The 67,522-nt window shown below is 46.6% G+C and overlaps 9 protein-coding genes across 14 annotated transcripts; 5 read left to right on the forward strand and 4 right to left on the reverse strand.

Moving 5' to 3' along the window:
- The first annotated feature begins 260 nt into the window (after positions 1–260).
- LOC135612738 (chaperone protein dnaJ 11, chloroplastic-like) lies at positions 261–1,108 on the forward strand. Its single transcript, XM_065109359.1, has one exon. The coding sequence runs from the start codon at positions 317–319 to the stop codon at positions 830–832; it is 516 nt and encodes a 171-aa protein (XP_064965431.1). The 5' UTR covers positions 261–316; the 3' UTR covers positions 833–1,108.
- Positions 1,109–7,253: 6,145 nt separating this feature from the next.
- LOC103978625 (uncharacterized) lies at positions 7,254–15,020 on the reverse strand. The gene is made up of 3 exons (XM_065107205.1): positions 13,970–15,020; positions 8,993–9,434; positions 7,254–8,892 (listed from the first exon to the last, which is right to left on the reverse strand). Exons 1-3 carry the CDS (start codon positions 15,018–15,020, stop codon positions 7,254–7,256), a joined length of 3,132 nt encoding a protein of 1,043 aa, XP_064963277.1.
- A 2,893-nt stretch (positions 15,021–17,913) lies between these two features.
- Positions 17,914–19,798, forward strand: LOC135612739 (thaumatin-like protein 1b). Of its 3 annotated transcripts, XM_065109361.1 has the most exons (4): positions 17,929–17,973; positions 18,065–18,214; positions 18,307–19,018; positions 19,447–19,798. In XM_065109361.1, the coding sequence occupies exons 2-4, from the start codon at positions 18,154–18,156 to the stop codon at positions 19,655–19,657; spliced, it is 984 nt and encodes a 327-aa protein (XP_064965433.1). In that variant the 5' UTR covers positions 17,929–17,973; positions 18,065–18,153; the 3' UTR covers positions 19,658–19,798. The 3 variants fall into 3 exon arrangements, 2 of the variants coding, with proteins under 2 accessions (XP_064965432.1, XP_064965433.1); XR_010487069.1 differs by having other exon boundaries at positions 17,914–18,214; positions 18,307–19,348; positions 19,447–19,585; XM_065109360.1 differs by having other exon boundaries at positions 17,914–18,214.
- Positions 19,799–37,692: 17,894 nt separating this feature from the next.
- On the reverse strand, positions 37,693–39,776 carry LOC103985797 (trans-cinnamate:CoA ligase, peroxisomal-like). Its single transcript, XM_009403634.3, has 2 exons — positions 39,476–39,776; positions 37,693–39,394 (listed from the first exon to the last, which is right to left on the reverse strand). The coding sequence occupies exons 1-2, from the start codon at positions 39,671–39,673 to the stop codon at positions 37,841–37,843; spliced, it is 1,752 nt and encodes a 583-aa protein (XP_009401909.2). The 5' UTR covers positions 39,674–39,776; the 3' UTR covers positions 37,693–37,840.
- A 4,028-nt stretch (positions 39,777–43,804) lies between these two features.
- On the forward strand, positions 43,805–46,478 carry LOC103985796 (rhodanese-like domain-containing protein 17). 2 transcript variants are annotated; one of them, XM_009403633.3, is made up of 6 exons: positions 43,805–43,954; positions 44,095–44,172; positions 44,271–44,344; positions 44,429–44,499; positions 44,595–44,648; positions 46,252–46,478. In XM_009403633.3, exons 1-6 carry the CDS (start codon positions 43,938–43,940, stop codon positions 46,339–46,341), a joined length of 384 nt encoding a protein of 127 aa, XP_009401908.2. In that variant the 5' UTR covers positions 43,805–43,937; the 3' UTR covers positions 46,342–46,478. The 2 variants fall into 2 exon arrangements, with proteins under 2 accessions (XP_009401908.2, XP_009401907.1); XM_009403632.3 differs by lacking the exon at positions 43,805–43,954 and having other exon boundaries at positions 43,963–44,172.
- Positions 46,479–48,249: 1,771 nt separating this feature from the next.
- LOC103985794 (actin-depolymerizing factor 5-like) lies at positions 48,250–49,581 on the forward strand. Its single transcript, XM_009403630.3, has 3 exons — positions 48,250–48,536; positions 48,623–48,882; positions 49,095–49,581. Exons 1-3 carry the CDS (start codon positions 48,516–48,518, stop codon positions 49,243–49,245), a joined length of 432 nt encoding a protein of 143 aa, XP_009401905.1. The 5' UTR covers positions 48,250–48,515; the 3' UTR covers positions 49,246–49,581.
- On the reverse strand, positions 49,340–51,861 carry LOC135612740 (probable L-ascorbate peroxidase 4, peroxisomal). Its single transcript, XM_065109362.1, has 9 exons — positions 51,636–51,861; positions 51,039–51,163; positions 50,904–50,953; positions 50,628–50,693; positions 50,500–50,548; positions 50,044–50,126; positions 49,873–49,952; positions 49,701–49,803; positions 49,340–49,617 (listed from the first exon to the last, which is right to left on the reverse strand). The coding sequence occupies exons 1-9, from the start codon at positions 51,746–51,748 to the stop codon at positions 49,423–49,425; spliced, it is 864 nt and encodes a 287-aa protein (XP_064965434.1). The 5' UTR covers positions 51,749–51,861; the 3' UTR covers positions 49,340–49,422.
- A 3,850-nt stretch (positions 51,862–55,711) lies between these two features.
- Positions 55,712–59,782, forward strand: LOC135612742 (uncharacterized). Of its 2 annotated transcripts, XM_065109366.1 has the most exons (3): positions 55,712–55,994; positions 57,840–58,164; positions 58,262–59,782. In XM_065109366.1, the coding sequence occupies exons 1-3, from the start codon at positions 55,932–55,934 to the stop codon at positions 59,404–59,406; spliced, it is 1,533 nt and encodes a 510-aa protein (XP_064965438.1). In that variant the 5' UTR covers positions 55,712–55,931; the 3' UTR covers positions 59,407–59,782. The 2 variants fall into 2 exon arrangements, with proteins under 2 accessions (XP_064965438.1, XP_064965437.1); XM_065109365.1 differs by having other exon boundaries at positions 55,712–58,164.
- Positions 59,774–63,008, reverse strand: LOC135612741 (protein kinase STUNTED-like). Of its 2 annotated transcripts, none has more exons than XM_065109363.1 (11): positions 62,354–63,008; positions 62,204–62,289; positions 62,011–62,129; positions 61,811–61,926; positions 61,304–61,735; positions 60,984–61,232; positions 60,751–60,911; positions 60,610–60,689; positions 60,377–60,524; positions 60,158–60,307; positions 59,774–60,087 (listed from the first exon to the last, which is right to left on the reverse strand). In XM_065109363.1, exons 1-11 carry the CDS (start codon positions 62,508–62,510, stop codon positions 59,857–59,859), a joined length of 1,929 nt encoding a protein of 642 aa, XP_064965435.1. In that variant the 5' UTR covers positions 62,511–63,008; the 3' UTR covers positions 59,774–59,856. The 2 variants fall into 2 exon arrangements, with proteins under 2 accessions (XP_064965435.1, XP_064965436.1); XM_065109364.1 differs by having other exon boundaries at positions 59,849–60,087; positions 60,235–60,307.
- Positions 63,009–67,522: the final 4,514 nt, after the last annotated feature.

The following is a 67,522-nucleotide window of genomic DNA, read 5'->3' on the forward strand; positions in this document are numbered from 1 at the left end:
AAATAATAATAATAATAATAATTTAGGGTGTTTTGAGAAATTTACTATATATATATATATATATATATATATAGCATTAATTATCTTCCAACTTTGTTGGAAACGATCAAACATTGATCCTACTACCTCCTTTGCTGCTGACTCAGCCAACCCACACACGCATTATCCAAATCCAGGATAACGTATACCGGCGGTGTAGCATACCGTCTCCCTTTCCCCTTCCTATAAATGTGCGGCTTCCACCTTCTTTCGCTCCGATCGCATCGCAGTCGCCTCCGCTTGTCTTAGACTAACCTAATCAGTTCCGCTCCTCATCATGTCCCCGTCCTCCCTCTCCTCTTCCCAATTTCTCGGACTCCGCCTCGCCCCGCCTCCCAACACCGTCGCCGCCTCCCTCTCCCCCCGGTCCCCCTCCTCCCTCCGCTCCCCTAGGGTATCCGCCGCCTACGCCGCCGCGGCCGAGTGCCCGCGCGCCGCCCACGCTCCCGTTCCCGCTGCCGTCGCCAACCCCTCCTCTCTCTACGACGTCCTTGGCGTCTCCCCCGGGGCCAGTGGCCAGGAGATCAAGGCCGCGTACCGGCAGCTGGCGCTCGCGTGCCACCCGGACGTCATCGCTACCGGACGCAAGGGCGCGTCCGCTGAAAAGTTCATGCGGGTCCATGCAGCCTACGCCACCCTGTCCGACCCCGGCAAGCGCGCCAACTACGACCGCGAGCTGGCGGCGGCGGCGATGCTCGTGCGCCATCGCTGGCCAGAGGCGCGGACCTACGCCCGGTCCACGTCGTTTCCCCGATACGGCCGCCGGACCTGGGAGACCGACCAGTGCTGGTAGAAGTCAAGGCCCCAAGCTCCCGGCGATCGGTGTGATCCCGAATAAGGAGATCGTCCCACAGAATCCGGAGGCCAGATCCGATATTTGAGCTAAAATCCTCACTTTCAGCTTGTAAATGGAGCTTGAGGTACCATCCAAGCTTCCATGGCTGCACCTACTGATTTGCTTGTTCCTGATCTGCTGCTGCTTGTAAAAAGTTCAGATTTTGCTACCTCCTCATCTCTTTGATATCAATACTTAGTGATAGTAAAAGCGAAGAGGAAAATTAGAGATCTCGATCTCTTTTGTTGTTGGTGGCATATGATTGTCAGCTTGTGACTTTGCACCTTGGATTTGCTGAGCTGTTCTCCATCTCTGTAAAGTTATATTCTTTGACTGACATACCCAAGAAATTCTGGTGAGAGTTAGCAAAGCTTGTCTCTTTAAATGTTTAGTGTCCATCTAAAGGAGTGCTACGTCTGCTTGGAGCTTGCAAGAGGCATGCTATCTTCACCTTAGAAAACATTCTTTATCCAAGCAAGGTTTTGCAATTAGTGTTTGAATACGCATCATTTGATTAGTTAGAAACAAAGACAGCTTCAGTTGATAAGGAGATAGATTTTTGGCAAAATCAATGAACTGAAAAGATCAGTGTGTTTATTAGTGGGCATGCAAAAGAACAGGACATGAGAGAGCCTTTCTTCTGGAGTAGGAACTATGACATGTTACATATAGATGATTGAGTGCCAGTGGGATGCTAAGGCAAAACAGTTTCATTTCACCTGAATTCTTTTGTTACAAGATTTATAGGCTTATGTTCCTTTTTCTGATTTCAGATTCAGCTCTCTCTACAATTTTCAGTATTGGATCGTCAAAGATAAGACTAAGCTACTAATGGTGAGCGAAGAGGAGCCACAAGTTCCTTGGAATAAATGGATGCAAGTTGAGGTTTATCCCACCTTATTGGTTCTTTAGGTGTGGCATCTCTTTGACCTCCAATTCTGCAACAGGTTTTCCATTATAACCATGGACTTTATCCAACATACAAGTAGCATTTTTTGCTTAAAGAAATACAACATCATATTCTGATGATCTAGGAAACAGTCTTTGGTTTTGTTGTAGATAATTAATTCATTTGTCAACCAAGCTGCATTTGTTACACAAGAAGAAAGGCAAAACAAAACTGCATCTGGGGTAGTGCCTTCCTGAATTAATTTATCTTGTATTGCAGCCTTTGAACCCCCTCTCTTATTAGAATGAGATTTAATGATGTGTGATAAAGTTGATGCAATATGTTAAGACTTTAGATGCTAGCTAAATCCTTATCCTTAATGAAATAGAATTCTTATATGGAAATGGTTAATAACTGGACAGCAGTTGATAATTGTTGATGTTGGGTCAGAATTGTGTGGTGTATGCTTTTAATGGACATGAAAGGGACAAGTGAACTCTACAATAATTTGGTCCATAATTTTAAATCTTGCATAATAATAGCTTTCATTTTGGCTGCCATGTGTGCATGCAACAAGATCTAATTCAGTTCTAAATTTCTGAAAATTTCCCTGACTCTGATCATGTTTAACTAAATCATATGAATTGCCTCATAGAAATCAAGCTAACTGGTCATACAGTTCCCTGTTATTAGGAGGGTTCAACCTCTATGCTAAAAGTTAACAATTGTTTGCTGAGATTGCCACTTCAATGATTTTAGTTTGCTACAGAACTACATATCATTACTTCAATTGCAGTTGCAAGTATATTGTTCTAAACTGAAAAATTGCAGCAGTAGTCCGATTGATAGCATCACTGCCTGACATTCTTATCAGCTGCAGTAAGAATCTAACTCAGATTTACTTGGAACATGTCAAGATTATTGATGTATCAGGTCTTCTGACTCCAGTGACTATATATCATTATTTAATCCTCGACCAAGTCTTCCAAAATCTAGACGTCGGTATTTGGAGCCAGGAAGCATATCCACTAAAGGTCTGGAAAAAGAGTGTGGAGGGACTCCATTTTCCTGAAGCAGGAAGGATTGACAAGGAAGCACCCGGAGTGTGCTTGGAAGAAGTCATTTCCTCCCTATCAAGCAAAGAGAAACAAAGAAGAGTAGTGACTGTGACAGGGTGAAAGAGGATTGATTTGGAGACTTGGCCCTTTCAATCTCAGCACATGGTGGACTTTGGTGTTAGGGACACGAGGAAGACGAAGAGGGGCCACGCTTTGCTTCGGTTCTCAGCTGAGAGGGGTGGGTTCTTTTGCTTGAGGGTGATCGGGAAGGAAGTGGCGATGAGCTTCTGTGCATCTGGATCATGGCCATGAAGTGTAGGCTAAGCTGAAGGTTCTGTAACTTGCTGCAGGAACATGGAGGCCCCGAGCACTGAGACCAACGTGAATGCCTTGGCGGCGAAGGCCCGTGGCAGCTCGCCAGGAACATCATCGAGGTACCATATAATATCATTTATAGTATTTTTTTAATTAATATTTATAATTTATTTTTAGTATATCAATCGAACAGTATAAATATTATTTAAAAATATTATAATAGTTAAAAATTGATTTAAAAAATAAGTCCGGCGGCATGGTGTCATGGTGCACGACGCAGGCGGGCAGGCCGCGCAGGTGTGGCCTCGGGCAACACGCGGCCGAGGAGCACAACGCAGGCGGGCAGGCCGCGCAGGTGTACGACACAGGCGGGCGAGCTGCGCAGGTGTGGATTGGACCCCTCACGAGGGGGGGGCACGAGTGGCCAGGTAGCTTTTGGTCTCCTTGGGAGTCCAGGGGACGGGTCCTTTTCGCGAATCGCCAGTTTTCCAGAAGATCGGCGCTCCCTGCCTGTCTTTTGCCACGCGTAGCGTGCTCGTTGGCTGTCCTGTCAAGCCGCATTTATGGTGGAATGATGTTTTGGTCATTCCGATGCAACACGCCTCGGGAGGGGAAGGGTCGCTGCTCTCGGCGGGATCCTGACTATAAGTAATGCGCGGTTAACCCCCTGAGGGTCTCCCCATCTGTTGTTACTCTGCTGCTTTGGGCTCTTCCGTTTCGTTTACATCGATCGTCCTTCTCCTTTCACTGAAGGTCAGTAAGGATGGTGTCTTCTTCCTCTTCCTCTTCGTCTTCTTCTTTGGCTAGAATCAGAAAGGGGGTGATTTCGTCGAATCCTGACTCGTCTCCTGACGAAAAGGCGGCTCGGGCCCTTGAGGCCCTGATGTGGCCACACGACCTCGACTCGACTGTGAGTGAGTCGTTGCTCAATCGCCTTCGGGGTCTCTATGGCATCCCGAAGGAATTTGTTCTCCTTGCTCCTGAGCCCGGCCAGCGGGCGTACGATCCCATTCCAAGGGGTTTTGCCCTTACCATTGATGCTTTCGAGGTCGGGCTATGCCTCCCCCTGCACCTCCTCATAACCTCTTGCATTTCATGGTGGCGCATCTCACCGTCTCAGATGGCGCCTAACTCTTGGCGCTATATTGTGGCGTTCATAGGGGAGTGCCACTATGCCAATATCGCCCCGACCCGGTCCCTCTTCCTTTCTTGCTTTCGTCTTTCCAAGGGGTCGGGGGGCTACTATCTGTCCGCTCGAGCGGGCTTTCGAGTTAGCGGGGGCCCCTCCAGTAATAAGGGGTGGAAGGGGCGCTTCTTTTTTGTCAGCCACGCAGAGGACTAGGGGTTTGGGGTCCGGTGGGCGGCGTGCACGATAGACAATACTGTCCCGGCCTTGGACGTCGTGGAGCGCCGAGAGCTCCGGAGGCTTAAAGAAATCCTTCCAGCCTCGAGGGCCATCCGGAGTATGTCAGATGGGTGGTTGGTCGAGGTGGGTCTTAGCCCGGTGCCTCGAGGTATGCCCTAAGGGGTAGTTGTGGGGTTTCTTTTGGGGATTATCTAGTCAGCTGACAAATGTCGGTGCTTCTATACAGAGATGGTGCTGCTTGAAGCCCTACGCGGGGGGAAGACCCCGTCAGCCGCATCGTCCCGTTCACCGCCCGTGGCGAGAACCGGTTCGAGGGAGGCTCCGGTGGACGTCGAGGCCAGTCGTCCTCGGAAGAAGGCGAGGGCTTCCATGAGCGAAGTCTCTGGAGAGGCCGCGGTCCAACCGGCGGGGGCCGTCATTGAGCCGGCGGGCCATGCCGGGGGGAGCCTCGGGAGTGGCAAAGCTGGCACCAGTAGGGAGGCGGTAGGGGAGGCTTCTCGAGGGCCTTCCGTCCGCGATCTTTGCCGACTGCCGCCCGGGGGGGAGGACGAGCCTTACCAGATGCGGGTGGTGGGCGGTCTCCCGCGGGGCGAGGCCTCCGACCCGTTGGTGGCCCGCTGGCAAGGCCTCACCCGTGGCAGCCGGGTGTGGGCCGAGGGGGATTCCGCAGCCGAGTTTGTCCGCGGAGGGCTTCATCCCGACATAGCTCGAGATTTGTATACTCTGCCCTCCGAGGTTCTCCTCGGCAAATCTGCTAAGTCGCTGCTATGAGTAAGTATTATTCCCCCCTTTTGTTTGCCCGTGCCCGGATAGTTTTTTGTCCTGACTTGTTCGTCTGCAGGGTAATCATTACGCCGCGGTGCTGATGGACCGCATCCGCGACGCGGGGCGAGTCATCGCCGCCTTGAGTGGCCGCAACGCCGAGCTCCGGAAGCAGGTGGACGAGGTCCGCGCCGGGGGGGGGGGCCTGAGGCGGTCGCAGCGGTTGAGCAGCGAGCCGCGGATTCGGATGCGGAGGCAACTCGCCTTCGAACTGAGCTCCAGACATCCGAGGCACGAGCTATGGAACTTTAGACGCATCTGAAAGCGTCCGTGGCCGAGGCTCGCTCGGCGAGGGCGGATTCACTGGAGCTGATCCGCCGTCTGGAAGAAGCGCGCGTCGAGGCGCGGGGGGCTTCCGAGGCTCTTGACGCTGAGATCTGCCAAAGGCCGGGAAAGGACAAGAAATTGATCGAGGACTACAAAGGTTCCTCGGGCTTTCAACTTGGCCTTGTTCGGACTAGGCGGGTCTCGTATGAATACGGGTATCGGATTGCCCTTGCCCGTTTCAAGGGGCGCCACCCGGACCTGGAGGTCGTGGAAGAGCCCTTCGACTCCTTTCCCGAGGATATGAGCGTCGACATGCCGGACGAGGTCCCTTTTGATGACAGCCCCGACGCTCCTAGGGAATGAATCTTTCTGTACTTTTTTCTCTGTTTTTTTGCTTGGGTGTCGATTGCTGATGTAATATGCTTTCTGAATAAATGCAGCTTTCTTCCCAGCTTGTTGTTTGTGTCTCTTGACGTCTCAATATGATTCTGACTTTTGCCCAGTCCCCGTTCACGGAAAGAACTTTTTGAGATTTTGTGTGTTCCAAGTCCTTGGTAGAGGGCGGCCCGACATCGTCGCGCGTCGGTATGTACCGACCCTAACAACTTCGATCACCCGATAGGGGCCCTCCCAATTGGGAGCTAACTTACCACGCGCATGGGTTGGGTCGCTAACCTCGACCTTCCATAGGACCAGGTCGCCTAGTTTAATGGGTCGGGGCCGTACCCTTCGGTTGTAGATTCTAGCGACGGTCCTTTTGTAGGAGAGGTCTTTTAGGTGCGCGTCAGCACGCCGTTCCTCGAGTAGATCGAGGTCTGCACGCCATCCCTCGGTCGACACCCTTTCGTCGTAGTTCGCTGTCCTTGGGGTAGGCAGAGCTATCTCGGGGGGTAAGACGGCCTCAGTCCCGAACGAGAGGCTGTAAGGGGACTCTCCGGTTGCGATCTTGGGGGTGGTTCGCAGGGACCACAGGATACTGGGAAGCTCCTCCACCCAAGCCGATCGGGCCGCTGACACTCGTCTCCTGAGTCCATCGAGAATAGATCGATTAGTTACCTCGGCCAACCCGTTCGTCTGGGGGTGGGCGACAGAGCTAAACTTTAGCTGAATTCCGTAGTTCGCGCAGAACTCTCGGAATCGAGCACTGGTAAACTAAGCTCCATTATCGGTGATGATGGCTTTGGGTAGGCCGAACCGAGTCACGATGTTTTTCCAGACGAATTTCTCCACTTGCCGCTCCGTGATCGTGGCCAATGGCTCGGCTTCTACCCACTTGGTGAAGTAGTCAACGCCCACGACGATGTGTCACCGTTGGCCGGAGGCCGGCGGGAAAGGGCCGAGGAGGTCCAATCCCCACTGCGCAAATGGCCATGCACAATCGATGGGGGACAAAGGGACCGTCGGCTGTTGGGGCATTCGGGCGTGCCTCTGGCATGGGCCGCACCGCTGCACGTAAGACCTCGCGTCTCGGGACATGGTGGGCTAGTAATACCCTTGACGCAGGATTTTGTAGGTCAAAGTCCGACCGGCGATGTGCTCCCCGCAGATCCCTTCATGGACCTCGGCCAGGACCGCCTGCGCTTCCTAAGGCTCGAGGCATCACAGCAGAGGTTGAGAGAAGGATCGCTTGTAGAGCAATCCATTCGCCTCGGAATACCAAGCCTACGTTCGGCGGAGGCGTCTTGCTGCGATCTCGTCCTCGGGAAGAACCCCGTTGCGTTTGAAAAGTAGCATCTCCCCCACCCATGTGGGGCGCGCCTCGGCGGGAGTTATGGTTGAGACCGAGATGGCGCGGGACGAGAGCTCCTTAACCTCGGAGTGGTCTCCGTAGTCTGGTCCTGAGGCTAGCTTCGCCAACTCGTCGGCTCGTTCATTTTGGCTCCTCGGCACCCTGGATATCGTAAAGCGGGAGAATTTGGAGGCTAGGCTCTTTACCTCCGCTAGGTACTTCACCATGGTTGCTTCCCTGGCTTCGTATCCGCCGCTGAGTTGCTCGACGACGAGCTGCGAGTCGGTGAAAACACGGACGACGTCCACTTGCATTTCTAGTGCCAGCTTGAGTCCTGCCAGGAGCGCCTCGTACTCGGCTTCATTGTTGGTTGCCCGGAACCCGAATCGGAGGGAGCGTTCGAACGAGCGTCCGTCGGGGGTTGAAAGTACTAATCCCGCGCCCGCGCTGCTTGAGGTCGCCGAGCCATCCACGTGCAGGTCCCACGCTCCGTCTGACCGCTCGGGACTTCTGTTTACATCTTGGGCCAATTCCGAAATGAAGTCCGCCACAGACTGGGCTTTGATGGCAGTTCTCGGTGCGTAATGTATATCGAATTCTCCGAGTTCCACCGACCATTTGAGGAGCCGACCTGCGACATCAAACTTAGATAGAATCTGTCGGAGTGGCTGATCAGTGACTACCTCGATCGGGTGGGCCTGGAAGTAGGGGTGCAGTTTTCGGGACGCCAGTACGAGTGCCAAAGCGAGTTTCTCGATCGGTGGATACCGCTCCTCGAGTCCGCTCAGGACATGGCTGATGTAATAGACTGGTAGTTGTTCCCCTGAGGCCTCTTTGGTTAGGACGGAGCTGACCGCGTGTAGGGAGGCGGCTAGGTAGATGCTGAGCCTTTCCCCGTGCACAACCGAGGCCAGGCGGGGGAGGTGGGCTAGGTGCCGCTTGAGCTGCTCGAAAGCCTCTTCACACTGCGCCGTCCACCGGAAGTCCTTTGGGTTCTTCAGCGCCCGGAAGAAGGGAAGGCAGCGATCGCCAGATCGGGATAAAAACCGGGATAGGGCATCTAGCCTCCCGTTTAGTTGCTGCAGGTCCTTGATCGTCTGGGGGGCCCGCATGGTGATGACTGCCCGAACCTTTTCTGGATTCACGTCAATTCCTCTTTCATGCACGATGAATCCGAGGAACCGCCCCGACCCTACGCCAAAAACGCACTTCGCAGGATTTAGCCGTAGGCCATGCCTCCGAAGTGTGGAGAATGTCTCGGCCAAGTCGGTTAGGTGGTCTGCCGCCGCGCGACTTTTCACAATCATGTCGTCGACATAGACCTCGACGTTTCGCCCGATTTGCGTGGCGAACATTTTGTTGACGGTCCTCTGATAAGTGGCGCCTGCGTTTTTGAGGCCGAACGGCATAACCTTGTAGAAATACACCCCTAGATCAATGATGAAAGTCGTATGCTCTTGGTCCTCAAGCGCCATTCTGATCTGGTTGTAGCCGGAGAAAGCGTCCATGAATGACAGACGGGCGTGCCCGGCAGTCGCGTCGACCAGCTGATCGATCCGTGGGATAGCAATCCTTTGGACATGCACGGTTGAGGCTGGTATAGTCAACGCACATCCTCCAGCTCCCATTAGGTTTCTTTACTAGCACAACATTAGACAGCCACCGCGGGTACTTGACTTCTTCGATGAAGCCAGCCGCTAAGAGTCGTTCCACCTCCTCGCGGACGGCGAGTTGTCTATCAGGGGATTGGCGTCGTGGCTTTTGTTTTACTAGTCGTGCGTCAGGGGCTATATTCAAGTGATGCTGAGCAGTCTTCGGGTCGACGCCCGTTATGTCGGATGGTGACCAGGCGAATACGTCAGCATTCTCCTGTAGGAAACCGACGAGTCGTGCCCGCTCCCGCTCAGGGAGTTCTGATCCCACCTGGACTGTCCGATCTGGACGTTCCTTCATCAACGGGATGTCACAAGTGGGCGCCGTTGGCTCCGGGTGTGGCGTCGGCCGCTTTCTTTCCCTCGGGTCCTCCAAGGTCTGGTTGACGTTGACCCTTTTGCGCATCGAAACCGCCGCCAGGTAGCACCGTCTGGATTCTCGGGGGCTTCCCCAAACTTCCCCTGTTCCGGCGTAAGTAGGAAACTTCACCGTCTTGACACGGACTTAGCTGGTTTTGCCTAAGTCGTGCGGCACCCTCGCGCGTCCGTCCGCAAAGGTCAGCCTCCCCGAAGCCTCCCATTGTCCCTTAGGACCAACAAAAGAGAGAACGGGTTAAAGAGAACGCCTCAATCGGGATCCACAAGCAAACATGTCCGAAAAACACTTCATAGACTGCAAATTACAAACAGACTTTACAAGCTCTGAACAGTGGCATAACAAAGGGTAAAATGGTCCATTACAGACCGAAAAGCTCTCGCACGTGTCCACATGACACAACCTTTATTTACAAGCCTAAAGAGGCCACCAACCCAACTAAAATGGGACTATTAAGCCTTCGGCCGCCCCTTTACATGCTGTACAAGGCATGAACATGCCAACAGACACGGACAGATATAAGCATTACATCAAACACCTTGTTTAGAAGTTTGTCCGTGACATTCTCCCCCACTTATCCCTTCGACGTCCTCGTCGAAGCCTTTGTGAACACTGCAACTCTTCGCCTTTGCTGAGTCTTCAATCTTCTGCTCCAGCTGCAATGCGCCTCCTGGCTCCCAACTGCTCTCCGCTGCTGTTTTTGAGTAGTCGAACTTTGATCCGCCATGCTGCTTCAACTCACCAATGACTCTGACTCTGGTGTGGGGTTGGCTGAGTTGTGTTGATCCTCGTTGATTCCTGCGGATCCACCAAATGAAGGAAAAGACCATTCTTACTGCGCCAGTTTCTCAAAATTTCCACATGCTACTTGAACTGGGTGGATGCTTGTTGGAGCTTTAACGAGCATCGCCTCGCAAACTTCTGAAGTTTCGGGTCCTTCCTCCACAAAATCTGCTCATTGACTCTTCTTTCAGTTAGTTGTCGCATCCAAGTATGTTCGCATCACTTCCGCTTTCGATTGGCATTTCGTTGGGAAATGAAGCGGACAATCTACTCTCAGTAGCACTGATCACCGTTGGTGAGGATTTGACAACTATTGTCTTCCATTATCTTCGAAGGGTCTTTGAACTTGTGCAGAGCTCCTCTGCTGGATAGATAAGAGAATTGGGGTACTCGGTTTCGCCCATCCTCTTAAGAGTTGAGAAGGCAAAGGTTACTTGACTTCGCCCGCCTCCTCGAGGTTGTACTTCATGCATCGAGCTGGTTACTGGTATTCGCCTGCTCTTTGCTCACACTTCTGAAGCACTTGAAGTGTTTGCACTCCTTGCGTTGAGTTAGCTACTGTGATTCACCTTCTCAATGCCATCGAACTTCTGGAATGCGGGAAGTTTTCACCCCAACTTGGAGTAATTCTCTGATAGATGAGGTCGCCTCTGGGATTGTACCGTCTTCTCCATCAACCCTGCCGCCTACTCCACTGAGTAGCAAAGGTACAGCACCGCATACTGCTTGCTTCGTTCCTTGGTCATGCACTCTTGCATGACCCGAAGTCCTTCACTTACGGCTATCTTGATGAGAAACTTGTTGACACCGGTCTTACGAAGTTCTTCGGCCTTTGCCCTTCAGCCTTGTCTCGGTACTTGAAGATTGCCTCTGCATTCTCCACCTCCTCGGCCCCTTTCACGACCAAGCGCTCTCCCTCCATGAGAGCAAGGGATCAATGACTTTCACGGAAGTCCCGCCTCTGCGGTACCATGGCGCTGCCATGCCCATGGTCATACTATCCGTCTCCTCGCATCTGTATCCCTTTTCTTCACGATTAGTAGATATGTCTCTGTGGCACTCCTCTGAGTCCACCTCCATTCTAACTGATGCTTGATTTTGGGTAGCTAAGTCCCGCTGGACTCGTCGTCGCTTCCTCGCCCCTTTCGACCTCCTACTTCAACACCTCTGTGTTCTCCAAGCAGTCCGTTTGGTCGATGGAAAGACAAACTGCAACTACCATGCATGGCCTCTGCCATCATGTTGTAGGGTTTGCACCGATTCTGTTCTCCTTAGCTTCCTTGGTAGCAACGTTTGCTTACTCGGCCTTGTCCTCTGACTTGCCGGGCTCCCTTAAGCGAATATGAGCTCTGGAGCAGTCCAACTCTCCAGCTGCTTCGATCATACCTCTGCATGATCAAGTTCCTCCCATGGAACTCATTGGTACTTGCATTCGAACTTTTCCCTTGGTGGAACCCAGTCCCCATATGCTGATGACCAAGGTTTCCATCCAATGCAAAATTCGATGCACGCCCGGAAGACCCGCCTCTGCGGTACCATGGCCTTCACTCCTTAAATCTACAGCCCTTCTTGCTGTCGTGTTGTTCACCGAAGTGGAGCTTCTAGTAGCTCCAGATCATACATCCATATGATCCAGTCCCTCCCGGGACACAGTCGTGTGTATTGCATTGCCACGAACTGTTCCACCACGATCCGCTGCACCATGTCGCCTCCTGGTGACATCTCCATTGCATTCTGATCCTTGTGGAATAAACTCGAATTGTGAACCCTCCATGTGTGGCCTCTGCCAATACATCGCAGGGTCTCCTCCACCTTCGATTTTGTTCGCTCCTTTGGCAATCGACCTTCATCCACCCACTCTTGGGTCACACCTAGATGAAGCACCACTCTAGGACAGTCCATCGCCTAGTAGCTCCCGAAGTCCACCGACTTCACTGTAATTTGTGCACCATTGTCTAGATCCTGGGCCTCTGCCCCTACCAGCACAATCTCCGCTGCGCACCGCTTCCTTCATAGCAACTCGAATGGCAACACTGTGGCATATTCTTCAAGAGTACCCGCCTCTACGTCCTCTTGCCCCGTGCTAAGGCCTTTTGAACCCAACTTCGCCTCCGCAAATTGAGTCACCTTAGTTCCTTCATCAAATGCTCCTCCGAGATAAGGTGCATGTGCCCAGAAGCTCCCTTCGTCTTTGGCACCATGCAAGATGAGTCCGCTCCGTCAAAATGAAGGAACCATGGAACAACATGATCCTACTCTTGCCTCTGCAAGAGTTCATGTCCTTGACCTCTGTCTAAGGAAAGCACTGTGCCTCTGCTCCATGTTCCAACTTCTCTGCTGGCTCCCTTCATGCGGCTTGGGTACTTCGCCAAGTTACACCCAAGTTGCTCCGCTCCTCGTTTTTGCATTGAGTCGATGGTGGCCCTCGCACCCACCATTCCACGGGTCAGCCCTCCCTTGAGTCCGATCTCCACATCGACTCCAAGTGTGCCTTCATTTAAGTTGCTTTAGGTCGCTCCCCCACTTGATCTCGCAATGCATCCACCAATGCATTCTCTCGAGCGAGATCATGCGACAACTCCTCGCCGCTTGCTCAGTCCATCGAGCTTCGTGGAGTTGTTGTTTGTTGAGGTACTCCTCCTCAACATGTGAGGTCCGTCTCACATGATTCTCCCTCTAGAGAGCCGGGACTTATCCCTCCTGGATAACTATCCCGTTGGAGCAACATCTCTCTTCATTTCGGAGACCACCATCCCCTTGGACTACTCCGATCTGCTGAACAAACTGTGCACTGTTCTGCCTCCTGCAAACGCACTTGCTAGATTGCGACTCCATGTCAATACAGCCCCCGCTGCACCCCTCAAGGCCTAGCAACATGCTGAACTCGTTGCACACTTTAGCCTCCGACGGACGTATCCTTCACATGCCGAAGAGAAAGTTTCAATGCTCCATGGCGTCGAGTTTCGGTCGCCTTGGGATGGCCACGAACATTCCGTCGTCCGCATACAAGCCCATACATGAGTACCAAATTCTTCGAGTTAGCAATTCCCCTCACCTCTGTGAGCTTTGCATAACTCTTTTGGTCGTTGAGCAACTCATTCCACCTTGCATGGTCTCATTCTTGCCAAGCGCCTCGCTTGCCTAGAGCACCATCAAGTATAGTTGTCAACGTTGAGCCGTAGCTCAAACTCAGCCATCCCAACCTTTGTGCGCTCCAAATTCTTCCAAGCTTGCCTGTTCTAGTGGTGCCTCTTGCGCGAAGGGTTGGCCATTCCTCTGAATGCCAAGATCAGATGCCCGCTCCTCTGAGCGACTCTTTTCCCTACATCTCCATGCCCGTTTTCCCTCAAACGGTCGCGCGTGTGCTGACTGCCCTCAACGCAGCCCCGCTAGGTCCCCCACGTTTGCATGTCAAGTGTTTCTATGAGTGCTTGTCCCGCTCTGATATCATATGACACGGACTTAGCTGGTTTTGCCTAAGTCGTGCGGCACCCTCGCGCGTCCGTCCCAAAGGTCAGCCTCCCCGAAGCCTCCCATTGTCCCTTAGGACCAACAAAAGAGAGAACGGGTTAAAGAGAACGCCTCAATCGGGATCCACAAGCAAACATGTCCGAAAAACACTTCATAGACAATGCAAATTACAAACAGACTTTACAAGCTTTGAACAGTGGCACAACAAAGGGTAAAATTGTCCATTACAGACCGAAAAGTTCTCGCACGTGTCCACATGACACAACCTTTATTTACAAGCCTAAAGAGGCCACCAACCCAACTAAAATGGGACTATTAAGCCTTCGACCGCCCCTTTACATGCTGTACAAGGCATGAACATGCCAACAGACACGGACAGATATAAGCATTACATCAAACACCTTGTTTAGAAGTTTGTCCGTGACAGTCTGATGATAGGTGGAGACTACGGCTTTTATTTTGTTGAGGGTGGGACGGCCAAGGATGGCGTTGTAAGCAGTAGGGAGGTCTACTACCAGGAAGGTGGTCATCACCGTCTTCGTTTTGGACGGTGCTCCCAAAGTCATGGGCAAAGTGACGGTCCCTAACGGTGAGATTGAGTCACCAGTGAACCCTATGAGCGCCGAGCAGATAGGCTTCAGGGATTCTTTGGCGAGCCCCAACTTCCGAAAGGCATCCAGATAGAGCACGTCGGCCGAACTCCCTGTATCGACCATGACTCTCCTTACCTGGGCGTTGGCGATCCGAGCCATTATCACCAGTGCATTGTCGTGTTCTGGCTGCTTGGAGTCTTCGGGCGGGAATGCGACCTCGGGGTCGGGGCCGCGTTGGGGGGCATCGCTTACGGCGGAACGGGCGTAGGCTTTCCTCCCAGACATACTGGTTCCCCCGGCCGCCGGTCCTCCGGTGATGACATCGATGTGGAGCTCCACAGGACCCTCCGGGCGGGGCGAGGGTTCCTTGCTCCGTCGGATGTAGCGGTTGAGGTGGCCTCCGCGGACAAGTTCTTCGATCTGCCGTTTCAATTGGCGACAATCTTCGGTGTCGTGTCCGCTTTTCCTGTGAAAGCGACAATGTTTGGACTGGTCGGCAAGCTCTTGCGGGTTCCTCATCGGGACCGGGGCCTTGAGTAACCCTTTCTCCCTTATCTGGAGAAATATCTCCGTCCGGGACGTGCCCAGAGGGGGCAGAGGAGGCGCTAGAGCAGGCGGGAAGAATCGGCTCGGCCTGCGCCTAGTCGCGGCGGGCTGTTGCCCGCGAGCCGGTTCGAGCCTGACCCTCGGGGGCCATTCCCCCTTTTCGACCATCCAAGCCTCAACCGCGACGAATTGGTTTGCCCGCTGAAGCATCTCAGGAACCGTGGTGGGGGGTCTCTCCACGAGGGACCAGAAGAACCGGGAAGGACGTAATCCTGCCATGAACGCCTGCATCAAGAGAGAGGGATGAGCGTCAGCTAACCCCCGGATCTGTGTCACGAAGCGGTTTACGAAGTGTGAGAGGTCCTCCCTCTGGTGTAGCCCAAGAAGCAGGGCAACGGATGGTTTCGGTCGTGCGCTAGCCAGGAAGTTGAGCTCGAAGCTTCTGGCGAGCTAGTCAAACGAGGTAATCGTTCCGGTCCTCAAGCCGTTGTACCATATGCGGGCATGTCCTCTTAGGGTTGTGGGGAACGCCCTGCACATCAGAGCGTCAGAGGTTCCATATAGGGCCATTTGAGTGCGGAAGGCCGCTACATGGTCAGTTGGGTCGGTGGAGCCATCGTATGCATCCAAAGAGGGGAGGCGAAAGTTCTGCGGGACCGACTGATCCCGAATTTCGGGGACGAATGGGGATCCCTGATGTGCATCTTCTCCATGCTCTCCTTTTGACCTGCGGATCTCCTTCTGCATCTCGTCGAGCCGCTGACAGACGAGGAGCAGTTGGGCTCGCAAGGAGTCTGTCGAGGCCGAGGAGAGGGCCTCGGGTCCTGCGTGGCCCTCATGGTCCTCCATTACTTGATCTCCTGGCGGAGACGACGGGACCGAGGGGAAGCGGGAAGCTCAGAGGGCCAGACATGAACTTGAATGGACGTTTCCCGTTGCCGAACTGGTCGGGCGGCCGACGGGTGCAACGTTGGAGCGACGAGCGGAATGATGGACTGCACCGTACCGGTCAGAGTATGGACTTGATGAGTGAGGTCGAGGAAGGCTTGGGTCGAAACGGGCGAAGGCTTGGCAGAGGGGGCGTTGGGCGGCGATAGACCTGGGTCGTTAAATATCCGCCAGTAACGCTCCGAAGTCGTGATGGGATGTTCGTTGCGAAGACCCCCCTGCGGGGGAGGTTCTTCCGCAGTCGCGACCGGGTGAGACCCCTCAGCTACGTGTCCGGTTGAGTTGGTCTGGTGATGCCTCGATATCTTTCAGGCCCTCCTTCTAGTGCCAAAATATTAGTGTAAACACCTTTAAGCCGTGGCCTCGGGGCCGATGCGGCTTGGTTCGGGTCTGAATGTCGGTGAATCGCCCAAACGTCTCATGGGTGCCCTTCGCCTGCGCGCCCAATGTGAGGCGCCTCGTCTCCGGTCCTGCACATGGGTCGGATCGGAAGCTCGGTATGTTTTTAGGGAAAATACTCAAAATATGAGTATGTTTTTAGGGAAATCGTCCAATTTACAATCAATAAATCATTCGAATTAGGTTTAGAATATTCTGGAAACAATTCAAAAGCCTAAAGGGAGGTTTCTCCTCCTTATTTATAATATTAACCAGCAGCCGAACATCAAATTGATACTCCCAGTTTAATAGACTGTTCTATCTCTATTTTGATCGCTAAAAGCTTAGCTTTCTCGCAGTTTCCACCGGCGGATCGAAGGACGATATAAGCTTCTCCGTCATCCTCTTGCATCTTAAAACAGCCATCATTACCTGTTTCCAGTTGATTATAATATGACTTTACAACTCTCCAAATAAGACGAAGCCATATAAATAATGGAAACAAAAAGAGATCTTACTGGTCATTTCATTTCGGCCTTCTAAATCAATCAGAGATAATATAGATGGTATGTTAACGGTGCCCTAAAGCACAAAATTATCTCCTACTTAGAAGATAGGGTGTTGTTTGTTGGGCTGACAGCCCACGAGTTCAGTTCATAGTGGGCTTTAACCGTTCATAGCTCACCTCTCTTTTAATCCAACTCTAGATCTAATAAAGAGGTGCGGTGATTGTGAAAAATTAGGAGAAAAACTACGGTAACAAGACAGAAACTGTAGCAGCAACTTGATTCAAAAAAGAGTAGAAAGAGTAGAAAAACAAGAGAAGAAAAGGGAAGAAGACAAGGACAACATAGAGAGACTGTTATCAATCATCCAGGCAGTGTTCTCATCTCAAGTTAAATCAGATCTATAGCAGATTCTTACTGTCATTACTTTGAGAGATTTTGGATATTATGCTATAACGTAATCCTTGTATCCTAGTTATTCTCTTAAGATTGTTTCTTGAGTTTTGAGCAAAAGACTATGAGATTTCTATATTCATTATTCTTAAAGTGGATCATCACTGGTTTACTCCGTAATTTTTACCTTTCACATTGGAAGGATTATCCACATAAATCTTAGTGTCTTGTTTGATTGTGATTTTTATTTAATTCCACTATGTATTACGATTTGCTTATATTTTTTCATATACAAAAATTTGTTTCTCTCTTTATATCACATCAGTTGTGTATCAAACTCACCGTCACATGTCACATGAAAGCAACAATAAATCAGACAGATATTAAATTTGGTATATTAACCTGTTTTGTTATTAATTTGTTAAGGATTAATTATATAATACTTATCGTATTTGGATCCTATTAGTATCGTAATCTTTATATTTAAAAAATTATATTAATTTTTTTATAATTAAAAAATAAAATAAAATAACTTCGAAAAATAAAACACGTGATAACACGTGTTAGATCGACACAAAAATAATAAATAAAAAATAATTATAATTATGATATTAATAAAACTAAAAATATAATGTATAATATGTAATTAGTCCACTTGTTAGCACGTTCGTAGGATGGAGCTGATCATTGTGGACGTTCACATCCCCTCCAAACCACTGTTGCATCGTTTCGGCCGCCTTATCCAAGCAGTACTTGTAATCGTATGATTTGCCACTCCACGTTATCCACAAAAAATATAACCCATCTCTTCACTCGATTCAAACCACTCTCCCCAAATTTCTCTGCCTGTTTAGCTAACGTCGATCGCTGTCACGGATAGGTACAACTAACACACCGGTGCTTCTTTGCTCCTTCATCTCGTTCACTATATATGGCCATCTCCCTCTTAGCACACTTAGAACATCAATTGCAAGGGTCAATGAGTACGTTCTAACAGTTTTGTTCTTGTAAGGCACCTTCCACTGTCGGTGAATCCGTGTGCTCCATCGTCTTGCGTTGCCCCGTTGCCTACCTTCTCCTTCTCCTGTCGCGTGACAGAGCTCGGAGTGGCGCTGCCGACATCTACAGGAGGATAGGAGGGTTCCCACCATTTCTCTTCCACTTCTTCTCAAGAACTGTGCTCTCTAATGATGTTTGGATTCATGGCTCCTTTGTCTGTTCTTGTGTTGGTCTTCTTCTCTGCTCGAGGTATCGAAGTATCAGTTGGAGCTGTGTCATCTGTCTCTGTTTTGCTTCTGTGGTTTGGAATTGGTCACGCCTGTGTTTGATTTTGATTTCAGGTTGCTTGGCGGCCTCGTTCACGTTCGTCAACAACTGCCAGTACACTGTGTGGCCTGGCGTGTTGTCGAACGCCGGCAACGCGGCGCTCTCGACGACGGGGTTCGCCGTCGAGGCAGGCCAGTCGAGGAGTATAGAAGCGCCGGCAGCGTGGTCGGGCCGCTTCTGGGGCCGCACCCTTTGCGCCACTGACTCCACCGGCAAGTTCAGCTGCGGGACAGGCGACTGCGGGTCGAGCAAGGTGGAGTGCTCCGGCCGCGGGGCGGCCCCTCCCGCCACGCTGGCGGAGTTCACCCTGGGAGGTGGAGGGAATGGGACGGACTACTACGACGTGAGCCTGGTCGACGGCTACAACTTGGCCATGCTGGTGGCGCCGCAGGGCGGGTCGGGGGGCGGCGGGTGCGGCTCCACGGGCTGCGTGGCGGACCTCAACGGGGTGTGCCCGTCGGACCTGCGGGTGGTGCTGTGGTCGGGAACAGGTGCGAGCGAGAGCGTGGCGTGCAAGAGCGCGTGCGACGCCTTCGGGTCGGCGCAGTACTGCTGCAGCGGCGCGTACAGTAACCCCAACACCTGCAAGCCGTCGTCCTACTCCCAGTTCTTCAAGAACGCCTGCCCCAAGGCCTACAGCTACGCCTTCGACGACGCCACCTCCACCTTCACCTGCTCCTCCGCCGACTACCTCATCACGTTCTGCCCCGGCACGGCCTCCACCAGGTAAACAGTCGAATTAAAGACAAGAGATGAGCAAAATGATGCAGTTCGGAATTGGAATTCATGGCTCTTTTCCGCAAGACAACGCGGTGGACGTGGCCGATCGATCAACAACCAATGATTTGTCTTCACCCCTTTGCCTTTTAAGCATGACGTGAGATCGATCGTCTTATGGGCCTTTGAGCTGTGAGACAACAGCAAATGGGGGGGTCTTTACCAATAGATATTACACGTTAGATTGATGCGACATTACAACGAACACATGCAAGCATAAAGAACAGTAGATAGTAGGCCGTCATGTCAGTCGAAATGGACACGCCACATTACCCTCACGTAACGCGTTTGTTTCTCCTCAGCTGCTTCCCATACTATATTCCTTTCGAGTGATGCATTGATAATGCCGATGAGGTGTTTGTTATTATGTTTCACAGCTACAAGTCCACTGATGACAATCCTGATGCGACCGGCGGCTTGCCGAGGAACGAGGGGCTGCCATCCAACGACGGCGGAGCCATGGTGATTCTAGGCGGATACGAGTTCGGCCAAGCCTCACCGAGGGCGGCACGCGAGGCCGCGCTTGCCACCGTTTCGCTCGCAGCTCTTACCTCCCTACATCTCTTGTCATGGTGGCTGATTTGCTGAGCCTTCCATCCATCTCTTGTCGTTAGCGACGGGGACAAAGAATGATTCAGCTGGTGTTCGTCGTCGGTGTCAGGCTGCTCTATCGCCCACTTGTTTGTACACATATTTACATGAATTGATGTGTGCGTGGCATGCATTATATACTGCTCTGTCATCCCTACAAATTTGATGGCGGATTTATGATGCGGATCGGGTTGATTGCAATCGGTTCGGGCCCCATACAGCTCGGGGACCCGAAGCCTGGATTCGGGTTGGCGCTTTGGCGGAGCTCACTGCCTGGACTAAACGGATCGGGCTGCACGGATCGAGGTTGACCATGCGACGCTGCATTGACCAGGACGATCAACCTGACCTTGTCAAAGGTCAATAGTCAACGTAAAATTTTCCCTAACTACTGAGCATTTGTCGTGGAGGAGGAGAGTCAAAACATTTCCTTGTTTTACGCATGATACTAAAATATGATGGTTGTTAGGGGAAACAACTTTTATGTCGTGGCCTCGGGGCCGACACGACTTGGTTCGGGTCCGAATGCGCGGGGATCTTGCGCAGCGTTCCTCGGGTCATTGGGGTGGCCGGTTGCGATGGTCCGGTCGGGACGTTGCGCCGGGAGTGAAGCTTTTCTGCAGCGCCGGGAAGATGCGATCCCGCCCTGGTACCTGCACACAGGTCGGGTCGGAAGCTCGGCCCGACCCTTCCGACGATCAAGTCAGATGATGTGGAGGGAGTTTTTTAGTGAAGAAGTCTCCTCCCCCTCGTTTAGAACTCGGGGGAATTTATAGGGCGGTTTAGTGTTACCTGACGTGCCTGCCTACAGGAGGCAGGATCGTATCTCTGATGGCGTCTGACATCGCCATTGACGTTGTGTGGAGAACCGAACTGCCGCAGGGTATGGGCGTGCCTCGGTCGTCGTGTTCCTCAGCCTCGGTCAAGCATGCCGGGTCAGACGACGATGGGATCGTTGTCCGAGAGTGGGTGATGTCAGCGCACATCCCGTCGGCATTATTGCCCTCTTTTGGGGCAGAGCGTCATATAGGTATGGCTAAAGTCGTGGCACGTCATGTCGCCATTATTACCCTTATTATATTCCCCCCCAGAAGAAGCTATGCGTCGGTCACTGCGATAGGGGGGAGTCTGAGGCATGGCTTTGTCCTTTGGTGCCGCAGTAGTCTCAGGGGACATGAGGTCAAGCTCCTCTCGGGCGGGCAAGCCGCAGCGAGGCAGGTGTGTCTCGAGGAACATGGAGCCGAGGAGCACGACGCAGGCGGGCTGACCGCGCAGGTGTGTCTCGGGGTGTATAGAGCCGAGGAGCACGACGCAGGCGGGCTGACCGCGCAGGTGTGTCTCGGGGGGCATGGAGCCGAGGAGTACGACGTAGGCGGGCTGGCCGCGCAGGTGTGTCTCGGGAAGCATGGGGCCGAGGAGCACGACTCAGGTGGGCTGGCCGCGCAGGTGTGCCTTGGGGAGCATAGAGCCGAGGAGCACGACGCAGGCGGGCTGACCGCGCAGGTGTGTCTCGGGGGCATGAAGCCGAGGAGCACGACGCAGGCGGGCTGACCGCGCAGGTGTGTCTTGGGGGCATGAAGCCGAGGAGCACGACGTAGGCGTGTCCCGGGAGCAAAGAAGCCGAGGAACACGATGCAGGCGGGCTGGCCGCGCAGGCGTGTCCCGGGAGAAAAGAAGCCGAGGAGCACGACGCAGGCGGGCTGGCCGCGCGAGTGTGTCTCGGGAGCAAAGTGGCCGAGGAGCACGACGCAGGCGGGCTGACCGCGCAGGTGTGTCTCGGGAACATGGGGCCAAGGAGCAAGACGCAGGCGGGCTGGCCGCGCAGGTGTGTCTCGGGAACATGGGGCCAAGGAGCATGACGCAGGCAGGCTGGCCGCGCAGGTGTGGTCTCGGGCATCATGCGGCCGAGGATCACGACGCAGGCGGGCAGACCACGCAAGCGTGGTCGTGAGGGCCATGCGGCCGAGTAGCACAACGCAAGCGGGAAGACCACGCAGGAGTGGTCGCGAGGGCCATGCGGCCGAGTAGCACGACGCAGGCTGGCAGGCCGCGCAGGTGTGGTCTCGGGCATCATGCGGCCGAGTAGCACGACGCAGGCTGGCAGGCCGCGCAGGTGTGGTCTCGGGCATCATGCGGCCGAGTAGCACGACGCAGGCTGGCAGGCCGCGCAGGTGTGGTCTCGGGCATCATGCGATCGAGTAGCACGACGCAGGCGGGCAGGCCGCGCAGGTATGATCTAGGGCATCATGCGGCCGAGTAACACGACACGGTTTGGCGGCCCGAGAAGCTACTTGTGTTTCTTTCCCTCCTTGCCTACTTAGTAGTAGCGGGAGTCGAAAAGCTGCCGTATTTGAATTTCTTTATGAGGGGACGGGTTACTTTTGCCGCACGCTTTCGGGCGTTAAGAACGAGGCGTCAGGGCATTGCCGCTTCAACGGGGCTGCCACGTCAGGCTTTCATTAAGGCGGGGTGCCTTTTGGCATTTCTGACGTGAGACGAAGGGGCGCTGGTTCTGGCGGGATACCCCCTTTAAGTAGCGAATGCCCGGCTTCGCTTTTATCTTTCGCCGTCGAGTTCTCTTTCTTCGAATCTTGCCATCTTCCTCATCCCCCTCGCCTCCTGCGTCGCCCTTCCTTTCCCGTAGCACCCTCAGTTAAGGTCAATGAGGATGACATCCTCTCCTTCCTCCTCTTCTATCCCTTCCCACGGAGCCGGGGAGGGACGTCCTCCTCTGTCCCCTGTTGAATCCTCTGATGGGGAAGCGGCGCGGGCCCTCGAGGCCTTGATGTGGCCGTATGACCTAGACTCTTCCGTGAGTGGGTCATTGCTGGGAGGACTCTGGGAGCGTTATGGTATCCCGGAGGACTATATCCTTAGCGAGCCTGAATCGGGACAATGAGCGTATGACCCGGTCCCGAAGGGTTTCGCCTTGACTCTAGACGCCCTGGAGGCGGGTTTGCATTTTCCCCTTCACCCCCTCATTGTGTCCTGCATCTCCCTCTGGCGGATTTCGCCATCCCAGGTGGCGTCGAACTCCTGGAGCTACCTAGTGGTGTTCCTGGGGGAATGCCATCATGCCAACATCACCCCCACCCTCAACCTGTTGCGTTCCTGTTACCGTCTCTCCAAGGGGCCGGGGGGTTATTTTTTATCTGCTCAGGCAGGTTTCCGAGTCGGGGGGGCCCCTTCAAACAACAAAGGGTGGAAGGGGAGGTTTTTTTATATTAGCCAAGCAAGGGATTGGGGCTTCGGAGTCCGGTGGTCCGCGAGGGGGGTCGATAACACCGTCCCAAGACTGAGCGAAGCAAAGCGCCGGAATCTGGGGAGGCTCAAAGAGGTTCTCCCCAACTCCCAGGCCCTCCGGAATATGACCGAGCAATGGCTCGTCGAGGCGGGTCTCAGCCCGATGCCTCCGGGTACGTCAGTAATGCTAGGTTCGGACATTGCATGGATCAATTCTAGTGCTAATGCTTTTCCTATTCCTTGCAGAGATGGTAAACCTTCGATCGCTCCTAGGCGGTCAGGCGCCGTAGGCCCCTCTTCCAGCACTGCCGGCCGATTCACAGCCCAGTTCGAAGGATGCACTGCTAGAGGTCGAGGCCGAGCGTCCTCGGAAAAAGGCGAAGGCAACACCTTCAAAGGGGGCTGAAGCGGGCCCTCGTCGGGGCGAGGCCGGGCCTAGTCGGTGGGCGGCTGGGAACGGCCCGCGCCCACCCTCCGTGCGCGACCTGTGCCGGCTGCCTGCCGGGGACGAGGAGTCGTTTCTAACGCGATTGGTGGGTGAGATCCCGTCCGGGGAGGCAAGCGATCCCTTGGTCGCCCGCTGGGGAGGTCTGTCTCGAGGGGACAAGGTGTGGGCCGGAGGGGACTCCTCCGCGTCGTTCCTTCGGGGCGCACTTCATCCCGACATGGCTCGGGATTTGTATACCCTGCCCTCGGAGGCTTTGCTTGGCAAGTCTGCCAAGTCCTTGACCTGGGTAAGTGCTTCTCCTTCTTCCCGTTTGGGGTTGTTTTCCCGACGCTGTTCTTCCTGACCCGTCTTTCTTCTTGTAGGGCCTTCACTACGCGACAGCCCTGATGGATAGGGTGCGCGACGCTGGCCGGGTCATTGGGGGCCTTGTCAGTCGCAACGCCGAGCTCAGTCGCCAGGTCGAGGAGGCCCGAGCCGGGGCCGGTCCGGAAGCAGTGGAGGCCGCCGAGAAGCGCGCGGCGGACTCTGAGGCGGAGGCGGCTTGCCTTAGGTCAGAGCTTAAGGCCTTCAGGAAGTCGAACGAGGAGCTCCAGAAAACGATAAGGTTGGAGCGGACCGAGCTCCGCCTGTCGAAGACGGAGGCGAGCGCCCTCAGCAAGAAGCTTGAGGAGGCGAAGGCCGAGACGAGAGCGGCCTCAGAAGCGCTGGCGGAGGAGGTCCGTCTCCGACCCGTCAAGGATAAGGAGCTCCTCGAGGCGTATGAAAAGTCCGAGGGGTTCGAACTCGGGCTGACGCAGACGGAACGGGTGTCCTTTGAATACGGATACCGAATCGCCACGTCCCACTTCCGCGCTCGTCACCTTGGCCTCGAGGTGGAGGATCCCTTCACTCCCCACCCCGAGGATCTGGAGGTAGACATGCCCGAGGACGTCCCCTTTGACGACCGCCTGGACGTCCCACTGTAATAAAGAAAGGTCCTATATTTTGGTTTTTCTAAGGTGTTAGTTGATTTTGCAAGTCGGGGTCGAGTCCTGTAAGGCGGGTCAAGTCTTGTAAGTTGGTTTCCTCTTGAAATAAAAGAAAACTTTTTCTTCTCTCGTGTATTGGAGCGTCTTCTTCTTCTTTCTTTTAGGCGAAAAACTTCTCCTTCCCTTGGGCGAAAAACTTTTTTATTTAAATGAAAAACTTCTTAAGGTTCTGGACGTTCCACATTCTCGGCAGAGGAGAACCGTCCATTGTAGCGAGCCGGTATGTACCCGATCGGATTACCTCGACGACCCGATAAGGTCCCTCCTATTTGGGGTCCAGCTTCCCCCTCGCTCGGGTCGGGTCGCTGATCTCGGTCTTGCGCAGGACTAGGTCGCTTAACTTAATTGGTCGGGGTCGTACCAATAAGAGAGGGCTTTCATGTGTGCGTCGGTGCGTCGCTCCTCGAGCACGTCGAGGCTGGTTTGAAGTCCTTCGTTCGAGACTTTCTCGTTATAGCTTCCTATCCGAAGGGTGGCAATGGCTACCTCGGGCGGCAGGACAGCTTCGGTTCCGAACGCGAGGCTGTAGGGGGACTCTCCAGTCGCAGTCTTGGGGGTGGTGCGTAGCGACCATAAGACGCTCGGGAGTTCGTTCGTCCAAGCCGATCGGGCTGCGGATACTCTTCTTTTGAGCTCGTCCAGAATGGACCGATTGGTTACCTCTGCTAGCCCATTTGTCTAAGGGTAAGCCACCGAGTTGAACCTTAGTTGGATTCCGTGGTTCGCGTAAAATTCCCGGAACCTTCTACCGGTGAACTGGGGCCCGTTGTCTGTGATGATGGTTTTGGCCAAGCCAAACCGAGTCACCAGGTTCCTCTATACGAACTTTTCTATTTGTCGCTCCGTGATCGTCGCCGGTGGTTCGGCCTTGACCCACTTTGTGAAATAATCCACACCCGCGACGATGTACTTTCGCTGTCCCGAGGCTGGGGGGAAAGGTCCGAGCAGGTCCAGACCCCATTGCGTGAACGGCCATGCGCAGTCGATGGGGGTGAGCGGGACCGCAGGCTGCCTGGGCGTGCGGGCGTGTTCTTGGCGCGAACTACACCGTTGTACATGGGCCTTCGCGTCTCGGCACATGGTCGGCCAGTAGCAACCTTGGTGAAGTATTTTGTGTGACAGGGTTCGCCCACCGATGTGTTCCCCGCAGACTCCCTCATGGACCTCAGCTAGAACCGTCTGAGCTTCGTCGGGCTCCAAGCACCGTAGGAGGGGGTATGTGTAGGACCGCTTGTAGAGCCATCCACTCACCTCGGTATACCACGCATGCGTGCGACGCAGGCGTCGAGCCGTAGCTTCGTCGGGCGGAAGAGTCCCGTCCCGTTTAAAGCGTAGCAGTTCTTGTACCCAGGTGGTAGGCGCGCCGCCCGAGGTTACCGTTGCGATTTCGATGGCACGGGCAGGGAGCTCCTCGACCTCGGGCCCGGCTTCGAGGGCTGGCTTTGACGCCAGCTTAGCTAACGTGTCGGCTCACTCGTTTTCTCCCCTCGGGACATTAGATAATGTAAAATGAGGAAACTTGGCGGTCAGGTTCTTTACATGTGCCAGGTACATCGCCATGGTCGGGTCCCGAGCCTCGTATCCCCCGCTGAGTTGCTCAGCTACCAGTTGCGAGTCGGTGAGGACGCGGATGGCGACCACCTGCATCTCGAGGGCCAACCTGAGTCCTGCTAGGAGCACCTCGTTGTTAGTGACCTGGAACCCGAAGCGGAGGGAACGCTCGAACGACCGCCCGTCGGGAGCTTGCAGCACTAGCCCCACGCCGATGCCTTTTGAGTTGGCCGATCCGTCGACGTGCAGGACCCAGGCTTCGAGAGGTTGTTCGAGACCCTCGTCCCCGATCTAGGTTAATTCTGCGATGAAGTCGGCCACGGACTAGGCCTTGATAGCGGTCCTGGGCACGTATTGTACGTCATGCTCGTCGAGCTACACCGCCCATTTGAGAAGATGTCCTGCAACATCAAATTTAGACAAGATCTGCCGAAGTGGTTGGTCGGTGATGACCTCCACCGGGTGAGCCTGGCAGTAGGGGCATAGCTTCCGGGCTGACAGTACGAGCGCCAGTTTCTCAATCGATGGGTATTATTCCTCGGGCCTGTTCAGGACATGGCTGACATAGTAGACCGGAAGCTGTTCGCCGGAGTTTTCTTTGACCAGAACGGAGTTGACTGCATGCTGGGAGGCAGCCAGATAGAGGCCTAGCTTCTCCCTAGGAGAGACTGAGGCAAGTCGGGGGAGGCTGGCCAAGTGTTGCTTCATTTGTTTGAAGGCTTCCTCGCATTCCGCCATCCACTGGAAATATTTCGGGTTCTTCAGTGCCCTAAAGAAGGGGAGGCAGCGATCACCTGAACGGGCAAGGAAACGGGACATGGCGATAAGCCTCCCGTTAAGGCGTTACAGGTCTTTGATCGTCCGAGGCGACTGCATATTGATGATCGCCTGGACTTTCTCCGGGTTGGCGTCAATTCCTCTTTCGTGTATGATGAACCCGAGGAACTTCCCCGAGGTGACGCCGAAGGCACACTTCGCGGGGTTGAGTCGCATGCCAAACTTGCGTAGCGTGGCAAATGCCTCGGCCAGGTCGACAAGGTGAGCTCTTGCTTCTTGGCTTTTCACAATCATGTCATCGACGTAAACTTCCATGATCCGCCCGATCTGGTGGGCGAACATCTTGTTCACTGTTCTCTGGTATGTAGCCCCGACGTTCTTCAATCCGAAGGGCATGACCTTATAAAAGTAAACCCCTTGATCGGTGAGAAAGGCCGTATGCTCTTGGTCTTCGGGTGCCATTCTGATATGGTTGTATCCCGAGAAGGCGTCCATAAATGAGAGGCGGGCGTGCCCGGCCATAGCGTCGACCAACTGGTCGACCTTTGGAAGGGGGTAGCAATCCTTCGGGCATGCATTGTTGAGACTGGTGTAATCAACGCACATCCTCCAGTTTCCATTAGGTTTCTTGACGAGGACTACATTGGATAGCCATCGTGGGTATCTGGCTTCTTCTATGAAGCCTGCCGCCAGAAGTTGACCCACTTCTTCTCGTATGGCCAACTGCCGATCAGGGGCCTACCGTCTGGGTTTTTGCTTTACCGGGCGAGCGTCGGGTGAAATATTGAGGTGATGCTGTGTGACCTCCGGGTCGACGCCCGTCATGTCAGATGGCGACCAGGCGAATACGTCGGCATTTTTCTGTAGGAGGCCGACGAGCTGCTTTCGTTCCTGCTCGGGTAGCTCCGACCCGATCTTGACCGTCTGGTCTGGCCGACCCTCTAGCAACGGCAAGTCGATGGTGGACCCCCTCGGCTTAGGATAGGGGGCTGGCTTCTTCGCCTTCCGAGGGTCCGCCAACGGTGGTTCGACCCTTGCTCTCTTATGTAAAGAAACGACGGTCAAGTAGTGTTGGGAAATCATTAGGGCGACATCATATGCGCAGCGGAAGAACAAGAAAACAAAAATCCCGGATTCCCAAAAAGATGTTCGTCGTCGTGCGAAGATTGGTGCGAAAAAATCCGCAAAACACAAAATTATGTATAGAGATTGTGTTACCTAGGGAGATCGTATATCCCTGTTTCCTTGCAGATCCTTAGGAGAGGGTGAAGGAGGTCAAGCGTCCTCCTCTCTAGCGGTGATCCACACAGCAGAGTTGCGACGACGCTCCTCAAAACTCCAAGCCTACTCTGAGGTGGAGAGGGAGAGGAGAATAGGAAAGGCAAACAAAGACTCTAGCCTATGAGGCTGTGAATCCCTCCTATTTATAGAGATCCCGTGTCAAACCCTAATGGGTCCTTCCCTAGTGGGTATTGGATCTGCATCCAATAAGACAAGGGCTCCGTCGGATATCTCATATCCGAACCTCTACTCATCGTAATGCCTACCATATGTGTGTGACCCTCTAGGCCCAATATCGAGCTGGCCGTGAGTCATACCTGTCAGAACTCCTTCTAACTCAGTGAATTATTATCTCTGTAATAATTCACTCGACTCATCGACTACGGACGTACTAGGCCACTACGCCGTAGTCCCCAGACGATACAGGGGAATCCAATCCATTGGACCTGTCTGTCCTCAGTTACCATGTACCTATAGTCCCTCATCCATCTAATATCCCAGAGACCGTATATCGAGCATGGTGTTGTCAGACCCATACGGTTTCTACTCGAGTCTCGCTCTAATCGGATTCTCCCGGAGAACTCTTTCTCTCTCAACCCGAATGACCCTGGCCAGGGATTTGTCTGAGCAAGAACACATAGGATATTCCTCTCATGACGCCGAGAGTGGATGATCCTCTATTGACACTCAATAGCCCTCGTAAGGTCGACTACCACTCCCAATGACCAGCTGTACTAGATCTGGGAACAGCCAAACCTATAAGTCTGGTATCAAAGAGTGGAGCACTCATACAGGACATCCTTGGTGTCTCAAGTCTAAGGACCAGATACACCACTAGGACTACGGAATCGCTGTCTGACAATAAGGCATCATCAACCATCCAGCATTCCGTAAGCGGATCAATCAGTGAACTCATTCTCCAATGAGCACCTGTACTGTATCCCTAGTGTCCCTACACGAGCAGCTATGAGACCAGCTGCATCCATCATATGGACGGGTATACAGCACACCAGTCTATCCGGTTATCACGATGTCCCTCTCGAGTAACCTATGACCGGGATTATTTAGGATATGTGTTTAAAGGTGAATCGATCTCATTATCGTGATCTCATCACGATCCGATTCCCATTACACAAATCCAAGGACATCACAATATATGTATGCATTTATGCAATAGTTATAAAGTGATATACGCCAAAATATAATAAGCAAAAAGATTATGTATCAAGTCACACGTGCCATCACTCACGTGATTGGCTTGCTAGGCACCTATGACTAGCAATCTCTCACTTGACCTAAAGCCAATCACCTATGTGTCTGATCCCCATCAGACTCCTGTGACGCTCAAAGACAATCTGAGACAACGGCTTTGTCAGTGGATCTGCAATGTTATCTTCAGATGGAACTCTTTCCACTGCTACATATCCTCGGGTTACGATCTCTCTGATAAGTTGGAACCTCCTCAGAACACTTCTGATGAGACCCGGGTTCCCTTATTTGAGTAATCGCCCCGTTATTATCGCAATATAAGGAAGTCGACTTGTCGCTATCTGTATCGACTATCAAACCTGTGATGAACTTCTTCACCCAGACTCCCTCCTTTGCTGCATCCGATGCAGCAATGTACTCCGCCTCTGTGGTCGAGTCAGTAGTGGTATCTTGCTTGGAACTCTTCCAGCACACTGCTCCTCCATTCAAGGTGTACACATACCCTGAATTCGACTTGCTATCATCGACATCAGACTGAAAACTTGAGTCAGTGAAGCCTTCAACCTTAAGGCTATTACCTCCATATACAAGTAAAAGATCCTTAGTCCTTCTCAAGTACTTAAGGATACACTTTACTGCTTTCCAGTGCTCCAAGCCTAGATCCGCCTGATACCTGCTCGTGACACTCAGAGCATGCGCTATATCAGGCCTAGTACATAGCATGGCATACATGATAGACCCTATTGCTGAGGGATAAGGTATCATATTCATGTTTGCCCTTTCTTCTGGAGTTTTCCATGTCAAACCTTTTGACAATGGTTTCTGTGTACCTGGACTGGGACAAGCCAAGCATCCTCTTGGATCTATCTCTATAGATTCTAATCCCCAAGATATAGGATGCTTCCCCTAAGTCCTTTATGGAGAAGTGTCTAGATAACCAAGTCTTTACTGTGGATTGTATTCCTACATCATTCCCAATGATGAGGATGCCATCCACATATAACACCAAAAAGGTGATAGCGCTCCCACTTACCTTCCTGTACACACAAGGCTCATCTTCGTTCTTAACGAAGTCATAAGATCTGATTGACTCATCAAATCTTATGTTCCAACTTCGGGAAGCTTGCTTTAGTCCATAAATGGATTTAAGCAACCTACACACCTTATCTGGGCAGTTCATGAACACGAATCCCTTAGGTTGCATCATATACACCTCCTCCTCGAGGTTCCCATTGAGGAATGCGGTTTTCACATCCATCTGCCAGATCTCATAATCATAGTGTGCTGCAATAGCCAATAGAATTCTGATGGATTTTAGCATTGCTACGGGTGAGAAGGTTTCGTCGTAGTCAACACCTTGCCTTTGACGATACCCCTTAGCCACTAGTCTTGCTTTATAGGTCTCTACCTTTCCATCTACTCCGATCTTTTTCTTAAAGATCCACTTGCAACCGATGGGTACAATACCTTCGGGCGCATTAACTATGTTCCAAACCTTATTGGAGTACATAGAATCTATCTCAGAATTCATGGCTTCTTGCCACTTCCCGGAGTCTATACTCATAATAGTCTCCTTGTAGGTCTGAGGATCAATATCCTCAACATCCTCTCCTCTAATATGTCCCACATATCTCTCAGGAGGATGAGATACTCTATCAGACCTGCGTAAAGTTGAAAATTGTGTATTAGGTACCTGAACAGACTTGGGCTGTAGAGTGGTGCTTGAGCTTGGTTCTCTAACTTCGCTCAACTCTATCATTCTCCTACTGTCTGCGCCAAGAATGTGTTCCTTCTCAAGGAACACTGCTCTCTTAGCTACAAAGACCTTTTGGTCCTCGAGATGATAGAAGTAATACCCACAAGTTTCCTTGGGGTATCCCACAAATATGCATCGCTCTGTCCTTGATTCTAACTTATCGGGGTTGTGTCTTTTAACGTGGGCTGGGCAGCCCCAAATCTTAACAACCTTAAGATCAGGCTTCTTCCCTTTCCATATCTCATATGGTGTAGACACTACCGACTTAGTTGGAACTCTGTTCAGAAGGTAAGCTGCGGTTTCTAGGGCATATCCCTAGAATGAGATGGGTAGGTCAGCGAAACTCATCATGGACCGTACCATATCTAATAAAGTACGATTTCTCCTTTCAGAGACACCATTGAGTTGAGGTGTGTAAGGAGGTGTCCATTGGGATAATATCCCATGGTCCTTGAGGAACTGAGTAAACTCTGTACTTAAGTACTCACCTCCTCGATCTGATCGAAGAGTTTTGATACTCTTTCCAGTCTGGTTCTCCACCTCATTCTTATACTCTTTGAATTTTTCAAAGGCCTCGGACTTGTACTTCATTAAGTACATATATCCATACCTTGAGAAATCATCAGTAAATGTAATGAAGTAAGAGTAACCTCCAATGGCATGAGTTGACATGGATCCACATACATCACTATGTATGAGTTCCAACAACTCAGTGGCTCTCTCTCCAGTTCCACTAAATGGAGAGTTGGTCAATTTTCCACGAATGCAAGGCTCACAAGTTGCATAAGACACATAGTCGAATGGATCTAGATATCCATTATTTAGCAACTTTTGAATCCTTCTTTCATGGATGTGACCTAGCCTACAATGCCACAGGTATGCACTGTTCACCTCATCTCGTTTCCTCTTAGACACATTTACATTCATGATATGTGGAGTGGTGTCTAACATAAATAAACCATTATGCAATGTTCCTTTCGTGATGATCTTATCATCTAATAATATTGAACAACCATTGTTCTCAAAAACAAATTTATATCCACTAACTGTTAAACATGAAATGAAGATAATGTTTTTGATAATAGAAGGAACAAAATAACATGCATCTAATGCATTAAAAGCTCCACTAGGCAGATGTAAGGCGACCTCACCAACAGCTACTACAGCAACTTTTGCTCCATTACCCATCTTGAGGTCCATCTCGCCTCTCTCAAGTCTCCTATGCCTTGCCAGAACTTGCAACGAATTGCATATATGATAAGCACTACCGGTATCCAATACCCATGTGTTATCATAAGATTCTGACAAATGGAGACTGATCATGAATGTACCTGAAGCTTCATCAAGCTTTTATTTCGCCCTTTCTGCAAGGTACTCTTTGCAGTTTCTCTTCCAATGCCCATCTTTACCACAGTGGAAGCACTGGCCTTTGTCCTTTGCTGGGTCTTTCTTAGCAACCTTTGCTTTACCTTGTTTGCCCTTGCCCTTTCCCTTCTTAAGGGACCTTTCTACTTTCCTTTTCTTTCTGGTCTCACCAGTGTAGAGAACTGGCTTCTCTTTCTTAATAGTACTCTCTGCTTCCCTCAACATATTGAGGAGCTCTGGGAGAGTCACCTCAAGCTTGTTCATATTAAAATTCATTATGAACTGTGAAAAGAAATCTGGTAGGGACTGAAGCACAATGTCCACACACAAGTTATCCTCTAGGACCATTCCTAGACCTGTGAGTTTCTCTATCCACTCAATCATCTTTAGGACATGGTTCTGAACCGGTGTCCCCTCAGTCATCCTTGCGCGAAAAAGGCTCTTGGATATCTCATATCGTTGAGTCCTTCCCTGTTCCTCAAACAATTTGCGGACATGTAGGAGAATGGATCTGGCATCCATCTTTTCATGTTGTCTCTATAACTCTGGAGTCATAGAGCCCAACATATAGCACTGAGCAAGAGTGGAGTCATCAATGTACTTCACGTAGCGAGCGATCTCATCCTCGCTTGCCCCTTCTTCGGGCGTAGGCATCACTGTATCAAGGATGTACACGATTTTCTCCGCTGTGAGAACAATTCTCAAGTTACGGAGCCAATCCGTATAATTTGGACCAGTGAGGCGGTTGACATCAAGTATGCCACGTAAGGGATTTGAAAACGACATTTTCTGAAAATAAAGATGTAGCAGAAATGAATAACATGCAGATTTTGCAAGAAATAAACTATCAAGATATGGACTTCTATCTTAATATGCTCCCACTATTTTACTAACGAGTCACGCGACACCCTCAACACGTGAAACGGAAGTCTCCGGCAGACTTCTAGTGGGGATCAGGATCCAATCAGCGTCTTAATGTAACCTCGAGGGACTCGACCAATCACACTAAGCCTAAAAGGTAGGCAACTCTTGCCGATCACAACTCCTTGTGATTCCCGTCCTATTCGGCCTCCGAATCACCATGGCCTCGAGGGACTCGACCAACCATGATGCTCGGTTAAGTCAACACCTTCGTTACAAGATGAGTCTGATTTGATGATATACCCTCGAGGGACTCGACCAAGCATACCATGTCCTCAGGTCACCGGTGACATCTCTATGTCGTAAGCAAGATAGCGAATCGCGATATAGGTGAGTCTCGAGGGACTCGACCAACTCAACCTACACCGGGATTCGGTTCCTACTCGTAACGATGGAAGGCCACGTGGGTCAATCTAATTGCCTCACGTTTACCGACTTAATATTATCGAGAGATGTTTCTATAATTTGGTCTCCTAATATGACATGTCACACATATACATATTTAATATATATCTACATCGCATGCAAATATATATACATATCTAGTATGTGTATAAGCAATCACACCAGATGATCATGGACCACAACCTAATATGATTAGGCCCGAGCCAGTAGGCCTAATCACTCACATCAAGATCTATGTGTGCAACGGTGCATCTCCATGCCCTGTGATCGTCCATCTCGTCCTCTCGTCGGTTTCGTCCTCATATGATTACAACTTAATCATAGGCACGCAGGCTCGACAATAAACGAGAAATATAATAGAGGTTCGCATACCTCAATAATAATAATCACAAGTACACACATCACACGGTCCATGATCATTCGTCCACACATCATACATCACATGTATAAATAATCATCATCATGTAGGACTACTAGATAATAATAAAAATAATAATCAACTAAACCTTTTAATTAATTAATATTTTTCTGAAATCAGGGACATGTAGGGAATTTCTCAATTCCTAAGGGTATTTTCGTAATTTGGACAAAAGACAGAAACTGGAATTTCTCAAATTCCGAGGGGCAAAACTGTCTTTTTTCAGAAAAACCCTAATACCCTTTCCCCTTTTCGCTGCTGCCGGCGGCGGCCTGTGCGGCGGGGCGAGGGCACTGCCCTCGCCTGCAGGCGGCACGCCCGCTGGCGGCGATGCCGCTGCGGGTGGGCGCCCCCTTCGGGCGCCGCTGCCTGCGCAAGCGGTGCTGTCCCGCCGGGCGGCCGCCCCTGTGGGGGGGGGTTTCGCCCGCGGGAGCAGCGGCGGCAGGCGTCGCTGCCCTGCGGCGGCAGGCGCCGCTTCCTTGCGTCGCTGCCCTGCTCTGCCCGTGGGCTGCCAGCCCCGCCGGCAGCAAGCCTGCTGCAAGCAGACCGCCGGCCGGCTGCTGCAGGCACAGCGCTTGCGCATGCACCGGCGCTGTGCTGCCTGGCTGCGGCTGCGGCTGCCGCTGCAGGTGGCTGCAGGCATGCAGATCGAGGGCAGCAACTGTTGCTGCCCTTCCTCGCTTTTGCGTCAACGATTTTGACGTCAAAATTCTTCCTAAACACAATACACGCAGTTCAAAACCAATCATTCGCACGAACAACCTGGCTCTGATACCACTGTTGGGTAATCATTGGGGGTGACATCATATGCGCAGCGGAAGAACAAGAAAACAAAATCCCAAATTCCCAAAAAGATGTTCGTCGTCGTGCGAAGATTGGTGCGCAAAAATCCGCAAAACACAAAACTGCGTATAGAGATTGTGTTACCTAGGGAGATCGTATATCCCTGTTTCCTTGCAGATCCTTAGGAGAGGGTGAAGGAGGTTAAGCGTCCTCCTCTCTAGCGGTGATCCACACAGCAGGGTTGCGACGCGGTGATCCACACAGCAGGGTTGCGACGACGCTCCTCAAAACTCCAGGCCTGCTCTGAGGTGGAGAGGGAGAGGAGAATAGGAAAGGCAAGCAAAGACTCTAGCCTATGAGGCTGTGAATCCCTCCTATTGGGTCCTTCCCTAGTAGGTATTGGATCTGCATCCAATAAGACAAGGGCTCCGTCGGATATCTCATATCCGAACCTCTACTCATCGCAATGCCTACCATATGTGTGTGACCCTCTAGGCCCAATATCGAGCTGGCCGTGAGTCATACCTGTCAGAACTCCTTCTAACTCAGTGAATTATTATCTCTGTAATAATTCACTCGACTCATCGACTACGGACGTACTAGGCCACTACGCCGTAGTCCCCAGACGATACAGGGGAATCCAATCCATTGGACCTGTCTGTCCTCAGTTACCATGTACCTATAGTCCCTCATCCATCTAATATCCCAGAGACCGTATATCGAGCATGGTGTTGTCAGACCCATACGGTTTCTACTCGAGTCTCGCTCTAATCGGATTCTCCCGGAGAACTCTTTCTCTCTCAACCCGAATGACCCTGGCCAGGGATTTGTCTGAGCAAGAACACATAGGATATTCCTCTCATGACGCCGAGAGTGGATGATCCTCTATTGACACACAATAGCCCTCGTAAGGTCGACTACCACTCCCAATGACCAGCTGTACTAGATCTGGGAACAGCCAAACCTATAAGTCTGGTATCAAAGAGGGGAGCACTCATACAGGACATCCTTGGTGTCTCAAGTCTAAGGACCAGATACACCACTAGGACTACGGAATCGTTGTTTGACAATAAGGCATCATCAACCATCCAGCATTCCGTAAGCGGATCAATCAGTGAACTCATTCTCCAATGAGCACCTGTACTGTATCCCTAGTGTCCCTACACGAGCAGCTATGAGACCAGCTGCATCCATCATATGGACGGGTATACAGCACACCAGTCTATCCGGTTATCACGATGTCCCTCTCGAGTAACCTATGACCGGGATTATTTAGGATATGTGTTTAAAGGTGAATCGATCTCATTATCGTGATCTCATCACGATCCGATTCCCATTGCACAAATCCAAGGACATCACAATATATGTATGCATTTATGCAATAGTTATAAAGTGATATACGCCAAAATATAATAAGCAAAAAGATTATGTATCAAGTCACACGTGCCATCACTCACGTGATTGGCTTGCTGGGCACCTATGACTAGCAATCAAGGCGTCAGAAGTCCCATATAGCGCCATTTGGGCACGAAATGTGGCTACGTGATCCGCGGGGTTAGTGGCGCCATCATAGGCGTCCAGCGAAGGGAGCCGGAAGTGTTGTGGAATCACTTGATCTTGTATTTCGGGTGCGAACGGGGACCCTTGGTGTCCGTCCGCTCCGAGCTCCCCCTTTGACCTACGAACCTCCTGCTGTACTTCGTTGAGGCGTTGATTAAAGAGGCGCAACTGGGCTCGCAGGGCGTTCGTCAAGTCCGCGGATAACGCCTCAGGCTCTAGGCGACTCGACGTGCCTTCCGCCTCTCGGTCCCCGGGCTGGGCTATTCGGTTTCGAGGCGAAATAGGGCGCTCGGGAAGTGGCGCGTGCGTTCGGGCGGGGGGCTCACGCTGTTGCAAAGGCTGGTTTGCATGTGGGGGCATCGGTTGGGAGACGAGCGGGATGATAGTCTGCACCACGCCCGCCAGTGCTCGGACTTGGTGAGCGAGATCGTGGAAGGCTTCGGGCAAAGCAAGCGGCGGGCCGACGGGGGCGTCGGGTGGCGACAAACCCGGGTTGTTGAACAGCCGCCAGTAGCGCTCCGATGTTGTGGCGGGGCGTTCGTCTCGGGGTTCATCACGCAGGGGATGATCTTCCGGGGTGCTGACCGGACGCGACCCCATGGCTGCGGGTTCGCCAGAGTGGATATGCTGATCGCTCGACATTCGGGGTCCCTCCTTCTAGCGCCAAAAATGTTAGGGGAAACAACTTTATGCCGTGGCCTCGGGGCCGACACGGCTTGGTTCAGGTCCGAATGCGCGGGGATCTTGCGCAGCGTTCCTCGGGTCAGCTGGGGTGGCCAGTTGCGATGGTTCGATCGGGATGTTGCGCCGGGAGTGAAGCTTTTCCGCAGCGCCGGGAAGATGTGATCCCGCCCTGGTAGCTGCACACAGGTCGGGTCGGAAGCTCGGCCCGACCCCTCCGACGATCAAGTCAGATGATGTGGAGGGAGTTTTTTAGTGAAGAAGTCTCCTCCCCCTCGTTTAGAACTCGAGGGTATTTATAGGGCAGTTTAGTGTTACCTGACGTGCCTGCCTGCAGGAGGCAGGATCGTACCTCTGATGGCGTCTGACATTGCCATTGACGTTGCGGGAGAACCGAACTGCCGCAGGGTATGGGCGTGCCTCGGTTGTCGTGTTCCTCCGCCTCGGTCAAGCATGCTGGGTCAGACAACGATGAGATCGTTGTTTGAGAGTGGGTGACGTCAGCACACATCTCGTCGGCATTATTGCCCTCTTTTGGGGCAGAGCATCATATATGTATGGCTAACATTGTGGTACGTCATGTCGCCATTATTACCCATGGTGATGAGAGGAAAAGTCAAGCACTCAATAAGCTTGTGCAGTGACTCGTTTAATTTTGCATAAGATGCTCCTATATAGGAGACTTCAGTCAATAATATTACATAGACTATTTATATGTAGAGACCAATTCAATCATTAACATACATGTATGTGTTCAGAGGCGCGACATGGCCAAGACATGCTCCTGCTGCGGCTCAACCTGGCGCGTACCGTGGTTGGGAAGATGGGTTTTGCTGCTCCCATGCGGCGGCCTCTCCGCTACCTTGAAGCGCTTAGCCATCTCCCTTAGCTGAAACTTTTGGATCTTTCCGGTGGAAGTCTTGGGCAGCTCCTCCACGAACACCACCTTCTTTGGCACCATGAAGCGTGACATGTTCGCCCTGCAGTATGTTATGATGGCTTCCTCCGTTGCGGTGTTATCTCCACCGCCGCATTTCTTCTTCAGCGTCACGAAGGCGCACGGGGTCTCGCCCCAGCGCGGGTGAGGCATCGCCACCACCGCTGCCTCCACCACCATGGGGTGCTTGTACAGCACCGTCTCCACCTCCACGCTGCTGATGTTCTCGCCTCCTGAGATGATCACGTCCTTGGACCGGTCCTTGATCTCTAGATACCCGTCCGGGTGCACCACCGCGACGTCTCCGGTGAAGAACCACCCGTCCCTCAACGCCTCGGCCGTGTCTTTGGTGTTCTTGAAGTAGCCCTTCATGATGCTGCTGCCGCGGAGGACGATCTCCCCGACGGACCGGCCGTCGCGAGGGACGCTCGCCATCGTCTTGGCGTTCTTGACGTCGACGTCCGCGAGTGTGAGCACGCTGATCCCTTGCCGCGCCTTGAGGCGCGCCCGGTCCTCGGACGGTCTCTGGTCCCACTCCGACCGCCACTCGCAGACGAGCGCCGGCCCGGTCGCTTCTGTCAGCCCGTAAGCGTGCGTCACCTTGAACCCCATGCGCTCGATCTTCTCGAGCAGCGGCGCCGGGGGTGGGGCTCCGCCGGTGAGCACCTGAACGGGGGAGGCGATGGGACGACGCTCGGACAGACCGGCCTCAAGGAGGATGGTGAAGACGATGGGAGCACAGCACATGTGGGTGACACGGTGGTCGGCGATGGCTTGATACATCTCGCCGGCCGACGTGTTGCGGATGCACACGTTGACGCCGCCGCGGGCGGCGACTCCCCACGTGAACGTCCACCCGTTGCAATGGAACATGGGGAGTGACCAGAGGTAGACAGGCTCACTTCCGACCCCCCACTGGAGAAGGAGGCTGATGGTGCTTAGGTACGCGCCGCGGTGGCTGTAGACCACCCCCTTGGGGGCGGACGTGGTGCCGGAGGTGTAGTTAAGGGCGATGGGATCCCACTCGTCCTCGAGCTGGGGGAGTTCCTGAGTCGGGTTGCCGCTAGCGACGAGCTGCTCGTACTCCAGCTCTCCCAGCCGAGTGCCGGTCGGTGTGTCGACGTCGTCGATGACGACGGCCAGTGGCATCTGGGGAGTGTCGGGGTCGGCCATAAGAAGCTTGAGGGCGTCTACGGCAAGGGGGACGTACTGGTAGTCGACGAAGAAGACCTTGGCCTCGGAGTGCTTAAGGATGGTGGCGACGTTCTTGCAGTCGAGACGAGTGTTTATGGTGTTGAGCACGGCGCCAGCCATGGGCACGGCGAAGTGCATCTCATACATGGCCGGAACGTTAGGTGCCAAAACCGAGACCTGTTCATGCATACCAAGTCAGAAACTTCCTGCAGCTTTAGCACGAGAAGAAAGCTTAAGGAGATGATCACATAAACTTACCACATCATTCTTGGAGATGTTCAGCAACCGGAGGGAGGAGGCGAGACGGCGGCAACGCTCGTAGGTCTGCTTCCACGTGAAGCGTGTGCGCTGGTAGACGACCGAGGTGCGGTCGGCGTAGACGCCAGCTGCCCTCTCTAGGAAGGTAACGGGGCTGAGGGCGACATAGTTAGCCGGGCACTTCTGCAGGCGATCCATCACTCTGTTTTAGATCTCAGGAGTGAGAGAGGGGGGAAGGTGGCAGAGGTTAGAGACGGACGCAAAGGGCTCAGATTACTGGGGAAGAAAAGGGAATCGTGATGAGCACACGAGGAGTCGATGTGGGCTTTATATAGGCAACGACGCAGCGAACTTGTAGCGAAATTGTAGGGGAAGTACATGCGAAACCATAGCGCATGCTAAGGGATTGACCGTGGACTGTTGACCAACGATGCTGTACACCGCATGTGGTACGACAGCTGACCGACTGATTCAGCACTGAAAATTTTCAGGGATCATGGACATCTCGCAAGCGTGAGGCCACATCACCCCTGGAATCTTTCAAGGTGCTCCCATCCATCTTCTTCGTCTTCTTCTTCTTCACTTAGTTTGGTCATCCGCTTTCGTGATAGCTTTCAGCAATGGCTTTTGGACTGCAAAGACTGGTGGAATCCAGTCCTCCCCCATAAAGATAAGGCCGTGACTCCCTCCGGCTAGACCATGGAGAGATCTGCTCACCTTTATCTGATGCACTGGCCATTAACGGAGGATGGCAGAAGACCATCGTTCCTAAAGAGGAATCAATGATTTGAGGCATCGCTGCACTTATTTCCAACACAGTAGCAGGACGACCAATCCATTCGGGCTGGTGGCATCAATGCCAAGCTTTTGAGAGAGAAAAGAACAGTGTCCAATGGTTAATCTTTTGCTGCATTACAAGTAAATATGCTGAACGGTGGAAGCTCAATTAAATTTGCACCCCTCGATTAAAACACTAAAGGATGCTACAGTTTGCATGCCAATGATTGCTACCTCAGCAGCCATTGATGTTTCTATCCATGCTTTCCTTGCTACACTTAATATATGTTCTCTGTCAATTATAATTACTTGTTGAATCATGATCTCTAAGGATTAGGTGTAACAGTGTGAATCAAAGTAACGAGGAAACACGGATTCCTATTATAATATATGTTCTTTGTTCCAGTAGTTGGATTTGGGATAACCTGGAAGAAGTGAAGGAAGAGAGTGTAGACTTAGTTTGCCTGGGAAGGAGGAGGAAGTTTCATTTCATGGCTATAGAAATTGACCTGCGGAGGATTACATTATGAATTCAAGTTTTCAAGCTTGAAGACTTCGATAGCTAGTTGGTGAGTTGACTTCAATTTTTATGCTCGTTTGAAGTCAAACCCCGGGAGTTGAAGTCAACACGCTGTTTGGGTTGTGTTGTGAGAGGCTTCTAGTAAACGGTCATGGAGGTTCACACAAGCTCAAGGAAAGAACAAGGAATGATAGCTCTACCTCGGAAAACTTGTGGATGCTTCCTCAACATGTTTAAGAAGACAGGATATTGGTCAAAGTATCTTAGAACATACAATTAAAGCTCAAAGTTCTTTTTTTTTCTTTTTTATTTTTTGGACATCCATAGCAATTAGATTATAGGATGAAAAAGTTCGTGAAAATACATAAATATATGCGAAGAAATGAACTGAAAAGAGATTGAAGAAGACTTAAAAAACAACTTTAGTATAAATTATAGATAAAAATTTAAATATTTTAAATTTAATTAAAAAATATAACAATAACGATAAAAGATTCATATAATCGATCTTAAATATTTAAGATATTTAAAACTTATAACTTTTAAGTATTCTTCTCCAATATTAAGACTAAATGTGAACAGTTCACAAAATCATGATGTGAAATGGGAGTTGAGAGAAAAATCCACAAATTATGATGTGAAATATTCTACTTTAATTGCACCATGGGAATCAATGTGAACATTAAATCAGTCAAATTCCAACAAAATTGGTCAGTTGACTATCTGCTTAGGTGTCAAATCATGACAAAGAACTATTTCCTCAATAGACTGATATGGCTAACCACATATGATTAGGGGCAAAACATTGTAAAAAGAATCCTCTCATGTACAACATTATAACCTCTTTCCCAATGCTTTTTCTTACATGAAAGGATCATCAAACATTGAGAAAACCCATATGGGAACAAAAACTGAAATTATATAGAGGTTTCCTGTGAATTGTTTTCCTTGTATGTGTAGCCTAACTAGAAAAACTAATTCCTAATTCCAAGTTAGGAATAAAATAATATAAATCAATTAATTTATAAAAAAAAAAATAATTAAATCTTTCCTAACTAGCGAACGCTCTCTTCTCACCTCTTCTATTTAAGGATGGGTAGGTTTCCTATTCATCCTCGGGATATTGTGAGAGAGAATGATCTTAGTAGAGACGAGAGATAGGTTGTCCGACCATCTTTTATCTTTTTTTTTTTTAAATATTTTTTATTCATTATTTGTTCATGTTTAACATGTATTTTTTTAAATTTTTTTAATCTATATTACTGTTTTTACATGGGTTTTCTAAGTAAATATCATGATATTCATGTTTTATAGATACAAATTTATGATATTATGAGTCTAGGATTTTTTTTATTGTTTAAATAAACAATTACAAAATTTAATTATTGATTAAATGGTTCCTATTTAATCTTGTACTCTCTCCTATATTTCATGTTAAAGTCTTTCAATTAGTTTAAATTTTTATTAAAAATTATTAAAATTAAATTTTAGTTTAAAATTTTCAATCCGATCTAATTATAACATTTTGATTCGAATGGAAAGTGAGGGATAATACAACACCACAATCTAATAAGTTTTTTTATGTAGGAATGCAATATCAAAATCTAAATAATTAACTTACATAATATATTTATTATATATTTCGATCCATAATCAATCTATTTATAAAACTTTCATAACTTATTCAATAAATTCAATAATTTATTAAGAATTCATAATATTCTAGTTCAAATAACGCGCGCGCACAAACATACACACACATATATATATATATATATATATATATATATATATATATATATATATATATATATATATATATAATCTAAATATATAATAGTACATGATTAACTTCATTCATACTCATGCATTATTGAAATCAAATATACAATAGTGCATGCTCTCTAAACATCTTTCCAAAGATATGTCATTGGTTTAGGATGCTAATTACATATGGTGGTGTTAACTTTATTCTTAAGCATCAATGAAATCAAAGCCCAGAGTGTTCTTTTAGCCCCATTTGAAAACTCATGACCCAGCAAAATTATATGAATATTTTCAAGCTATGAATACCGAGAACTCAAAATAATTATATTATTATTTTTTAATAAACCAGAAATTCCCATTTCTTGTTAGTTTCTATATTATTTTAAAAATATTTTATCACATGAATTATATCATTACAAAGCTTATTGAGATAGAAATCTAAGACATTCTATATAATTCAATTTAACATTTCAAGAAAAAGTTATGCTCAGTTCTATCTATAGCTCTCCCAAGATTGGAAGAAGGTTGTTCTCACTTTTAGAGTTTTCCTTTATGGTTTTTAATTAGGTTTTATTTATTTTAAATCATATAAATAATTAAAAAATAATCACCCCAGGCTTAAACGATTGTTCCAAATCTATCACTATATATACCTAAACTTCAAGGGTATAACCTACATTCAATACAAGTCTTATTTTTTTGAGAGGTATTATCATTCTCCTACAATACTATTTCTCTTTGGTAGATTTCTTAGATTTGTGAGTTCATAAATCCTATATCTTTAGGTAGATTTCTTGGATGGTAATATCCATATTCCTTGAATATTTTATTTAAGTGATTATCTTGTTTATCTACCTTCTATCTATTCTACTTAATTTTCTATCCAAACTTGTCCATCCCACATCATCATATCATAAGGTGAAAAAGTTAATCTTCATATATATATATATATATATATATATATATATATAATTTATTTAAGAAAAGGATAAAAGATTGAATAGGAGATAGAGCTCAGCTATCCAACAACAGTCAATGCTGCCTCATGGCGAGCCCACTGTGAGGCGCTTAGCCCAAAAGTCGGCCCATTTAAAGGCCCGTTACCGTAGTAGTCCAAAACGTAGGGTGGGATGACATGAGCCCGCTGACGATCGTTTCATCCACGTCCCGAACAACAAGCGGAGATGACAAGGACGTCGATCCCACGTCACGTGTCGACCAAACCAGAAACAGCGTCGGCTCATTCCTTCCTATCTTTCTCGATTAGATCGCAGCATTCGTGTTTGTTTCACCGTACGGTACTCACCCGCACACATTATTGCAGAAACCATAGCCTGCAAACCCGGCAGCAGCTTCTCTGCTCCGCCCGCTGATTCATCGCAGAATAAAAGGCAATAGATGGCACCGATTCTGAGGTAAGCGGCTCCCTACAACTCCCTTCGGTTCTGTGCCATTTGATCTGCCTCGGAAGGGAAGATTGGGGAGGAATGGGGTGTTGTGTGTGTCATCTGACTGTGATGGTTCTTCTTCTTCTCTTTGTGCTGCCGGCGCTCAGCTCGGAATCAGCGGTGACCGTCGACGTGCACGCCGCGAAAGGCTTTGTGGACTCCGGCCACAAGTACTTGGACGTCAGGTGCATGCCCGCCCGCCCACCTCTGCTCGTTTCATAGGCTAATTTGGGGCTCCTTCCTGTTGTAATCTTGTTCCTGTTCTGCGTGGTGCAACTTATAGGACGGTTGAGGAATTCAAGAAGGGGCATCCATGGAACGCCCTAAACGTTCCTTATGTGTTCTTCACCCCACAAGGCAAGCTCTTGGTTCTTGGTTCATAGGATTCTTTCTGGCATCGTAGCAGTCTTTTGAAGGATTGTTTTGGTCATCGTGGATCAGGGAGGGAGAAGAACCCTGAGTTTTTGGAACAAGTGTCCTCGATCTGCGACAAGGATGATCACATAGTCGTGGTAATTCCCTTTGACATCCTCTGATTTGCAAAAGCTCAAGATGTTTCACCTCTCTCATTCTCTCTCTGTGCGTCTTACTTTTTGGTATCTTGAAGGGATGTCAAAGTGGAGTGCGATCTCTGCAAGCTACAGAGGAACTTCTCAAAGCTGTAAGTAGCTCTCATATTTGTTTTGCTATCAATTTGTGATTTGGGAAAGGGATTGAACTCAATGAGGTCATAAATTGAAGCATTAAGGATGGGTTTTATCCCCTTTTTTTTTGTCAGATAGAATCTTAGGATTGTGATCTTTATATCAATGGGAGGGGTAGAGGTCAAATAGTAGCAGGGAACAGAGCTTGTCAATCAATTCAAATTCTTGTCTGATGTGAGACTAAACTGAAATGTTCCATATGGTAGATGCAAAATGCAGTTCGACAATTTGCATGTATAATGAATGAATGGTCTAACATAACTCTCTCCACATTCTGAATTCTCTTGATTGATTGAGATGATGCCCCTCAACATGTTATAATTCCAAAAATCAATAGTGATCATCAACTATTGTCTGATTGAGATTTTTTTGTTAGCATAAAGTATCAGGCTATGTATTACTGAAATATTGCGCACTTGTCTATTTATAATCCAATAAAAAACATAAATAAAAACTCATCATTTCTCCAAGACAATGTATTCATAAGACTGTGAAAATTAAGGAGGAAAGAGGTGGGGACAATTTTGTGGACTATGGTGGAGAAAGAGAGGAATAAAGTTAGAGTTGGTAAGCATTTTTGGAATCTTAAGTATATTCAAATTTCTTAGTGAATTAGGATTAAAATTTAGATCAGGGATTCAAGTAAAAAGAGTCCTTAGAGGATTAGAATTTATTCTTTTAAATATACATCAAGTTTTAAGGTTTTGGTGAGAGGGAGAGGTAAAGACACTTTGGGTGCTCCTTAGGGTTTCTTTTCTATGGATCCAAAAAAAAGTTGAGAGAAGATTTATTTTGAATTTATGTGAGAGGGGTATATAGGGGTTTCAAGGTTGGGTTTAGGCTTACTCAAGGAGAGTGATTCCTTGTATTGAATTTTTTAATATAGTGAAAATTTTGATTTTTTTCGTGAAGATAGACAATAAGTTACCGAGTAATGTTAAATTTTTGTGTTGACTTTTAAGTATGTCCTTTATTTGTTGATCTCTAGGTTTCTCTTTTGGGTTTTGAATTTCTCCTCTCCACTTTTGGGTTTTAACTTGCAATGCAGTTTACGAGGGTATTATGGGACATTTTAGATCACAAATCAGACTTATCAAACGTTCCCCAAATTCTATGTATAAAAGCCATATCCATTGAAGTCCAAGTACCATTAGACACGAAATGTTAAACCACTTGATTCATATCGTCAATGATTAAGAAAGTCAGATGATTTATATTGAGTTTATTCTTTGGTACATCATTTCAACTTAAAAAATTTAAACTTAATTGTACCAAAGAATAAACTCAATATATATTATCCGACTTTCTTAATCATTAGCGTTTGGTGAAGATTGAAAGGATCATAAGTAAATTCATATCGCTAATGATTAAGAAAGTCGGATGATATATATTGAGTTTATTCTTCGGCACAATTAAGTTTAAATTTTTTAAGTTGAATTGATGTCCAATCTTACATATATTAATCTTAATAAATGACTCATTTGTCGCCAGTTTAGCTGCTAAATCGAGTTGATGCATGTCATTGTATCTTGATAGATTAAGCTCGTTTTTGTGTTGCAGGGTTTCAAGCATGTAAAGAATATGGGAGGGGGTTATGTTGCCTGGGTAGAGAATGGGTTCCTCGTGAAGGCTCTTCAAGAAGAGCTGTAGTTGCTCTGTCAATTTAAACATTCTCTGTATGTAAGTGATGTGATCTGAAAAATGGTGTTGTATTATAAATCACAATACGTTAAAATGTAGTAACGAAACCAATAACTATGAGTTGGATGAGATTGTTCTTTTGTGAATCACAATTTGTTTGAATTCTTATCTTTCAATATACAAATAAGAAAGTATTTTAAATCTTCTAAAACGACATATTTGCCGAAATTTTCTTGAATTATGATACCACTAGTTTGAAGCCTTGTTTTTATAAAAAGATGAATTTAATCTATTTCACTAGGTGGAATCATAAATCATAAAAATATGAGTTTTTGCTATGTTTGAGTTAGCAAATGAGTTTTAGTGACTTTGGAGTGATCGAGCGAATCCAATAAAGTTCCTCCTATGCTTGAGTTAGTAAATGGGTTCAGATGTGTGACTTCTTCGATAGTGATTGGGTGAATCAAATGTATGGTTGTGGATATGTTCCTCGTATGCTTGAGTTAGTAAATGAGTTCATATGTATGACTTCTTCGATAGTGATTGAGTGAATCGAATGTATGACTTCTCCGATAGTGGGTGATAAGTGCGTTGAATTCGAGAATTATAGACTTGCTTCATATTTCATTTATCTATCCTCTATTAAACCAACCTCAAGATCAGTAAAAGTACATGATGAGGAGTTGTTATTATACCCATATCATTCTACATTTAGAAGATTAGTAATATCCATATAAAAGTATTTTAGTGATATAAAACTCATCATCTCAATCAACAAAGAAGGTGAGGAAGCTTTGCATAAAGAAAACATGGATCAATAATTTAAAAATATATTTGAAAATAAATATAAAATTTACATGATTTAATATTTCTTAGTTACATCTTTAAAAAATTGAATTCTTCATGAGAACAAATTAAATTAATTCAAGCACAGCACAATTCTCTTTAAACATCTTATCTCATAAATTTCAAACTTTTTAAGTATGTTTTCTCATCCTCACTAAAGATACATAAGGTTATTTATAAAATAAATAAATCTTAAATCACAAAAAAAATTTCATACTTGAATTCATAATCCCTAACCTCTTAATCTAATTTTTTATAGAGAGAGATACAAATATTTCTAACAAAACTAGAGCAAAGGCCTTACCCATGTCACAGTAGCACTTTTGGAACACAGAGATAGGTACATATATTTCTAATCAAACCAGTGCAAAAGACACAGCAGTTCTTCCAAGTAGCATCAACTTGATGAGCAGTGGCTGTTGTTATCTTCTCGTGCTGGGTGTGGTACACTGTGAGTGTCCACTTTGATGCTCAAGATTTTACTGTCAGTGGATGGGGGACATGGGCCCCTCTTTCTCCCCCCACCCCGTCGGCTGCCTTGGCTTTCAAGCAAAGCATGAACAGAAAGCACCCTATGTGGTACGTTTGGTGGATCCAATGGTGAGCCCGTACTCCCACTGGTCCTGTTCAACCTAAATCTATTTGCTGTTGATTTCAGTGGAATTATACGCTTATGTTCCAGTTTTGTAGGTCTCAGTTGATATGAACTCCAAATTCTAGTGTGAGGACTGCATCAGATGATATGAACTCCTGTTTCTGTCAAACTGGTAACTATCTTTGGATTCCCATAACTAATATGATCGAAGAATAATCATTCAAAGACTTGGCTGTTGATGGAGACCCTTTGAAGGCTTTGCACAAAGTCGATTCATGGATCTCGACGACCTGTAGACAGAGCATCAGAGAACCACAAAATAATTGAGTTGATGTTATGATCTTTGAACAGTAAGTCTCTTGTAAGATTCTCTTGCTTTTGTACCTCTTTCCTTTCTTTTTTCTCCCATTTGATTAGCATTTGGACAACATGAAAAACACTTTTCGTGCATTCGTGATTAGGACGAGAACATCTTTCCCTGTTCTTTAAGCGCGTCATGTTTGACCCCGGAATTGTGCACCGCAATGATCCTCGAGAGCCCACCGTTCCTGCCCACCGATTTGTCTTGAGAGTCATCGGAAGAGTTCATTAATGTTCTTCGAGTTCCTCACCAAATACTTTAGTATTTTGATGACAACAATCCGACAAAGCCATCATCTTCAACCTTCAGCCTATAAATCAACCTCTGAAGCCCGGATCAGCAGCGACCAGCGGCGAGGTTGGGACGGAGGGTTCTGAGACCATGGCCATGGCTTTCAAGATGGTAATTCCGATCGACGCCGACGTCACGAGCGGTGACCAGCTTTCCTGGGTGTTGTTGCCTTAACGACTGTGGCTTGTGGGTGGCAGGCGACGGAGGGGATGAGGGTGAAGCAGGAGTGCCTGAGCTCCTTCATGGAGATGAAGTGGAAGAAGGTGAGCCGGTACGTGGTGTACAAGATCGACGAGAAGTCGAGGGAGGTGATGGTGGACAAGGTGGGCCGTCCCGGCGAAGGCTACGAAGGCCTCGCCGCCTCCCTCCCCAACGACGACTGCCGCTACGCCGTCTTCGACTTCGACTTCCTCAGCGTCGACAACTGCCAGAAGAGCAAGATCTTCTTCATCACATGGTCTGCTCCTCTCTCTCTCTCTCTCTCTCTCTCTCACACACACACACTTGTCACAGATCTGCTGAGAGAAAGCTGCAAGAAACATGGATGAACTGCGTGCAACATCACTACCTATTATGTGATTCATGTCTGCTAACAATGTACTGCAAAGATCATCGGCTTTTGATGCTGAGACTCAGATCTGTATCTACAGAGTTCTGCTACTCTTTCAGGTCTCCAACGGCATCAAGGATCAGGTCGAAGATACTGTACGCTACCTCAAAGCAAGGGCTGAGGAGGCTGCTCGAAGGGATCCACTACGAAGTGCAAGCCACTGATCCTACCGAGATGGGCTTCGATGTGATCAAAGAGAGGGCCAAATGAGCAGCGGAATGGCCTCCACTGCAGCTGATGCGTTCCTCCGATCAAGATCAGGGGAGAAGACGACGATGTGATTGGAGAACAAAGGCAAACGATATGATTCATCATCAACATATAGATCATTACAATATGCGTTTGTGAAGCATCAACTCCATCCCACCAACTTAAAACCTTAGTAGATTATTTGGTTTTCCTGTTGATCTCATAAAAGTAGCTTAGAACGAGCAGCAGAGCAGCAACTGCAACGCCAAGTGCGCCTTGCTGTAGTATGCTTCTTGTCTTCCCCCTCGTGAGGCAAGTCCGAGGTGGAGTGAAGCCCAGCTCTGATAATTTCTTGTGTGATTCTGCGTAATCTTCGAAGAATTTATCCTCATCCTACCAAAAGAAATCAAACTACGTCAATGTTGAGATCAATGTTGCATGGGGAAGGTCACAACGAAACCAAGCATCGAAGCTACCACGGCGTATAGCACGACGTAGTCTCTCAAGACAGGATCGTCTAACAGAGCCTTATCTGTCGGAAGCTGAAGGAGCCCCTCCTTTTCCCCTTTCACCAATTCCCTGATACAGGACGAAGAACAGTGATCAGGCTGCTTGATGTGAACTTGATGACAGTGAGATAACCATTACGCAAAGTAGGAGTTGTCGAATTTGAGAGGATCCTTTGTCCACGCGCCTTGAAATCCTGATCTCTCTCGATGAGCTCTTCCCTTCATCACCAAGCACAAGAAACTTCCTTTCATTCGAGGATGCTGATACAGTAGTAGATGGGTACAAAGCAGAATGGCTTGAGACATTTACCAGTGTGTGGCCACCGGAGAGTGCCACAATATCCTTATCTGACAAACCCATGCGATAGAAGACGTCCCTCAAATGCGAAACACCTGCATCAAAAGTATTGGTATCGAAGATCGATATAAACTTAATATTAATTTAGTATTTTCATCGAAAAAATATAGATAGACTAAAGATATTGCATCACCCCTCCGACATATAACCAATGTCTCACCTCGTGCCGTTTTGCACCGTAAGAGCATTAGCCAAAAATCAGCCAATGACACACGAGAACGGTATTGTTTTTGCACGATGCCATACAAGCAGAAAATTTTTAGAGTTTGACATGACAGAAATATGAAATAAAAACACTTTCGACAAAGTAAAATGAGATTGACAATAATACTTTTTGACCCGTACATGCTACCTGATAGAAAACTCGAAAACACAAGAACCAATTGCAGAGATGCTGGAGATGATTACCTTGGTTTGCATCTGGAAGACGGCCTTCTTCTGGACAAACTGATGAGTCCTGGCACAAGAAGCAGTGGATGTTATTGAGCTTGCAGTTCCTGGAAGAAGAAGAGCACTGTCAAATACCTAAACCTTACCTTTCTACCTGGAGCAAATGGAACAGTCGGTCCGCCGGTAATCTCCACAGCAACTACTCCAGCAAGCTGCTAATAACATCATGTTCAGCATACAGATGCATTCATTCGTCCTCCTCACTTTACTCTCCAGTGCTTATAACATAAATCTAATAGTAAAAGATTATGGATTCCCTTGAAGAACCAAATCTTGTTTCAGATAGGATGAAAGATGACTTATGTATCCAAATGCTAGAAGAAAAAAGCTATCTTGCTAGCAATTCTGAAATGAATCAGTACCTGGTAAAGGTCTGCATATGTGATTTTTGGATGTTTGACCTTCACTGGCTCTGAGATCACAAAGAACAGAGAGCAGATGACATTAGATTGTAATCTGGACATGTATTGTTGGTGTGTCAAGATGCAAATGGCTACCTAAAAGATCAATAGCTATTTCAAGTCCTGCATTCGAACCATGAGAGTACTCTTCCTTAAACCTTATGGAACCATTAGGGCCACCAGTTTTTGTTTTCACATCATAAGTACCAGCATCATGCCATCTGCAGAAAGCAGCAGATGTGAGAAGCCATGAGAGTCTTAAGATAAACCAAGCTAACTTCAAGAACTTTATGATCTTGCATTCCAAAATATAGAAATTAAATACCCATAGACACTATCAAGAGCATAAATTGAGTTACCAAAAAATCCCTGCTTGTGTTGAATGGTTGATGCAGTTGGTAGATCCCTTCCTCTGGGTAACAACAACACTAATCCCCTAATTCTACTCTAAGGAAGCATCAATCACTGTAATTAATTTTTCTTTATGAACATGTTCCTTCAAAATATGTCATTTTATGATGACCATTGGGGTATTTCCAGGCTTCATAAATAGAGATGGAGGAGCACAGGCAAACAAATGTCCTGCATTTAACACACAGTATAGTGGACGAGATAGAGATGGAGGAGCACAGGCAAACAAATGGAATTCGATAGGCACAGATTTAGCTGCAGAATCAAGCGAAACTAACTCACGCGAGGCGGAGGATGATAGGAGCACAGTTCTTGCTGGAGATGAGAGCTCGGAGGTCTCTGCGGGCCTTCTCGATCTCCTTGAGGTACTCTGCGTTCACCACCGGATCAGCCATTGTGTTACCCTAAGAAAGCTCTCGCAAAGAACAGAGAGATGCAGCAAAACAACGAGTGGAGGAGGTGATGGGAGCCTGACGGCTTCTCGTTTGGTCTGCTGTTATATAAACACGGAGGAGGACACGAAGAAGAAGCAGCAGCAGCAAAAGACGGGAATAAAGGAGAGGAGAACGAGGATGGGAGAGAAGGAATTGAATTCGTGGAGTGGAAAAGGGACAGCTTCACGAAGAAGATATCCGTCGCTCACTTTCTTCTCAATGTTTTCGGCTCATTTACATACCTTTTGGCCAACATATATAAATAAATATATAAATATATAAATATATATATATATATTTATATGTATATGTATATATAAATATATATATATATATATATATATAGATATATGTATGTATGTATGTATGTATGTATGTATGTATATATGTATATATATATATACATATATATAATGATGTGTGCTAGAGGAAGAGAGAAAGAAGAGAGAAAGAGAGAATAGAGGAAGGTAGCTTACTTAGGAGAATAGAGGAACAGAGAAAGAAGAAGAAGAAAAAAAAAGAAGAATAAGAGAAGAAAATTTAGAGCTTAGGGTTTTTTTTCTCAAATCTTTTCATTTGGGATAAAAAATTCTTAAAGACAACTATTCTAACTCTATTTTATAAAAATCTTAATCTTTATTTTTATTTTAATTCTAAATAATTTAAAAGATTTCAGCTTAGCACCAGATATTTCTCTCGTTTAGATATAAAATCATGAATCTAAAATTTTTGATAATCTGACCTTTATGTATTATTTTAGATCTAACTTTTTGTACTAAACTGTGATTTAGATAAACCTAATTTATGTGAAAATAAACTCATAGACCTTTCTTTTAATACTAGATCGAAAGATTTGAAGTAAGTGCCTATCAAACTTCTATTTTAATTAACCTTATAGATTATGTAAAATAAAGGTCATAATTTCTAACCTTTTCATACTAAACTATTTATAACTTTCTATTAAATTTTTTTAATTTGTGTAAAATATACTTTATTAAAAACTAGACTTATAAATATCTCTATGTATATCTGGTTTGAAAGATTTAGAGTATAAATACCTACTAAAATATTTATTGTAATTGACATTATGGATTCGGTAAAATTGAGATAATATTTTCTGACCTTTTGTCACTAAATTATTTGTAACTTTTTGTTGGAAACTCCAATTCATATAAAACTTAATATTTCTGAAAGTAGATTAATATATATTTCAAATGCAATCAAGTAATTTGAAGTATAATTGATTATTTAAATAATTCATGAAATATGCCTCTCAAATTCGGTCAAAATTAAACTTTTATCGATTTTATCTATTCTTGTTTCATCTTTTTTGAAATTGATTTCAACTAATTTTTTTTTCAATTAAGTTTTATATTATTACTTTGAATTCTTGTATACTCATCTAAGTTATTTGCATATATGAATCTATTATGTAAAGTTATGTTTGCATCGTATTATTTCGTATAAGAACAAGTATGTTTTGTTATTTCACATATACTTTCGATATATGCTAATTGTATTATTCATAATATCTTTTTATATTTTGATATTTGTGAGATCATTTGGACCTTTACTAAAAATGGTAAAGGGATTATTTTGATCTTTGCTAGAAATGGTAAATGGTGTATGCTTCAAACTCATAATGTTTTATCGGCCTCCTTTGGATTCATCCATCCGTGGATGAATGACGCTCCCAGATGTTGAAGATTATATTTGATATCCAATTTCACCTTCTATATATTTGATATGATATTCAAAGCTTTGGTTATATGTTTCTACGTGCGATTTAGATGAGAATAAAATGAATGCAACGTCCAATATGACATTTGAGCTTCTGTTTTATATTTATTCTTTTGATATATTCTGAAATGTTTCATATGTCATTGATATACTTTGAAATATTTCTTATATCATTCATATGCTCTAATTACTCTTTACCCCCTTGTTATGAACGAAACATGCTTTGAATAAAATGACATTGCAATTCTATATTTTATGAGTAGATATATATAAATTCTTGTATCATGCCTTGTATTTTGATACTAAATTTATTTTAAAATTATTTTCTTTCACCATACATGTTAGTCGCTTATTGAGCTTTATATGCTCACTTTGTTGCTATATAAAATTTTTAAGTTAGCTTGTTACTAATTGAAAAGTTAGAATTAGGCTGAGGTAGTGAAAAACTATTTAGATTTTGGACAAATCCTATTAGTTGATATGTTATTGTTATATAAGTATATTTTGTATATAGTAAAATGTTCTCGATAAATTTGGAATGATATATCATGTAAAAGTTTCAAACAAACCTCTCACGCTTATGGTAAATATTAAGTTTAGTTTTATAACGATATACACTTATGATAAATGGTTGGAGTATTGATTGTATAAATTCTTATGCTTATGGTTTTAATAGTATGGTTAATGTTTTATTAAGTTGGCTTATATTTTTTAAAAATATTTAAGTGATGTGGTGTATGATTATAAATTACACATGTTTTATAAATATGAATTTTGACTAAGATTTCTCAGTGATTCTAGATTAGATTGTTGATGAATTATATTACTACTGATTTAAGATAGGTTCATGAATGTTATAATTCGAATGATACGATACTATCTTATATATAAGTTTAAAGTTTTTTTTTTCTTGATCAAGTTAGTTAATAAAAAAATTTAAGATGATATCAAAGCAGAGGACCCTATACTCATAAAAATTACATATAATCAATTTTAGTACAAAGTGATTCACTTAACTTAGGAGACATCCTCAAAACAAGAGAGTTCATCACTTAATGCTTATATAGGTATTTTCTAATTGATGAACTTGTTTAAAGTTATATGCATTTCTGACATCTATAGAAAGACAGTAGTAATCTTACTAAGACTTTCAAATTCACCTCTTTTGTGGATGTAGAGAGTTATTTTTGTAATCGTTTTTTTAATCCTAATAAATAATGACATTTTTATCTTATCTTTTATTATTCAAGGAAGTGGAGAGAATAATAATAGTCTAAATTTCTATATATATATATATATATATATATATATATATATATATATATATATATATATATACCCATTGCAAAGCACTAAAAGTGACATACAACAGTATGTGAAGTAAAGTCCTACAGAATTAGTATTTCTTTACAGTGAAAGGAGAAGACACCACCCGATCCGACTAACTTTCTCGCTTTTACTTTACTTCACATACTGTTGTATGTCACTTTTAGTGCTTTGCAATGGGTATATATATATATATATATATATATATATAGGGAAGGTTGTGTGTGATGTGATCGATTAGCCGCGATGGGCCGACACGAACTCGACGTCGAGGCCATGAGGATTTGAATTCTGACATGGCGTGCGACTCACCTGTCTCAGCCAAGACAGGGTACAACGACGCGCACGGAGTTCAGCCGCCTGGCACACAGAGCTGGTGCGCGACCCAAAGCTTCAATTAGAGGTTATGATATGTTTCCTGTCTCCATTGAGACGGGAGAACCCCCATAGTCTCCTTACGTGCGACGCACGGAGACTGGTGCGGGGTTCAGGGAGTTTTTGGCCAGGACAGGGTACATCGATGCCCGCGGAGTTCAGCCGCCTGGCACAGCGCTCTGGTGGGGAGGCGACAGCCTGCTATGTGTTTCCTGTCTCATCGAGACGGGAGAGGCCCGCCTATCTTTCACGTGGCAAGCACGTGAGACCGCCCACGGAGGCGGTTGGTCATTCCACGTGCGCCTCGCCGGACCAGCGCTACCGCGTGCCGCGAAGCTTCGGAAGGCGAATCGCGTGTTGGACTCACCCGAAATGGCCAATAGAAGTGAGCGCAACTCTGATCCTTATAACACCCGCGGGACAGAGTACCGCGAATCCGAAACCGGCACGACTCTCCTCCCTCTATAAATAGGGCCTCCGCGCCCCAAGTTTATGCTGTTCTTTCCTCCGTCGGCGGGGCTCTAACCCTAGTTTTCTTTTATTTCTGTCTCCGCCGCTTTCCCCGTCCTGATTCTGATCTACGGCCCACTCGCCTTCGATCCCGCTTGCTTCGAGTCGCTTGATTCGATTGCCCCTCGATCGATCTCTGGCCTTGATCCGTGTGCCCCTCGATCGAGAGCGAGGAAGAGACAGTGGGAGCACGATGTCGCGGTGCTTTCCGTACCATCCGCCGCACATCGAAGAGTCCTTGATCGAATCAATCAAGGTTTGTTGAGCATCAATGCCGCTGCGATTGATTTCTTGCATTCTTGCTCGACTTCCTTTATTCGCCATCCGTTCGTCGCCACGATCTCTTGGTCACTTTAGTCTTAGATCGAACGAATTCTTGCGAAGTTGGAGTTCATAAGTTTGTAATCTTATGTCAAATGGATAGAGGAATTGTAATCGACCACAATATGATTGGATTTTATTACGTAGATAGTATGGTTTAGGAAATTGGTTTTTTGTTATTCATCTGGTGGATGGCTATGGAGTTCTTATGAAGATCAGTTGTTGGTTGGTAAATGAGATGCTCAGGTCAATTACAAGACTATTAAGCGGTTCTCTACACGAGTCTTGAGCTTTGAATTTATAGATCTCCTATGAAAAAGCAATTAAAAGTGGATCTGCCAAGGCTAGATGTGGTTCAGGTATGGGGAGCACTCTGATGTCAGATTAAGAAATTCCGAATTGGATCTTGATATGATTGATGTGGTCGATTAAAAGAAATCCTTAGGATTTGATTTGTAGGTATACTATGAAAAAGCAATTCACATTTGCAACAGATCCAGTTATTTTTGCGCTTTCTTTTAAGTGTCGGACCAGTATTTTGGTGGAAGTCATTTGATGGAAATCATGGATACTATCAAGAACCCTTGTAGTAGTAGCACTTTCTTTGTATTCTCTTTTTAGATGTTCTAGTTGTGGCATAGTAATTTCAAGGCAAAGATGAACGACTTGATTCCATTGGATTCTCATCAATGTATTTGCACTTAAAGTGAAATGGTTGTTTATATTAATTATCATGAGAGGTCTAATTATATTAGTCTCCTAATAAAGTTTATTAGCAAACAACTCCATCTTATGTCTCAAGCATAGCATCTGAGTTTTGAATGCTATCGGATTATTATGTTAGAATTTTGTTTAGAGATTGAGAAATGCAGTCAGATCTAAGAGGATTGGCAATTTATTAACAGTAAAGCTTTTACTCTAGTTCTAAACATTAATGTTAACAATCTGTATTGTTGAAAATTCTTGTTTGGTTGAAGTTCATATCCGTTGTTACTTTTTTTGGAATATCTGAGCTTGAACAGATATCCGGGTTCAAATCCCGGCAACGGATTTATGACCGAAAAGAAAAAAAAAGAACCTTGTAATTATAATATTCTTGGTCACTCTCTTGACAGGACTTCTTCATAGTTTGACTGCTAATGTAAATTGAGTCTTAGGGGAATGAATGATAGTGCGTAGAAAATTTTTGGTTTACTCTTTAGTAATCAGGGTGAACGTATCAAAGATGCAAAGGTTCCTAAGTTCTTATTGGTAACCTAAATATTAGTTAAATGATTGGCTATATATTGCTATAGTGATTGTGTGTTTCCTGTTTTCCTCTCCTCATTACAGTACCGTTCTGCCCTTTCTACCTGGAGTGTTTTTTTTCTCAAAAATGATTTTTTTAGCAGCTGTGCAATTGGGTGTTTTGTGTAAGATAGATGTGTCAAAATATAAAATATGAAACATTCTGAGATAGGCATCTCGATCCTATAATTGGGGGATACAATTGTTGTATGCAAACTTATAATAGATTTTACTGCTGGTAATTGGTTTGGGATTTCAGGAAGAATCTCTAATATATCTTACTAGGAGATTGAGTTGTAAGAACTGGTTTTGGAAGAATGTTATTCTATTTGGACTTTTTTGCTCAATGTCAAATATCATGCTATTGAAGCCTAAAGAGTGTACTATTATATTGACTCGTACCTGTGTAATACATTCTCCGGTGTGCCTCTCTGCTTTGCTTCCCCACTGTATATTCTTTGCTGGGGTTGACTATTCTTCTGGTGCACTGAAGCTCCAAAAAGAAAGCCAAAAAGCAAAGAAGAAAGAAAAAAAGAGGGAGAGAAAGGAGAGGGAGAAGACCAATGAAAAGAAGCTTGTGAACTCTCAGCACGAGGAGAACCATATCAAGAGAAAGCGTGAAGAGAAGAAGTTGGATCAGAATTTGTTCAGCCAAAAGACCAGCAATGATGTTATCCAGCAGCTGGAGAGAAGTGGCATTACAGAAGAACATGAGCTTCCATGTTCCATTCAGTATTCCCATGACTCCCCTGAGAGCTCTCAGGACAGCAATAAGAGGAGAAAACTTCTGCCCTCTGATTCCGGTCATAACAAGCATGGTACATTTTAGCTTTTTCTTCAAGTAGTGTTCCCTCTTTTTGAGCTTTGCATAATTTTAAACAATGACACTTATGTTTTCTTCTCTTCTTCATGAAGGAATTATCATTCGCATTAAGTTGCCAACATTGAAGCAAAGAGACTCAAAGCCACCATTACTATCGGTGAGGCAAGAAGATGCACAGCTACCATTGGCATCGTTGAAGAAAAGAGAGCCTAAGCCACTATTACCATCGGTGAGGCAAGAAGATGCACAGCTACCATTGCCATCGTTGAAGCAAAGAGAGTTGAAGCCACGATTACCATCAGTAAGACAAGCAGACGCACAGCTACCATTGCCATTGTTGAAGCAAAGAGAGCCAAAGCCACCATTACCATCGTTGAGGCAAGCAGACACAAAGCTACCATTGCCATCGTTGAAGCAAAGAGAGTTGAAGCCACCATTACCATCATTGAGGCAAGCAGACACAAAGCAACCATTGCTCTCGTTGGAACAAAGAGAGCCAAAGCCACCATTACCATCGTTGAGGCAAGCAGACACAAAGCTACCATTGCCATCGTTGGAGCATAGAGAGCCAAAGCCACCATTACCATTGGTGAGGCAAGCAGACACAAAGCTACCATTGCCATCATTGACAAAAAGAGAGTCGAAACCACCATTACCATCGTTGAGGCAAGCAGATGCACGACTACCAGTGCCATCGTTGAAGCAAAGAGAGCCAAAGCCACCATTACCGTCCGTGAGGCAAGCAGATGCACAGGTACCATTTCCATCGCTGAAGCAAAGAGGTCCAGAGCCACGGGACACTCGAACAGCTGCACAAGTGAATGTGGTAGTCAACAACAAATCAAAGCAGATAGCTGATGAACGTCCTGCGGTTGATGAACAGCCGTGTTTTTCAGGCAGGGCTGTGGAAACTGGTCTTGATCGAGAAGCAGCTGCACCTTTGCATAGAACTACCAGTTCGAAAAGGATTGGCAGCAGAACACGGCAACAGGAAAAGTTTGATGAATTAATAGTGAATTGGAATCCATCGCCATTGCAGTTGGAGTTGGAGTCTTCAGACGCAGGCGGCGACGACTGGTTGTTTGGGGCTCCAAAGCAGCGGGGCGCCAGTTCGTTTGCTGCTGAGAGCAAATCCAGCAATGGAAGTGGAAGTAATGCCATTTCTTCTCCGCAGCCCCGAGCCCGCTACTTGCCTGAATTCGACATGTATCAGCTGCCTTATACAGTCCCGTTTTAAATTCAAGGGACATGAATCGATGCAGTCAGAAACATGTTCTGTAGCCTAGCCAACATTTTAAAAGATCGGGAGAACATGCTGCATTGTAAGGCCGAGCAAAAAAGGTGTCGTCTATTTTCTTTGGGATTGGCTGGATGCTTGCAGTTCCCTTCAGAGTTCTTGTCCTGATCCAAAATGTTTGGACCCCTGCCTAACCGCAAACGGGTTTTGATCGAGGAGGAAGATGAATTCGTGTATGTATTCTTATCCTCTTAGGCAACGAGTACGGATGATGGCGTCGAGTGATCAACACTTTTGTGGTTTACATTTCAATAGTTATTATTTCTTTTGACCTCTTTTTCTCGTACTAATAAAAATCTCTCGCTTTATGCTTTCACCGGCATGCTGATGCGCACGCACAAATCCACAATATATATACATATATAATAGATTTATGTTTGTATATAGCAACTAATTAAAGCTCGAAGAACGGCTCCATCGACTTCGCAGGTACGCCTCCCAGGAGCCACAGTGACTCTGCTCGACGCTGGCGACGGATGCATCGTCGTCCACGTCAAGCAATGCGAGGCTCGGAGTCGGATAGGCTTCGTCGTCTGGACAATCTACCACCTCCGACATCCCATCCGCTTGGCTGCTTATCCATGTCTCCATGTCCTCTTCCCCTTTCAACAGGCTGCAAATCTATAACCCACAACAAATGGTCATCAGCAGATCCAGTTCCTAACCAAAAAAAGTATTATGGTTCACTTGCCTTGTCGATTTGAGGTCGGATACGAGGTACCCTCGTGATACAAAGAGATGCAGCTAATATCATTCTGCTCATCTCACCTTTATCATGATTCGTACCGAGATTGGGATCCAGCAGATCTATGAGCTCCCCTCTCTCCAGAATTCGCGTCGCCTGGAAACATTTGCGTGCTTGGTTAGCAATCGAGACATGCAATGGTATCGAGGGGGAGAAGGTACTTACCCACATCACCAAACTTTCTTCGCCTTTAGGATTCCCATCATCTATCGGCTTTCTTCCTGTTAACAGCTCCAATAGAACCACGCCGAAGGCATAGACGTCATTCTTGTTGCTGACCTTCCCATACATGAGGTACTCGGGTGCAAGGTATCTGCAAAGCGATCATCTCATTTACAACTCAAGCATGCATTTGTCGTTGTAATTTTGGCACACGGCTGAGATCGAAAGGAACTCACCCAAAGGTCCCAACAACATCACTTTGTGTCAGGTTGGTCGCGGCTGTCGGCGCCCACATAGCTAACCCAAAATCCGATAACTGTTGCGCAGGCTTTGTCAGTACAAGAATTTGGAGCTGCAAACACGATGACCAACATTACCTGAGGCTCAAATTCGTCATTGAGAAGAATGTTGGAAGACTTGACGTCTCTGTGGATCACTGGTCGACGACAGCCATGGTGAAGGTAGCTGAGAGCCTCAGCAATCTCCGTCGCCACTCTAAATCTCCTGTCCCACGGGAGCAGATGCTTCACCTTGTCACCTGTGTTTCGTCTAATGCACATCAGCAGAAGAAATCCATGAAGCCGTAACACGCGAACTGTGGTAACTTAACCGTGTAGATTTTGCTCCAAGCTTCCATTGGGGAAGTATCTGTACACAGAAATGAGAGCGTGCTCCCCAACGCAGATGCCCAGTAATGGAACCACGCGCAGGTGCCTCAGCTTGGTGATGATATCGACCTCCGAAAGGAAATCTTTTGATGCTTCTGCGGATAGCTTTGACAACTTTATAGCAACCTGCTGTCCATTCCCAAGCCGGCCTCTGTACACTCGGCTGCTTCCTCCATTCCCAATCAAATTCTCTGCAACAATTTGATGTTTACTCACCGATCGCACATCTTAGATAAGGATGTCTGTGCTTTAGAAGGAGAACCTGAAGAGAACCGATTCGTTGAACTCTGGAGCTCCTCATACTGAAACCATCTGCAGCTCGAGTTGCTGCCACTGAGAACCGTGTTCAACTCCTCGATTAGCAGCAACAATGGTTGAGCCGACGACAGAGTTCGAGCCGGTAAGTTCATCACCCGCCGGACAAGCGACAGTCTCCAAGCACGGTTGGCCCGCTTCACCTCGATGCTTCTTAGTGCTGCTTTCTTCTTCAGCAGAGGACACCCGAACACCGGCTCCGGCAGCTGTCTCATCAGCACCGTAACAGAGCTCAGAACCGCTTCCACCTTTTCCCCTTTGACATGGTTGCTGTCAGATGATCTCGAGGCCTCTACAACAGTCTTCTCCTCATGCTTCCGTATCGCGAGTGCTTCAGATGGATACAGAAGATTCCGTAGACTTTGACGGCGTTGTAATTCTTGAGAGACAACACTCCATGAGTTCCGAATCCAGCGAGAGATTTCGTTAGGACAGAGAATCTGGAGGAACTCACCTGGAGATGGCTTGGCAGCTCCTCTTTCGAAGACGACATTTCCTTTTCGAACGGCGATCAAGGCAGTGGTCGGAGGGAGATTCTTAGCACAATACTTGGCAAGTGGAGCTGAGCGACTGAAGGAAACTGTATCAGATTTCCACAGAGAAGGAGAGCAAACAGAACAATGAGTTCCACAACAGAGGCTTTCTATCACCTACAAAAATGAGCTCTTCTTCTTCATTCCAACCACCACTTTGATGGCTGCACATTGCTTGGCCTCCTTCACCAGCGCTCTCCTAATAGAACTTCCCCGAGCGATCTTTCCCACAAGAACAACCTGGAGGCCACGCATCGGTAAAAGATCACGCTATTTCCTCGTCGAATTCATGATGAGAATGCCCACAAACTCACCTGCTTGAGACTGCAAATGCCTTGATAGGATGCCAGATGGTCATCCAACGTGCTTGCCAAAGACAGTGTGGTCGTTTTCTTCAGATCTGAAAGAGAAGCTCGTCATCGGCAAGCAATCAAAGACAAGGTGTGCTCGTCAGATCGAAGTACCTGAATCACGGCAGACATGGACGGCCATGACACGGTCTCCTTGCTCGGCGACTTTGTGGATTGCCCAGTCGAGCAATTCCTTGCCCTTGGCGTTCATCTGAAGACCCACCATTATACACCGGGATTCCCCCTGCTTCTCTCCCTCGAGCACGGCCATGCGCTGCCTTCCAATTGGATTCCCAGAAAGCACTCTTTCAGATGGTTCAATGTATGCCGCAAAAATATGGAAGAAAGAGCAGAGGCCACCAGTCTCTCCCTCAACCTATTTGTCGCATCCCAGGATGAGCGTTCCCTTCGACATATGGATCTACCGCCACACGATGATGACGACGGAGCTTAGTTGAGCCGCAGTTTTCTAGTACCGGAAAGGAAAAGGAGATTTAGGAGAGATCAAGAAAGAATTAGGAAGCGAGTACAGAAGCAGCCATTGGACAACAACCAAAAAAGGACAGGAGGAGGAGGAGGAGAAGAAGAAGAAACAGAGTGCCCCCGCGACTTGAGGACGATCACCAGACTCCAACGTAAGAGAGAGAGAGAGAGAGAGAGAGAGAGAGAGAGAGCGCGCGCTTCGGTTGAGAGTACCCGCCACCTTTGTCGCGGGAAACACGAGATGACCGGCCACCCATAGCGACCAATACAACGGATAGATGCGGCAATAACGTGCAGGAGAGGTATTACGGTGATGGGAGCTGCTTAACTGCAGCTAAACGCCTATTGGATATAAACTGTCCGATTGCTTGACGCTGATATATGTTGCTTTATATTATTAGGTGGGTAACAGAAGAACTAAAATTGACAACAATATATATATATATATATATATATATATATATATATATATATATATATATATATATATATATATATATATATATATATATATATAATATTTAAAGATAAAATTACATATCCTTCTTAAACTCTTCTTAAATTATATATATATATATATATATATATATATATATATATATATATATAGAAAGGTTAACATCAACTAACTCGTCTTTTAGAAAAAAATATATTATCCTTTTTGAAAGAATATTTTATAATAATATAATAAAAATATATAATAATCGAAGGAATGTTTTTTTTAATAAGATATTCATTTTTCTTCCTTTAAAATATATTTATATGAATTGAATACAAATAATATACGGATATATCATTCTTCATTTAATAGGAATAAATGTCAATTATAATTATTTGACAGATTGATATGATCTGACTCACTTTTTGGAAGAGACAACATCGTAGGTTCTCCTCACCAAACGAAAGATCTTGATGAGCTTGTTCGTATATTCGATTTTAATGTGTATACGTTTTACAAAAAAAATAGCTTCAATGGTGTATGTTCATCAACATGCCTATGATACTTAAGTTATCATTAATTTTCTATGAAAAAATATCTACATGGGAGAATAATTATATCATATTTAGTGAGGTTTATTTTTATAATATTATAGTCCTATCATATATAATTAGAAGGTTATCGGGTCTGATTCTAAGAATATTTCATTACAACTTGATAGCGAGTTAGTGTAGAATATTCATCATATGAATTATTATCCTCATTGAATATTATATTTGTTGGCCTCAAAAAATTAAATTGGTAAGATATCGTGTACACTTTTTTTTGGGTTAATTATAGGTCATCCCATGTAATTAACTATCATTAGTATTTCAATCCTTATACTTTCAAAAGTTATATTGAGATTCTTAAATTTATGAAAATAAAATATTTAAATATGTTTCTTCTTACGTCATCATTTTTGTTAATGGAAATATGGTAAGAATTATCACTGAGTACATATTGATTCTATCTTACTTCGATTTATTATTTAGCACGTTTAGTATTTTTATCAGCATAACCGACGACACGAGGAGAAATAAAATTAAATGTTCTATTTTTATAAGTATATGAATCATAATATAATCTTTGAAAATATAAGAATTAGAATGCTGAAAGTAACTCACTATAGAAAATTGGTGAGAAAGTTTATGGTGGGCGCAATTGTTGGTGTAGGCGGCGAGGATGGAGTAATGATGTCGGATGGAAGAGGCATTTTAGCGTAACCTTTTAATTAGCTTCATCACATCAATGCAGAATTGAACTACACGACAGGAAACGTACTGCAGTGAGATCGAAGCAGACGCCTAAAGCTTAACAATGGTGTATGTATGTATTTTGTATGTGATGTATTTATATGCTTATAGATGTCATATGGCTGTAAGTTTACAGCGTGAAGGAAGTAGAAACAAAGTGAAAGCTTGAAGTATGAATGGATCTATGTGTATATATCATGCTTTCTTGTGAGGATCACGGCATATCTTGGGATCACTTGAACTTGTAGATTGGAGCTAAGCTGAGAGATCATTAGAAGTCAAGCGACAATCCCGTGTGCATGAAGTAGAAATTTAATGATAATTAATTAAATGTCAATAAGAAAAATAAATTTGATTTTAATCTTCATATCTATTAATGATAAAGATGTATCTTTGTAATGGACAGATATTAATTCTGAATTAATGTTTATGCACCTCACTCACAGTGTACTATAATATTTGGCTCTTAGTAAAAGGGTAAGAAAGATAAATCAGAATTTTGTTTGTCTGAGTTATTTATTGATGTATAAGGTTTTTTTTAATTAAATTTTATTTTATAAAAAAATCATTAGATCAAAAGATCATGGGATTATAGTTTTTACACATGAAACATGAATATAGCACTAAACCAAATGCAGTTTTAAGAAACATGAGTAGATTACATGTGTTAGATTAGATTATGTGGGAGAACGAGAGTCTAATTCTCCTTATATATTGATAATAATTTTTTGGATCTAAAGACGATGATTGAGATTTTTTTTATGACATCGAAATGTACGTATCGTAAAAATTAATATAATATTATTTGATTTTAATCTTAGCATAAAAATTTTTTATATCATATATATTTTATGTTAAGTCCAAGAAAGATTATGAAGTGCATAGCATAAGAAAAACTGATGCCCTCTTGATGTTCTACAAGATTACGAAGCTGGAAGGTGTTAGCGATCCCAACAATAAGAGTCATAGTTTTTCTCTTTCCTTTCTCGATCTAAAAGATAAGTGCGGACTGACTCGAAGCTGATATTTAGAAGTATAATCTCAGCTCACACTTTCACAGAAAAGAAAAGCCCTCACAAAAAAATTTCCCTCTCCTCTTTAGTAGTGATGTGATACTTTTCAGCAAACAAAGTATCCATAACTATACATTATACTTCTTCATCTTCCCTCCGGCGAAGAAGCAAGAGAGTAGAATCCGAAAAGAAAAGGTAAAAGAAAGTGCATGAGTACATGATCTTTAGAGAGGGAGTAATTGTTATGCATCAGCAACGGGTGGCTGTGTCTCTGTGGCTGCTAAGGAGGAAACTTGGCAAAGGTAGGTTGCTGGGAGGTGGTGAGAGGGAATAAATCGACTCAGCCACCTCTTCTCCTTCCTCGTTGTTAACCGCAGTTACCTTCTCTACTGTCATCTTACGCTCTCCTTTGGGCTCGCGGAATTTGTGAGCAGCCTTCGGCGGTGGCTCCTTTCCTGTTATCTTCACGGAAGGCTTCGGCTTCATCCTGTGATCTCTCGACCTATACATGCCAGTATCGCTGTTCGTTTTGCTTAGCTTCAGTCCCGGAGTTGGTGGTGGAAGGGGGAGAAGAGGAGGTTGACGGAGTGGAAGAGGCCGAGGAGGAGGAATTAACGCCCGATCAGTGCAAAATGAAGAAGGAAGAAAGGAGCAAAGCTGTGACCTAAAACCATCATGGTTTGGTGAAAGCTGGCTAAAGAATGGCAAGGAAGAATAAGGGTTCACAGAACTGTGTCTGGATCTCATCACAAATCCTCCTCCGGTATCAGCGAGACCAACCTTTCTTGGACTCAACTGTGATCGATCTACGAGGAAGCTGTCCATGGAGTTCCTCCAAATCAACACAGAACAGTATGATCTCTTCCTACGACAAATAAGATACAAAGAAGGCTTCTTCCTCTCGTGACCTCCTCAACTCTCCTCCGAGCCCCCTACTACAACAGGGACATGGAATTATATGCTCATACCATCTCCTCCCAAACAAGTTTAAATAGGACGAGGAATGATGAGAGGGATATATATCTATATATAGATATGTATTCTCTCTCTTACTTAAGGCCGGCACTCACGTAGGTCAGGGGCGGCAGCCGACCTTTTGGTGTGGACCGTCCGATCATGAAGTGACGGTTCTCAAGCTTCTGATTGGGACAGGCGGAAAGTATCAGTGTGCCATCCGAAACATGTGTTAAGAGAAACAAGCGGAGAAAGAGCGGGTGAGCGCCGACCACTTTACGAGGTCAACCCACGTTTGGATTCTTGTGTTGTTTGATGTCAATGGTGGAGGAGCACGAATCATGACGTGCAGGAGACGTCACCTGGCCAATTGCATTCACAGTGCAATTGATGGATTAACATAAGAATGATGATTTAATTCATATTATTAACCGAGTTATGATATAAAGTTTGATTCTTTCGTCGAAATATACCAAATTCGGAGTTGAGATTAGCATAATGCAGTCGAAAGCAATGGAGATGACGCAACCTTTTGACTCGCGTTGGTTTGGAGGCTCACTCCATCGCAACACGAAGCGGTCGCCCGAATCTCGACGCAATTCCTGCCTTGCAATGGTAATGATGAGGCTTTTGACTCGCGCTGTTTTGGAGGCTCACTCCATCGCGACACGAAGCGGTATCCCGAATCTCAACGCAATTCCTGCCTTAAAAAAAATTTGACTAATTATCTATAAAAGTATTTTTTTTTTTTTTGCTGGTTATTTTTTGTCCACCGTCCTTAGTTTTCAATACTATGAAAGATTGTCTTTTTCTCCTTCTTCTCTTCCATTTTTCAACTGAATCCAAAGGAATATATATATATATATATATATATATATATAACTAATAATAAAAATAAAATAATTAATATTATAAGATATTATAATATAATATTATAAGTCTGTTTAAAAATACTGTATTTAATATTATAATCTTATAGATAGGGGAATTGGGATCAGTTTGTATCATAGTGACAACCAATCTAAATCAGTATATCGATTCATCTTGTGGACCAATCCTTATGGTATAATCACCTACTACTCTAATATTTTCATAAATT

This window comes from Musa acuminata, chromosome BXJ2-5 (assembly GCF_036884655.1).
Source record: "Musa acuminata AAA Group cultivar baxijiao chromosome BXJ2-5, Cavendish_Baxijiao_AAA, whole genome shotgun sequence".
Lineage (NCBI taxonomy): Eukaryota > Viridiplantae > Streptophyta > Magnoliopsida > Zingiberales > Musaceae > Musa > Musa acuminata.

Excerpts from the sequence above, each read along its gene's own strand:
- LOC135612738 (XM_065109359.1), top strand. The coding sequence starts at position 317 with ATGTCCCCGTCCTCCCTCTCCTCTTCCCAATTTCTCGGACTCCGCCTC.
- LOC103978625 (XM_065107205.1), bottom strand. The coding sequence starts at position 15,020 with ATGGCAGGATTACGTCCTTCCCGGTTCTTCTGGTCCCTCGTGGAGAGA. Across the intron at positions 9,435-13,969 it reads GCTTATATCTGTCCGTGTCT|GGGAAGTTTGGGGAAGCCCC; the intron begins GTTGGCATGTTC and ends ACGCCGGAACAG. Across the intron at positions 8,893-8,992 it reads GGCTTCATCGAAGAAGTCAA|GATTGCTATCCCACGGATCG; the intron begins GTACCCGCGGTG and ends GCATGTCCAAAG.
- LOC135612739 (XM_065109360.1), top strand. The coding sequence starts at position 18,154 with ATGATGTTTGGATTCATGGCTCCTTTGTCTGTTCTTGTGTTGGTCTTC. Across the intron at positions 18,215-18,306 it reads GGTCTTCTTCTCTGCTCGAG|GTTGCTTGGCGGCCTCGTTC; the intron begins GTATCGAAGTAT and ends TTTTGATTTCAG. Across the intron at positions 19,019-19,446 it reads CCCGGCACGGCCTCCACCAG|CTACAAGTCCACTGATGACA; the intron begins GTAAACAGTCGA and ends TATGTTTCACAG.
- LOC103985797 (XM_009403634.3), bottom strand. The coding sequence starts at position 39,673 with ATGGATCGCCTGCAGAAGTGCCCGGCTAACTATGTCGCCCTCAGCCCC. Across the intron at positions 39,395-39,475 it reads ACATCTCCAAGAATGATGTG|GTCTCGGTTTTGGCACCTAA; the intron begins GTAAGTTTATGT and ends ATGCATGAACAG.
- LOC103985796 (XM_009403632.3), top strand. The coding sequence starts at position 44,027 with ATGGGGTGTTGTGTGTGTCATCTGACTGTGATGGTTCTTCTTCTTCTC. Across the intron at positions 44,173-44,270 it reads CACAAGTACTTGGACGTCAG|GACGGTTGAGGAATTCAAGA; the intron begins GTGCATGCCCGC and ends TGCAACTTATAG. Across the intron at positions 44,500-44,594 it reads AGGATGATCACATAGTCGTG|GGATGTCAAAGTGGAGTGCG; the intron begins GTAATTCCCTTT and ends GGTATCTTGAAG.
- LOC103985794 (XM_009403630.3), top strand. The coding sequence starts at position 48,516 with ATGGCCATGGCTTTCAAGATG. Across the intron at positions 48,537-48,622 it reads TGGCCATGGCTTTCAAGATG|GCGACGGAGGGGATGAGGGT; the intron begins GTAATTCCGATC and ends TGTGGGTGGCAG. Across the intron at positions 48,883-49,094 it reads AAGATCTTCTTCATCACATG|GTCTCCAACGGCATCAAGGA; the intron begins GTCTGCTCCTCT and ends CTACTCTTTCAG.
- LOC135612740 (XM_065109362.1), bottom strand. The coding sequence starts at position 51,748 with ATGGCTGATCCGGTGGTGAACGCAGAGTACCTCAAGGAGATCGAGAAG. Across the intron at positions 50,694-50,903 it reads CATATGCAGACCTTTACCAG|CTTGCTGGAGTAGTTGCTGT; the intron begins GTACTGATTCAT and ends TGTTATTAGCAG. Across the intron at positions 49,618-49,700 it reads ACGTCGTGCTATACGCCGTG|GATGAGGATAAATTCTTCGA; the intron begins GTAGCTTCGATG and ends TTCTTTTGGTAG.
- LOC135612742 (XM_065109365.1), top strand. The coding sequence starts at position 57,693 with ATGTCAAATATCATGCTATTGAAGCCTAAAGAGTGTACTATTATATTG. Across the intron at positions 58,165-58,261 it reads TTCCGGTCATAACAAGCATG|GAATTATCATTCGCATTAAG; the intron begins GTACATTTTAGC and ends TTCTTCATGAAG.
- LOC135612741 (XM_065109363.1), bottom strand. The coding sequence starts at position 62,510 with ATGGCCGTGCTCGAGGGAGAGAAGCAGGGGGAATCCCGGTGTATAATG. Across the intron at positions 62,290-62,353 it reads CCATGTCTGCCGTGATTCAG|ATCTGAAGAAAACGACCACA; the intron begins GTACTTCGATCT and ends CTTCTCTTTCAG. Across the intron at positions 62,130-62,203 it reads GCATTTGCAGTCTCAAGCAG|GTTGTTCTTGTGGGAAAGAT; the intron begins GTGAGTTTGTGG and ends CGTGGCCTCCAG.